Below are 72,089 nucleotides of genomic sequence, written 5' to 3'. Positions count from 1 at the left end.
CTACTACCTCTAAATGATGGAACCTTAAGTTTAATTTCCAGTAAGAGGGTGATTATTCTGCCTTTTCGGTCTACCTTTTTTGTCAGCCTCGTCATCCTTATTCGCCTCTAATTCAGCCTCTACGACAACATTTTGGTGCACCCTACGAGCTTGTTTTTGTTGGGGTTGCAAATTGTTCTTTTACATCATTTGCATGAGGGCAATTATCCGATCACAACTTCCCATCATTTCTTTATAAATCTCATCATGAAATCAGTGCAACCCAATAAGTTGCGTTTGTTCCAAACTAATTCCTCTCATAACTTCATCTGTTTCTTCAGCCATAGTATATAAATTTCCTATAATTTACATACAAATCCGAACAACAATATCTTTCAACTCAGATCATAAATTTAATGAAAAATACGAGCAGTCACCAAAATCAACAAGGAAAACTCGTTCCAATCCAAATCCAAGTCAAAGAAAACAATTTGTTTTAGTCTACAATCATTAATATTTCAAATCTCAAATCAACCACATACAAAGTCCCAAATCAGAGTTGAAACCTTTACTCTGATACTAAAATGATGTGCATTGGGTTCCTAAACCAAACAAACTAGCAATTTGATATGATATGAAGGAAAGTAGGTTTGGTTATATGGTTTTTCTAATGGTATTTAAGCTGAACATTACATGATTTGTAATGGAAATAAGGGATAAAGTCTGAATGAAATTCTTTGATAAGTCAGAGACGCCGCAAAGAAATTCTAATCAAGATAAAGATATCACACTCTTTGTGATTAAGAGTAATAAGTTTGATTTATTCTTCAACCAATTCTAGAAATTGAAGAACAAGGAAGAAAGTTCTCTAAATGAGAAGTTGAAAAGTTTTATATTATTTCCAAAAGTTCTTAATATTTGGTCTGAAACATCATTATATACTTGGAACAACCTTCCAAGTCTATAAAATATCAAAATGACATAATTGAGACCTAAATAAATGACTTTTTTCACAAAACTAGACAAATAATAAATAGCACATGTTTTTTACTAATAGAACACACAAACACAAAAATTAAAACAACCATAACTTCTCGTATAGAACTCCAATGCATGCATAATTAGACTATCTAGAAATATGACATTTTGAACTTGAAAACCATATAGAATGGGCTTATTTTCCAATGCAATATGGTTGTGAAAATTCAAACTCAAATTGACCCACAAGCTGACAACAAACTTAAACTCTCCAAAACTCTCAAATCATGACTCGAGTATTATTTGAAAACAAACAAACATATTTAAACCATTTTCATTCAATTAACAAGGCTTTGAACTCATTGAAGCTTCAGTCGTGCTAATCTAACTTGTTAAAGCACTTTGTAGTTATTTAGCATGAGCTCCTTTCATTGGACCATTTGAATGCCCATACACATTAGAATCAACCATTTCCTTGTTAGAATTATAATGCATATCATTGTTCTTCATTGTTACTCTATTTAACTGCCTATAATTTATGCAGAGTAAAAAAATCCCATCTTTTTTCTTTACAAATAAGACTGGAACTCCCCATGGTGAATTACTCGGGTGTATAAACTTTTTTGTAGTAATTCCTACAGCTGTCCTATATGATGATTGAACTATAGAAGAGGCACCATGTAATATATCAATAGAAACCTTCACTTCTCTTTCCAACGGGAATCCTGGTAACTCTTTCGGAAACACATCTGAAAACTCCCTTAAAATAGAAAGATTTTTCAGCTCTACCTCATCTCTTTTTGAATCTATTACATAAGCAAGATAAGTCATACACATTTTCCTCAACAACTTTCTAGTCTTTATTGTCGAAATCACACAATTTAATAAGACTTTTCTCTCTCTTTTAAAGATCACTCTTCTTCCATCTATTCCTTGAAGAGTCACTATCTTGGTAAAACAATTCACTTGTGCCTTATAGGTGCTCAATTAATCCATCTCTAAGATAAAATCAAAATAATGTAAATCTAAAGGCATTAAATTCACTACCATATCATGTACTTCAATAGTATCCTAATACTCTTATGCATATGATTCACAAATACAATATCTCCAAAAGGTGTGCTAATTAAAAATATCTTTTTTAGTCTAATTGGTTGCACATTTAGTTTATCTTTAATTTTTCTTGCCACAAAAGAATGTGTAGAACTAGGATCAATCAAAACATACACATAATGATTTTCTAATAGTAAAGTACATGCAACTACGTTAGTGGCAACTCTAGCATTCTCTTGGGTCATGTGAAACACTCTACCATAGGTCCTCTCCCCCTATCCTCGAGGTCGGCCTCTATTATCATTTATTACAGATTATACTGGTCGAGTGGGTTTATCCACAATGATTGATTGATGATAACTTTATGTTATCTGTCTCTGACCTTGGATGTACTAAGATCTTCGAGGGCAATCCTTCTTGAAATGTCTGTGACCACCATAGTAATAACATTCACGACCTAAATATAAGTGGTCTTGTCATTTGTGTCCCTCTTGTCTACAAATATAACATTGACTTGGCGATGCAGAACAATCTTTGGGATGCCTCTGCTCATATCTAACACTATGAGAATAAGTAACGGTTCTTTGTTCTGAAGCTCCTCCGGCAAAACTACCCATAAGGTTTGACTACCCCCATTTGATCCTCCATATGTACTCTGAAAAGACCCAACAACTGATCTTCTTTAACTTGTATCCCCTCCCCTCTTCTTGAACTAGCTAAATTGTCCTTCTTGAAAAGAACAATCTATGAGGTTTACTCGAAAAGTAGTTAATATCCTTCATTTTACCAAACTCAGATTGGCCTTGCTGACCCTTCCCAATACACGTCTCTAAAGCCCGAGTTGCTTCTATCAAATCTCTCATCATCTGCAATGCAATAAGCTTCTATTTTAAATCCTGTAGTAACCCGTGTCGAAATATCTCAATCATACATTGTTCCATAGAAACATGATATGAGGAAAACATAAAGAGGTCATTAAACATCCTTTCATAATTAAGCACCGACAAGTGATCCTACCTCAAAGCCAGAAACTCATGTTCTTTCATTTTGCGGTGATATCTAGAATATAATTGATTCTCATACTCTATCCTAAAATCACTCCACGTCCACGACTATATGGCCCTCATCGATTGCAATCTCCCACCATGAGTGTGCTCTATTTGATAATAGCTATATGACACAGTCCATACATAAATCATATAACACCTTTATTTAAATCAAAGTCTTCTTCATCTTCTTAATCCACCTCCTGGCAAACTCTGCATCCTATTACTGTAAGAAAGGCTCACATCTCATCTCTCTCATACTCTTCACAATCCTTACTAAGATAACCACATTGTCTGTAGGTATCATGACCACTAGATTTATAAGCATTGCTGGGGTTGTGGGGGTCGATGCACTATTCATAGCATCAACCACTGCCTTCACTAACTGTGCTAGAAAAGTGGGGTCAGTAAACGAAGAAGAAGCTCTTATGGGTGCCATGGGTGGAGGCATGATTGCCTACCTCTGATGGTCTAATCTATTTGGTTGTGACACCCCAGTCTATCTAGAAGTGGTATCATCTAGAAGTCCAAATAACTTCACCTGCCTCAACTGAATAGATATTGATAACACATGAGAAGTAGTATTTTCACGGGGATCCTACCCCTAAACCTCTTTGGAATCCATACTTTGAACCCTCCATACCGAAAAGGAATCCGTCCTTACACTATGTATTGTGTGAACCATTCTGCAACAATTCAACATCATCATTTTCCATAATAAATCTTGAACCCAAGTCAGGGCTCTGATACCAACTATAACAATCCCAAAATTTTGATACAATTTTGGTTGGTCATCGGAACCTCCAAAATATAATTCTAACTTAACTATTATATAAAAATAAATTTGTAGTATGATCGTGAAAACTAGGTCGAACCCAAGGGAAATTTCATTTAATCTTCTTACAATATACTAAAATAAAAAAGAACAGGTGATTTGAATAAAAAAATTAAAGAAACAAAATTCTAAAAATAAAAATAATAAATTAATATATTGTTAACTTAGCTTAATGGTCCACACATCCTTTCCTATAAATTTGTTGGTCATCGAAGTAAAATAAATATTCTTTCATGTCAAGCAAATAAATTTGATATACCTTAAAGCTAAGGGAACTAGATGAGATTACGAGTAAATTAATTATACAAAGCTCTCTAATCAATTTATTACCATCAAACAAATTTAATATTGAAAGCAATTCTCATTCACTCGACAGTAGCTTTAGTAGTATAGCCTGTGAAATTATTCTAAGCAAACATTCAAAAGTTTGATAATTTAACTTAGTTTATTCTTCCCTAATAAATCAAGATGAGAGTTGCAGCAATCAAATTAATTCTTTTGCTTCTTACTTCTAGTCTCTAACAACAATTATGGATTGAAAAAAACTATAAAGCATATATGCCATCTCAAATAATTCAATAAGCTTGAATAACAATCAATAGCATAATTCTGAACAAAGAAAAATAAATACTTGAATCTAAAAGAATTACAATGATAGCATTACTTCTCACAACTTGCTAATGAAGATGGTGTGTATTCCTCTTAAATCGAAATTAGAAATCTTGAAAAATGACAAAAACATAGAAGATTAGAAATTAGTTCATAGTTGCTCGAAAAATGACAAAAACATAGAAGATAAGAATGTTGTTGTGTTGTTGTTTCAACTGTGTTCTGCTCTATTTATTGTCTCATTTGGTTGTTGAATTTCTTCAGGATTCTTAGGCTAATTAGAAGTCTTATGCTACTTAATTCCTTCCTTCTTTATCTGGTCTTTAAGGTTAGTTAAATCCCTTAGAATTTGTATTGAAAACTAACTCTGCTATTGTCATAACTCTGTTGTAACTTAGACTTTGTTTTTTACTTGGTTTTTTGCAATATCCGACCATTCTAGCTATATTCTTTCATTCATGGAAATTATGACATAAAAATTTTCAAACTCTATTTTTGGTTGCTAGGCTATATAAGGGGTCTCAAATGGAAAATTTATCTAAAGGTGGGTTATTAGACTTTATAAGGTACATAACAAAGAATGCATTAATCATGTTCATGTATGCATGTAAAAGCAAGGTCTTGATTAGAATCAAAGCAAGTTCCAGAGAAACAAAATCAATGGTAGAAAATTATACATGAAAGGAAAATAGAGACCGATATGGATATGTCAGTCATAAGGCTCAAAGTCTCACAGGTTTGTGTCTACTAAATCCAGTTACTGTAGTCCTAAAAAAATAGTTTGACTAAACAATCTTAAAGAAAAAAAAAACAAAATCATCATTCAATCATGTTATGATTTTTTTATGAGCTCAATTGAGAATTCGTTAATGATATTAACAATCAAGACATTGAAATAACATCACCACAAAAAATATTTTGGTCCTATAAATATGAAAATTATGTTTGCAATAGACAACCCCCAAATCGCTGATTTTAAAACATGAAGATGTAGGCATATTAAAATTGCCAAAGCAGAGCATAATGCCACCAATATAGACAACCCCTAAATCCCCTCATACGTAATATGGACATTGTCCTCAATGACCGTACTAAAGAGAGATGGGGAAGTAAAGAAAAATGCCCTGAATGTGTTCCGTTTTGAGCAATGTTGTATAACTAAATCATTAGGGGCTGATTTGGCAACTGAAAGGCAATATATCCAACGGTGCGTTCTGCATTTCCAACTAATGGAATATTGTCTGTGGAGAAAATATGGTGGAGAAAATTCAAATTAAACAATTCTGAAAATAGAGAAAGCAATAAAATGAACTAAAAAAAAAATCTCTATTGGTTATGGTGCAACACCACGATTGGGTTGCCTTCCAAAAGCATCTTTCTTTATTGTTTTTAGCTAAACAACTCTCAATAGTTTTTCTTCTTGGACTTCGGTTAGATCATTTATAATAATCATTGGTAGGGTTTCATCCTCTCCCAAGTACACATACTTCAAATGTTTGGGTAAAAACTTCAATTCCAACTTCGAGACCTGTTCAATAGAAGGTAAAACTCGTTTATAAGAATTTGATAGTTATAAAGGAGAGTTAACTAGCTTGTTTGGCATTTCAAGTGGTGAATGCAAAGACATAACTGCCTCTTTCATGTCCTTATTATTTAAGGTTTAAGTGAAGATTATTTAAAGATTAGATCTTATTTCTAAGGTTTGATCAACTTTTTCAAAATTGTATTATTGCAAACCACAAGTCATCCAAGTATCCAGCCTCTAAAGTAATCCACACAAACCACCAACGAGAAATCTCTTAAAACTCTTTTAGGATGGAGGGATCGTTGTACCTTGAGTGTTAACTCTTTCTTTTCTCTACTCTGTCTATCTATATAAGTGGAGTGTGTATAATACATTTTGTATCATAATTCATATAAATTATAAGGCATATCATTCTATTTATAGAGAAAACTTTATAACTCTGTAAATGGAAAAATATCATTTTGTCCTCTGAATAATAATATCATTTTTTTCTAGGTTTATAATTGCAATCCCCTATATTAATTACATTATAGTCCTCAATGTTCAAAACTTATTCTTAATTAAGTTACACTTGATTAATTATCCTAGTTTAATTCCTAACCAGTAATTTTTAATGTGTGTGATCTATTGGGCTTCTAATAAGTTGACACATATATAAATCATAATCTTAAATAAACTAGAATTAAATAATTTAATGTATTATCAATTCAATAATTGATTGGTCTATATTTGTAGATTAAGCGCATCATTTAGCAACGTGTCATGATCCTTCAAATATTAAAAAAAGTCATATGTGGTTTAACTTAATCTTTCAGGAAGTAATGTCTTCGTGTAATTATTATCCCTTCATTAAGAATATTTCGATTTAGACATTATAACATATAGTGTGTTTGCTCTATCAAATCATGTTTGTTCTCAACACCATAGTTATTGATTATTTGAATAAGATTTGAAACTCTTTTCAAATCTAATTTCAACTTGTGCAATGATTTCACAATCAATATAATTTGAGAACATGTGAAATATTTTCTCTAATTCATATAGGGTGATGAATCTTCTTTTGATCACGTAACTACATTCATATAGTTTACATTGTACCTAGTATTTACTCATTTGTTACTTTTGATTAGGATAATGTGTAGTCAGTATCAAATCATAACATTTCTTATATAAGATAACTTAGTGATTTCAAGTCTAATCTACACAACTATTAAGTGAGTCATTTCATTTACATAAGTGATCTTTCTATATGAAATTCTTATACAAGCCAATTCAGTGTATATGTCATATGACAAACATTTACATGTGAGTTCTAGGCATCCATTATACCTCAGCTTGTGAGAATAGTTACTTTTTTTCACACAAAAAATAACATAATATGTATTAGTTTCAACGACTCCAATTAATATTCAGTCTTAATAAAGCATCAACTATGAACATTTAGGAATAATGTTTTAATGCAATAGAAATATCATAATTATAACAACTTTATAATTTCCTTTGTAAATCATATTTGTCTTAAGGATTTTATCTTTACTCTAGACTCATTAATCAAACATAAATGAATATTAATGTAAACCCCCGTAAATAAAAATAAATAATAAAAAAAAACATATAGGTTCGAAGTAATGAGGTTTCGATGAGTAATGGATATTCGATATGAAAGAAACGAATAAATAGTAGGAATGACAATAAATGTGTCATGTGAGAGAGAGAATGATCTCCATAAACAAATTTAAAGGTATTTTTGAAGTCAAAAAGAGAGTCATGATTTTTTAGTTTAAAACTTGTAACGTTGGTGAAACCAGTGACGAGTTTCAATGGATAAAATAATAAGAAAGAAAAACCAGAAGATATGTAAACCCCGGTCAAAAAAAACTTATTTTGACAAATTAGTGATAAATGTGGTAATATTGAATTTATTGAGTATAAATTAAGGGGAAATGTCATGAGGATCTAAGTAAATGAATTAATGCATGAAATTCAGATTTTAGCGTAAAATACACTGATTGTCTAGTTTTACGGTATCGATGATATATCTCAATCCGACCGTTGGATCGGGCTGAACTTTTATAAGGAATCTCCAGACATATTTTTTTATATTAGGTTCAAATTTCATATCAATCGGAGTTTGGGAAGGCTTTACAAGAGTACTGAAAATCGGGTAAATTAAAGAAGATGACACAAGGGGCATTAATAAGGGCATTTTTGTAATTTTATCAAAACAAATACTCTCCTCTCCTCTCTTTAAAAACAGAGCACGTCCTCTGCAAATGGAAAAACAGGAGGGTTTGTCCCATTTTCTTCATTTTCTCTTCATTTCTTCAAGCTAAATCAAAAGGCATTAATAAGGGCATTTTTGTAATTTTATCAAAACAAATACTCTCCTCTCCTCTCTTTAAAAACAGAGCACGTCCTCTGCAAATGGAAAAACAGGAGGGAGACCATTTTTTTTGTCCCATTTTCTTCATTTTCTCTTCATTTCTTCAAGCTAAATCAAAAGGGAGTTCTTCAAGCTCTTCATTTAGGAGGAACATTTCTGGAAAATCACCCTTCAAGACAGCCTTGTTCGTCGGATGTTATATCATTGTTTCATCGTTGGATTGGTCAGGCTTTTGGATATGTTGTTCATCCAGATGTTATATAAATTCTGAACGGTTAAGATCGAAAACAAACACTCCTACCAGAAATTGTACTTCCCGAACAATAGGTCTTCAATTTTCAGGTCAGTCTGGTATTGTTCTGATATCGGGAGATTTAACCGTTGGATGTATGTTAATTTTGGATATGTTATTCTAATGATGATGATGTATAATTACACCGTTTGGATTTATTGAATTCTAAATTTACAGAATGATGTTTTAAGTTTGGTTTGAGAAATATTGAATGAGAATCTGAGGTTTAGCATAAAAAGTATGTTTTGGGACTAAGGATAATGGCAATGGGTTTAATGATGATGGTTGTGTTTGTGTTGTGTTTGAGTCATGTTTGATGTGTTGATAAGTGATGGTATAGTTAAATTCTATAAAGAATAGTGATTGATTAATACTTTGGTTGTGTTGGAATGGGAAATTATGGTAAGGGATGTTGTAAGTTGAACTATGATATAAGGAATCATTTTGAGTGTGCTTTGGAAAAATTTGGCATGTGTAGTCATTGATGAAGTTTAAGTTAAATTACATTGTTTGGTGATAGATTAAATGTCTTGGGACTTTAGAAAATCGGTGACGAGAATTCATGTCTTTGAACATCCATATAAATTGTTTATGGAAGTATTTGATTTTGTGAATTTATGAATATTATGAATAAATCGGGAAGATTCAAATATTGATTCAAGATGTTATATTAAAAATGTAGGAGAAGCATTCACTCGACTTCTCAAGAGCTCGTATAGTAGGAGCTTAATGAGGGATTGCAGGAGGGACACAACAACAACAAGGAAGAGTGAGTTGAGCTTCTGTAGCTTATAGGTGTTCTATACCTACACTTTTTACGTAGCATTAATTTACTAACTTATTAAATTCTTGGTCTTTGCGTCTATGGGTGAAACCACAAAGAGAAAGGATAAAGTGAAATAAACGAGAAATTAAAAATGGATTTGAGTACTTGATTGGGTTAAGAATATGAATTACACTAATAGACTTCGTTGATGATCGTTCCTCGAACTTGATTAGCCGGTCCCGAATGCGGAGGCTAATGATGTTAGTAAGGTTTACTAATATCGGCATAATCATCCCTGAAAACGAGGGATACTGAACTTGATTAACTATTCGGGTGAGAATAGTTAATGATATTGACCGGTGCTGTCAATATCGGCAATCACACGAAACTTGATCAGCCGGTCCCGAATGCGGAAGCTAATGATGTTAGTAAGGTTTACTAACATCGGCATAAACATCTATCGGCATAATCATCCCTGAAAATGAGGGATACTGAATTTGATTAACTATTCGGGTGAGAATAGTTAATGATATCGACCGATGTTGTCGATATCGGTAATCACATGAAACTTGACTAGCTATTCCTGAAGTGAAAGCTAATGATGTCAAGAATCTTGACATCAACATTTCCGGAAATATTCCAAGATATTATAGAAAGAAAAATCGGATTGGCTATTTCAGGTTAGAAATAGTCGATGACATCAATCAGTGGTATTAATTTTGACATTTACAATGAACTTGATTAGCCGATCCAGATATGGGAGACTAATAACACTAATGAAAATTTATTAGTGTCAGCATTCCCTTCCAAGTTTTAGGGGAGAGATATTATAATGATATTTCCGATATGGAATAATTAAAAATATTAATGAAATGGGGATTGACATCTTAATAGGATTATTCATTCGGCCTTGAAGAGGCGGATATTGATTGGAAATTATGGAATAAGATGGCGGAGGAACTAGTTACCCGGTGATGGGCTAGTGGCATCAGTTTTGTTTTCTAATGACCGGAATATGCAACTTGAGTTAAACTTACTTGTGTGGTGTTAATATTGCCGGGATGACTGACTTGTCAGATTATAAATTGAATGTTGGATGACACCTAACTATTAAATAAAAAAAATGGTAATTTGTGTTTATGTTATGGATTATTGAAGAAATAAATAAAAAAAAACTGATGAAGATCTAAATTCTTGTGAAGCATGGAGGCAAATATCATATCGCTTGAGACGTGAGAATAGAAGTCCATTAACCATGGTAGGTGTTATACACTTGAGGAATGCAATGCTATATATACATATATGATGTATTTTGAATTAATTGATGAATTGTAATTGATATAATTTGAGAATCATATACTGCGCACATGGAGGATGTCAAAGAAATTATGACTAATAATGTAAATATGTTGTATTAAGGATTTGTGTTGTTGCTGGCATGATAAGAATTTGGTGATAATTATAATAGTGTAATAAAATGCCAATAATAGTGATAGATAATGAAATTTGGCCTTAATTATAGTGGTCGAATGAAATTAGGTTGATGAATTAAATAGAATGATGTATGTATGATATTCATATTATTTGAAGATGGGTCGGATGTGAATATTGTGAAAATGATGGTAGGTTCCATAATAATGAGAGATTTTATTGAAAATCTAAAGAAACATTGGAATGTATCGAAATGGGCACAAGAAATATGTAAGTTGAATATATTTATAAACTAAAATTGGACCGAAATCATGACGAGTTTGACGATTTATATGGAAAAGCCATAATGGGTATAATAGATGTTGGGATTGAAATTGATATAAAGAGATTGAGAGAGAGAGAGAGAGAGAGAGAGAGAGAGAGAGAGAAATCACGTGGTAGATATTATAACGAATTAAATGCGCTCGTGAGGTGAAACGAGATATAAAATGAAAATGTTAAATGATTCTATGAAAGATGAATAGAGACGTAATAATGGAAGGACAAATGAGAATTTCAAGGAACTATAATTGCATATCGTTGAATATATGTTTAATTACCGGTGCATGTATTGTGTGATTTTCCTTTTATGCTATATTTATTATATACATTATGAAATTGCAGGTCCTTTAGATTCACACAAGGAGTAGCGTTTTAGGTCCTCTAGTCTCCTTTTGTATGATTGAATAAGAAGATGAACATTAATGTATTTTGTCTTTAAGGAACTAAATGACTTAATATGTAATAGTACTCCTTTTACATTAAGTGTCGGGACATAAAAATGTACTATTTTGTATTTGTAATCTTAGTTTGTTTACTTCCAATTATTATGAATTACGTGTGTAATTATTATGAATTATGTGTGTTAATGGGAAAGAAATGAGCATGCGAAATGTTAGGCATGTACCATGAATGATGTGTTGTTGAGGTTCTACATGATTATGATATGATTGAGAAATGAGTATAACTGTACAGGATGATTGTCGATAACTTGGGACTCCAAGTATAAAGGAAACTCTGCCGAAATTTCAGTGGAAATTTCGGCAAGTCTCAGATAAGTTCGGTGGATGAAAAAAAAATACCCATTTTTTTAAAGTTAAGGCTCAAAGTCCTTTTATGAATGTACTAAATTACAGGGTGTTACAATTAAAGATCAAGAAAGCTTTCATTAATAATAAATATACCTACTTATACATTAACAAAGTAACCGTCACGTGTAATCAATCGATTGGTTATAGAATATATACATTAACACTGGCCTACTTGGGCCTCTTAGGGAGGTGTTCAGTATGTTTGGATTCCTTTGGCTATATTCAGGTGTTTACACCAAGTGTATATGCTAGACAACCAGAATAACTATATAATGGATGGGGAGTCTTAGTTAGGATTCAATGATATTGACATGTAAGTGCTTGGTTAAACTTTTTGAAATGTTTTTTATTTGAGTTCATCAATGTGAATATGGAGAGAGCCACAACTATTTTGGCACATTTTCTATTTGAGCTCATCAGTGTGGAGATGGAGAGAGCCACAACTAATTAAAGCATTTATTTGGCTGGTCATAATTGAGAAAATCCTTATGACCACGGAAATGTTCAAAAAATAGCTAACCTTAAATCATTGTTGTAGTAAATGTGCTAATAACATGGAAACAATGGTTAATGTACTGCATGATTATATTGTGTTAAAATCTCTAATGAAGGATTCAAGTGAATGATATTCCTTCGTTAGCTGTTCTCAGTTTGTTTCGTTTACTAAAAAACTAGTAAGGGGTGTATTTTACTAAATTTAGAGAGGATTGGGTCATCATATTTGGCATTATTATCTAGTATATTTGGTGATGATGTAACAAAGTTATGAACTTTCATACAATTAATTCTTATAATGTTGAAATTAAGGAAGCTTAAAAGAGTTGCTTTTTTTTTTCTCACCATCCCTATGGTAATGTTTAGATATTGTCTCAAAATAAAAGAAACACAGATAGCGAGGATAGAAGGGATGTCTCTTTGTACTTCTTATTTTGAAAATATAGAATTCATTAAAAAACTATTCAAGAGATATATTTATTTTACATCCATGTCTCTTTGATCAAATACATTTCTATTTTATATATATATATATATTAAGACACCAACCAAATGTAACATATGCTATCAAATGAATCAGTTGGGTCTATAGTTAGGGCAATTCTTGTTAGGTTGGAAAAAATCTAAATAAAAATAGGGTTAGTAAGGGCAATTCATGTTAGGTTGGATTTGGGGATTTGCTTTGTAGATGGGGTTACTAAGGACAATCAAATTTAGGCTAGGTATGGTGATTTGCTTTATAGATTTAGTTGGCAAGTACAACATCAAACTTGAGTATTGGTTTGTAATTCTTCTAATACTAAGTCATGGGTGATGAATATTGGATTATATATGGTATGAAATTCTCGGATAAAACAACTTCAACTTAAAATAAATTTTGAAGTGATGTAAATGTTTATGTCACAAAATCATAAAAAGTTAGTTAGGTTTTCATAGCATATTTTTGAAATAAATTAGGAAACTTATTTGCATAAGATTGATTATTAGTATTATACATAAACATAGAGAAGCCTATCATTATGAAGACAAGCTTGATAACTTCAAGGTAGAACTATGCAAAAAAAAGTTGTATATTTTGTTATGTTGGCCTTCCTATATGTATAAGAAAGAAGTTATTGAGAGATGTTTGAGGTATGTGATCAATTAAGACATATACTAGACAGGTGGCCCGTGTTATGTTATAAGCCGACTCAATTTTTTTCCATCACAAAAAAAGATGCTAAGGCAATGTAAGCTTTCCTAAAAAACAAAAAAAAAAAATCTAAAACTCAGGTCATTAACTCATTTGGGCTTAATAAGCTCGACTAATTTCATGAGGCGAATAAAAAAAATACAATGATAGTACATAAACTAAAAAAATTGACAACAAAAAAATTCAAAAATACATGACCCGAGCCCATCCAAGTTAACACGCTAAATATGTGAATTGGTTGTGACACTGGGATAACCTCATCGACAGAAAATTAAATAAAACCATAATGCTTAATTATTAAACAATCTAGTGTTGAAAGGTGAAATTGAATTTATTTTTAAATAAAAAACAATAAAAAAACCCGAGTCAAACCAAGTTAACCCATTAAACTCATGATCATAGACATAAGACTGGGATAACCTAATGGAAAAGAAAAAAAAAAAAAACAAAGTGCAAAGACCAATTCTCAATTAATCAAATGTTGAATGGTGAAATTGAAATAAAAAAATCAATTTTAAAAAAATCAAATGTTGAAGGATCATATCTGGTAACTAAGTAAAAATTCATTGAGAACACAATAACCTCATAGAAAGCAAAAAAAAAAAAGGCTCAATTTCTAGTAATTAAACTATCAAAGGACAAAATTGATGAAAAAAAACAATCCAAAAAAGGTAAAAAAAAAAAACTCACTCGAGCCCACCCAAGTTAACATGCAAAATCTATGATTTGATTGTGATACCAGGATAACTTCGTTGAAAGTAAGTTGAATAAAAATATGAAGCTTAATTATCATACCCCTCAATGTTGAAGGGTGTTATAACTCGAATCATTTTTAAAATCAGTGAAAAATCCAATAGAAAACAAATAAAAAATAATCAAACCCAATATCTAATTAAATAAATGTCGAATGATGAAACTAAAAAAATATGAGCTTAAAAAAAAACTAGGTGAATCTCTTAAACTTGAGTTAATCTTCTAAACTCACAACCCGTGAAATCTCAAACCTAGCCTCAATCAAGAAACTCAATTACCAACCAATTTAACTTGAAAGATGAAATCGATAAAAAATTAATTTAAAAAATTTATCAAAGTAAGAAAAAAAAACAATCAAAATAATGAGGATCAAATCTAATAGAAAAAAATCGAAGGAGGATGAAATCATAACAAATATTCAATTTTAAAAATTCTCAAATAAAAAAATATCAATCAAAAGAATGATGATCAAATTTGATAAATAAAAAAAAATAAAGGAAGATAAAATTAAAAAATAAATTATAAATTATTTCAAATAAAATAAATAGTAACAAAAAAACAGGGATCAAATCTAAAAAAAAAAAATTGAAGGGCTGCTTTGAAAAATTAAAGGTTCAAACACTAAAATCGAGAAAAAGAGATAAAAGAAGGGGGAAAAAAAGGTCGTTGGTGTCAAACCGAAGGTCTGTTGGTCAAATACACTGCTAAGATGAATTGAATGTCGCCCCACAAGACATCGTTTAGTTGTTGGACGATGTTGCATGCTTCAATAATTTTTTTTAAAAAATAATATTTAATATTTATTAAAATATTAAATTGCCCCGTACTGTATCTGATTATAATAAGAAAACCAAGTTGAAAATATGAAAAAGCCATTGGACTCCAATTTAATTTTTTTTGTTATTTTAAAGGTAATTTAGTCATTTTATTATGTTTAAAATATAAAAAGATGAAAAAAAACCCTTAAAGCAAGTTTAATATTTTTTGTTTTAAAAGATAATCAAATCATTTTATTATACTGAAAAAATAAAAAGATTAATTTTTCCAGATTAATTTGTTAATAATTAATGAATCGTAAGTGAAAAAACAGTATCACCTTGATAATAGCTAATTGATTTTATTTAAGAATGAATAAACAGTTACACTATTTTAGCTTAAATCTAGAGCCACAGTGTAACAAAAAAAAAAAAAGGTTTTGAATGTGCAATGTGATTAACCATTGAGGTCAACCCTGTGATATTGTATCTTGTTTAGTGTAAGCGGACAAAACCTGTAAAAAACAAAACGGAAAAGGCAACGATGGATGGATTTGGATGATATACATATTATGTTTGTAAAATTCACACAATTCATTCCTATACACACAAACACACACACACAAACACACACACACACACACACACACACACACACATATATATATATATATATATATATATATAAACTAGTATATTGACCCGCGCTCCACAACGGATCAATAATAATTAAAAAAAATATTTTATATTTTCAAAAATAATTTTCAAAAAGACTTGGGTCTGGCAGTCAAGATAGACCCAAGAGCCTTGGGTTTGGCGCCCAAGCCAGACTCAATAGTCTTGGGTCTGACGACTAAGTCAAATCCAAGTTAATTGGGTCTGGCTCTTCTAATAGATCCAAGTTTCTAGAATCTGGCTCCCCTAATAATAATAAAAATAATAATATTTATAAAAAAATAATAATATTATTAAATTTATCTAACACAAGTTCTTATAGTTTTTAATTTATTCAAATCAAATTTATGTTTTTTCTTCAATAGTAATAACATTTTTTAAATAATAATAATAATAACAATAATAATAATAATTCTTAATTTTACCTTTCAAATCAAATCTATGGTTTTTTTCAATAGAAATAATATTAAAAAAAATTATTAATAATTATATTAAACGTGCCTACCCAAGTACTTATAATTTTTAATTTTACCCTTCAAATCAAATCTATGATTTTTCTTTAATAGTAATAATATTGTTTTTTAAATTTATTATTAATAATAATATTAAGAATAATAATAATTTTTAAAATGTAAAAAAAAATATTTATATTTTCAAAAATATTTTTAAAAGAGATTTAAGTTTGGTGGTCATGCCAGACCCAAAATAATTGGGTCTGACGGTCATTTCCAGACCCAAGTCTCTTGGGTCTGGTAGTCCTGCCAGACCTAAGGTACTTGGTCTGGGGATGTCATATTCAAATTACTTGGGTTTAACGCCTCGGTACTTGAATATGGCGCCCCTGACAAACCAAGATACTTGTGTTTGGGGATGTCATATAAAAAAAATATTTTTAAAAGAGACTTGAGATTGGCAGCTATTTCTAGACCCAAGTCTTTTGGATCTTGTGGGCAAGCTAGATCCAAGAGCTTTGGATCTGGCAGTCCTACCAGACCTAAGGTACTTGAGTCTCGGGATGCTATACCCAAGTTACTTGAGTCTAACGCCTTTACAAGATCCTAGTTCCTGGGGTGTGACCGTGTCAAACCCAGGTATGACCTTATTACTATTTTTTTTTCCAATAGCAATGATATTGTTTTCACATTTATTAATAATTATATAAATAATATTAACAATAATGCAAAGAATAATAATAACAATAATAATATTTTTTAATTTTACCCTTCAAATCAAATTTATGGTTTCTTTTCTATAACAATTTTTTTTTTCAAATTTATTCATAATTATATGTATAATATTAAGAATAATAATATTTATAATATTAAACAAGCCTAACCCAAGCTCATATAGTTTTTAATTTTACCCTTCAAATCAAATTTATGATTTTTCTTTAATAGTAATAATATTGTTTTTTCAAATGTATGAATAATTATATAAATAATATTAACAATAATGATAACAACAACAACAACAACAACAATAACAACAATAATTTTTAATTTTACCCTTCAAATCAAATCTATAGTTTTTTTTTTCCGATAGCAATAATATTTTTTAAAAAAATTAATAATAATGAATATAATAATATTAATAATAATATTAAACTTACCGAACCTAAGTTCTTATAGTTTTTAATCCCTTTAAATAAAATTTATGGTTTTTCTTCAATAGTAATAATATGTTTTTCAAATTTAATAATAATAATAATTTTACCCTTCAAATCAAATCTATAATTTTTTTCGATAACAATGATATTTTTCTTCAAATTATTTTAATAATTATAATAATAATAATGAAAAAAATTATATTAATAATAATATTATGTGAGCCAGACCCAAATGCGAGGGTCTGGCTAGAGCGCCTAGGATTTGACAGGCATGCCTGAAACCAGAGCTAGGTGTCTAGCAGTCATGTCATTCCCCAACGCTAGGCCCCAAAAAACCTGAATGGATTATTTTTCCCCAACTATTTTTTCAATGCTAAATATATCCCATGAAAAAGACAACTCCACCTCCAACTACATGCCCAACAAGTTTCTTTGTCAATGATAACCATTAGGTCTAGCGGGATATGGCGCCCCTACCACACCCAAGTTACTTGGGCCTGGCGCTGTTGCCAGACCCACGTAACCTGGGCTTGATGTCCCTGCCAAACCCAAGTAACTTGCTAAGTACTTATAATTTTTAATCAATTCAAATCAAATTTATGGCTTTTCTTCAATAGTATTAATATTTTTTTTCAAATTTATTAATGATGATGATGATAATAACAATAATAAAATAATAATAATACAAATATTAACAATAATACTAATACTAATACTAATACTAATAATAATAACAACAATACTAATACTAATTTTTAATTTTACCTTCAAATCAAATCTATGGTTTTTTCTTCAATAGTAATAATATTTTTTTTCAAATTTATTAATAATGTTAATAATAATGTTTATAATATTAATAAGAATATGATTAAACATGTCTGACTCAAGTTTTTATATTTTTTAATTTGACTCTTCAAATCAAATATATAATTTTTCTTCAATTGTAATATTTTGTTTTTCAAATTTAATAATAATAATAATAAGAATAATAACAACAACAACAATAATAAGATCCATGTTTCCAGGTATAACATTCCCTTCTAAATCCAAGAACCTAAGTCTACTAGGCTGCCAGACCCAAGAGCACTGGACCCGGTGAGCTGGCTACTCTGTCAGATCCAAGTTACTCAGGTCTAGCGCACTTTCCAAATCCAAGTAACTTGAGTCTAACTCCCTGCCTGACTCAAGTTCCTTTGGTTTAGCGCCCTTGCCAGACCCAAGGTACTTGAGTTTGGGTCTGGGGATGCCATACTTAAATTACTTGGGTTTGACGCCCCTGCTAGACCCTAGTTCTTATCATTTGTTTTTTTATTTTTATTTTTTTGTAGTTTTTTTCTTCACATTTATTTTTTTGGAAAAAATATTATTTTTTATTATTTACCCTTGGAATATTTATCATTCTACCTGTGATCTATTTATATCATTCTTTTTGTTCATACATTATTCTTTTGTAATTTGTTTTTTTTTATTTCTTCCTTTATTGTTTTTTCAAAAATTATTATACAAAGACTAAGAAAATAATATTTCAATGTATCAATTGCAACATAGTCCCATTTTTAGACTATATTAAAAATGAGTTTAAGATCTTACATGTTTTTATTAATACATATGATCTTCACTGTATTTTATTATATATAAGCATCAACTTTTTTAATTCACAATTATATTTTTTACTCATCGTAAAAAAAAAATATTAATAACACCTACACTTTAATTCATTTGCATTAGAAAAAAGATATTCGACCTACAACTACGAATCGAATTGTCGTGTTAATATTTTTTTATATATTTATTGGCATAGACAATTATTAATTTATTTAATTAAATTTATGCATAAATTTTTAATTTATAATTATAATTTTTGTTGTAAAAAATATATTTAAAAAACTTATATATCTGTTTTTTATATATATATATATAAAAATTAAACCCACAGCAAAATAGGAGCCATTACGATTACTATTTTATATATGTAAAAAATAAACCATATCAACAAACAAATCTCAAATCGGACCATCCGCAAGCAAGTCGGTAAACTCATCACTTCCAAATCACGCGCTCAAACCAAGCGCGCGTGAAGCAGACAGACACCATCACTTCCCAAAAAAACCTCTATAGAACACTACTCAACTAGTGCTAGTAGTCTCTCGCAATTAATAAAGCTCCCTTCTCCACCACCACCTCTGTTTCAAGTTTCAACTCTCTCACTCTTCAAAACCCCCTTCTGTCTCTCTCCCTCTTCCATTTCTTCTTCTTCTTCTTCTTCCCTAACACACACAGACTCCTGTACTTTCCTCACCGTACATTTATACAGCGCACGGGGAGCATCTGTGTAACTGTTTTTCTAGATCTCTACCGCATTTCATGGATCTGCAACCCCACACAACACGTACACCCACACTGACACTCTCTTGATTTCTCTCTCTCCTAGGGTTTTAGTTTTGACTGACCGTTTGTTTACTCTCTCACTGCCCAAACTCTTGTTTTTAGGTTATGCTTGATACTCAATTCAACGGTGGCCTCAGCCGGAGCTCCTGGAACTTCCGCTGGATCTCCAGCAAGCTTCAAGGCCTTTGGTTTTGACAATGCTTTGGATTTTGGTTTGACGTAAGATGCATACCTTGACGACGTCGCTGCTTGTTCTTTGCTGGTCTAGCTTTGTTTTTGCTTGTTTAGGTAAACATCCTTTTCTTTTCTCACGCTTTTTTTGGTTGATATTTTCAGCTTGATTGAGTCTGAGAGTGCTGAAATTTGGGTTTATTAGCTGTAATTTTGCGTGCATTTTTAGGAATTCAAGGAAAGAGTCTTGCTTTTCTTTGTCAGTTTTGCTTCTAACAGGTTAATGGGGTGTTAATATGAGAATTGCTGTTTAGCGCAAACTTTACCTGTTACTGACTTTGCAAAATGTGCTTGTTTCTCCTAATTAACTATCAAGTATCAACAGATGCTATAAATTACCTGCTTCTCTGCCTTTGATTGGAGCGGACATGGTTGTGCATTAATGTTTCTGAATCTTTAGGTTAAATTGGTCTCACTGATTTGCTAATTGCATGGTTGTGAAGTTTACTGAATGAATGGAAATAATTTCTATACCTTCTGTCTAGAGAATCGATATATTTTATGAAAAAAAATTAGCAGAATTTTGGAAGCATGTGGGAAAATTGCAGAATTCGGACCTTCATCCATGCTATTCTGAAGGATGGGATTTTAGATTTGACACGTGTGGATAGAGATTGCCAATGATTCTTTAAAATGTTAATTTGCCAAAAAATGAAAGAAAGCATATATGGCAATCGTTTCTACAAATGGATGACCTAAGTTTTACTATAGCATATCGATAAGATACTCATGCGAACCTCGTGATCATATGGTCACGTAACCCACAAGGAAATTGAAAACTAACCCTAGAAAGCTGAATACTGGGTTTGAAATCCTAATCCAGAGGTAACCTTATACCTAAGAATCAAAGGTATTGGAAAAAGAACTTGAACTTAGAGATAACCCCCATACCTAAGAACTCAGAGTATGCGAATGACACTACAAAGCCAATTAATCTTTGATAAGTTGATGTACAATCTTTGTCCCTGCAAAGAAAGGTTGTTTGCAACATGCAAAACAAAGAAAAAATCTAGTTTATTCAAATCATCATAGCTACCGAAACTTGCAATGATAAAAGTAATATTTAGCCCCCTTTAAATAACCCTAATGGATCTCTTTTGGGTTGCAAGCGAATGAGCCCTATCTAGTAATCAATTAACACAAGTTTAATACTAAAACAAACTCAAACAATATCTAATGGGTCAAAACAAACCCAATTTAGAATAAAGTCCAAAGTTAATAATATTCAACACTAAAATAAATAAAAGAAACATCATAAAACAAAGTTCTCTTGCTTGAAATCCCCATGCATGACCGAAACTCTCCCTTTGCTTTTATTGGAGGCTTTGCCGAAACTTCATGCTTCAAATTAGCTAGGAAACTTTGTTTTTAATTGCTGGAATTTTCTCCCTTAAATTGCCCCCTCTTAGTCACCTTGATGTGCTAGGAAATTCTTTAAAATAAGGAAAAGAACAACAAAAGAATTCAAAGCTTCCTTGCCATCACATACATTTGATAATGGATATGGAATTCTTGCAAACTATGGATAATAGTTGTTGCCATAAATGTCTCATTGTTTAACATGAAATCCTTGTAGAATAAGCAAGTCAATAGTTGCCAAACATGTTTCAAAGAGCATGAAGGAATCGTTGTTGTATTGACTGGAATCCATAATACACAAGAAAACAATGTTTCTCTAATTTTCACACATTCCCGGCGGATTTCAGTCCTGACTTCAACACGTCGTTCTCTCCTATCCGGATAAATTAGCAAGTCTACCACATATTGCCAAAAAAGGAATGGATGCCTACTTTCCAATCCAATTGGAATCTCAATAGAATTCCTTTTATAGCTCTAGATATAGTCCTAACAGTAGATGAAGGTCCAGACAAATAGATTTGACAAGATTCATCTAGTAATTTTGAATATCTAAAATAAACCCTTCTCAAACTTCGATTGACATGAAATTTTAATTCAATGAAGAACATGTCTAGAAACTCTTGTCTAGAACTCGATAGCATAAATTGGATATTAGAAAATTTTACACTAAATCCAAATTTGACCTTGCTTGGATCTTATCATTTCTTTTTCTTTAAGATGATTCATCCTCAAATCACCAATATGTATAATGGAAAATTCTTTAGCCTCTTGTTGAAGCCTTTGAAGTTCTTTTCTTGCCCGCACTTGTTTCCAACAACATTGTATAAAAATAGTTGCCGATAATAATTTCAAATAAACACGTCTTGCCATCCACTTGCACACATATTTTTGAATGATAATCACTACTGTTTTTTTTTTCCATCCTTTTCAGAGCTGAAATGAAGCTCTCCATTCTTCATGTTTTTTATTTGTCTCTTTATAAACCTTTGCAATTCGTTTAGCCTTGCGCTATTTATCTAACATCATAGAAGCATTATGATCATAAATATTTGAAATTCGTAACCTTAGTTTTTCTTCCTTACTCATATTGAATTTTCTTCGATCAACCTTATGTCAAGCTCCATCATTTTCATTAGCAACATCCCTCCAATCTTTCCATCCTATTTGCATATCACCCATCACCAATTGTTGAGTGACGGCTCCTAACTGAAAAGCAACGTTGTTACTTGTTGTTGGTGGTGCCATATTGATTGACTTGGACATCTTCAAATTTGAAAAATTGGTTAGTGATAAAGAAAATATGTTTCCTCATCAACTCCCTCACATGTTTACTCTCCTTGTGTTCCACACAGATTTCTTATGGTGATCCATGAATACAGTAACATGACTAGACGAAGATACAACAAGAATTGAATATACGATATGGAAGCACAAATTTGACACTGAACTAAAAAAGATGACTTGAAATTGAAAATTCAAAAAGAATTAACCTGAACCTATGATTTTTAAAGCAAACCCGAAAAAAATCAGCTCTTAACCTGAATTTGCGATCTGGTTGCTTCTTTTTTTAAAAAAAAACTAATGTGACTAATTTGGATAGAAATATTAACACAATATGATTTTTTTTTTAATCAAAGAATTCTAGACGCAAATTACTAATCTCTAGACATGAAATAATTGAAAATCAAATCAAGGATAGCAAAACCTAAGAAATTCAAAACTAACAAGAAGAAAATAAAGGATATAACCTGATTTTCAGAGATTTGCTATGATATCAATTGATGTGAACCTCATGAGTATGTGGTCACACAACCCAAAAAAATTAAAAATCAATCCAAGAAAGCTGGATATCAGGTTTAAAACCTCAACCCAGAGGTAATTCTGTACTTAAGAACCAAAGGTATTGGAAAAAAAAATGGACGCAGAGATAACCCTGTATCTAAGAACCTGAAGTGTGCAAATGACGTCACAAAGCCATTTAATTTTTGATAAGTCGGTGTACGATCTTTGTCCCTGCAAAGAAAGGTTGTTTGCAACACACAAAACAAAGAAAAAAAATTGTTTATTCAAATCATCGTAGCTTTTGAAACTCCTAGCGATAAAAGCAATATATAGTCTCCTCAAAATAATCCTAATGAACTTCTTTTGGGTTGCAAGCCAATAAGCTCTATTTAGTGTTCAACTAACACAAGTTTAATATTGAAACAAACCTAAAACAATGTTTAATGGGCCAAAACAAATCCAATTTAGAATAAAATCCAATGCTAATAATATTCAACATTAAAATAAATAAAAGAAACATCATAAAACAAAGTTCTCTTACTTGAAATCTCCATGCATGGCGGAAACTCCCCCTTTGCTTTCCTTGGAGGCTTTGCCAAAACGTCATGCTCCAAATTAGCTAGAAAACTTTGTTTTTAATTGCTGGAATTTTCTCCCTTAAATTGCCTCCCCTTAGTCTCCTTGATGTGCTAGGAAATCCTGTAAAATAAGAAAAAGAAGAACATAAGAATCCTAAGCCTCCTTGCCACCATATACATTTCATAATGGATATAGAATCCTTACAAACTATGAATAATAGTTGCTGCCATAAATGTCTCATTGTTTGACATGGAATCCTTGTAGAATAGGTAAGCCAATAACCGCCACACATGTTTCCAAGAGCATTAAGAAATCTTTGTATTTGACCGGAATCCATAATACATATGGAAACAATGTTTCTCCAAGTTTTGCACAGTCCTGGCAGATTTCAATCCTGACTCCAAAACACATCGTTATCTCTTGTTCGGATGAACTAGCAGGCCTACCACATATTGCTGGAAAGGTATAAATGTCTACTTTCCAACCCAATTGGAATCTTAGCAGAATTCCCAATTGGAATCTCAGCAGAATTCCTTCTGCATCTATAACTCTAGATATAGTTCAAATAGTAGACGGAGGTCCAGACATACAAATTTGACAAAATTGATTCAGTAACTTCGACCCTCTAAAACAATCCCTTCCTTAATCCTGATTGACCTGGAATTTTAACTCAATATAGAACATCATGTCTAAAAGCTCCTGTAAAAATCTCAAAGTTATGCTTAATAGTGTAAAATTAGACAATATAAAATTTTTCAATAGTGTAAAACTGGACTATAAAATTTTACATCAAAATCCGAATTTGACTTTACTTGGATCGTATCAGATACGGTCTTCATTCCACATCTAGTAATGCTGATACATAAAGTAAAATATCATGGTGCTACAATGTATCACTCTTCCCAATACACATTGCTTGTGGCCTTCCATTCTTTCTTTTCTTTTATTTTCTTTTTTTTTGTGAGGGGACAGTCTGATAGTGTAGGATTTATACTATAAGTATAACATGTCTCTTTGTTTTAAGTTTCTAGTCTTAACTAAATTATGAATCCCCAATTCTTTTTTTAGGTCTCAAATTTAATACCAAAATCTCAATGCTTCTTACCATATAAAGGAGATGTATAATGACGAGGAACTACTCCAGATGAAGTGATCGAGATTCTTTTCATCTAAGGAAATCATCTCATTTTCTTTTTTGGACGAAACTCTGTAGAGATTGAAATTGAAATATCACTCTCCAGATGCTTTTGTTAAAAGTACATTAACATTGGTTTTGCTTTTGGTCAATTCTAGATTGGTTTTGTATTAATTGACTTCAGATTTTAGGAAATCAAGCAATGGCTTTAACTCTTGCCTGTTTATTGTTGAGTCTTTTAAGAGGGTAACTGCTTTTGAGTTATTCACTGTTTAGCTGGTTAAATTGATCTAACTGGTTTGCTGATAGTATGGCTGTCAAGTTTACTGTATGTATTAAGAGATTAGCATGATCTCACTGATTTCTATACCTTCTTTCTGGAGAATTAGGAGATTGTTTTTAATGAGAAAGTAGATAGAATTTGAGAAGCATGAGGGAAAATTTGCAGAATTTGGAAATGAGATTTCTGTTGAGTAAGATTGTACATTCATCCTGTGTTGAAAGATAGCTTAAATGCTAACACCACGTTTCCTTATAAATTGAGAACGATGCAATAAACCTCAGGAAATAGGCACAACGAATTATGTGTACTTGCTAAAATTGAAAGAAACCATATATGCATTATGTGTATTTGCTAAAATTGAAAGAAACCATATATGGCATGTTATTTTGATGCTGATAAAGCATTCACTTGCTTAAGCAATTGATTACCTAAGTCTGGGGATTAGATAAGATATGGTCTTTGAACTACATTTGACAAAGCTAATTAATTAAGTAATTATTTTAGGTACCACAATGTATCTCTCTTCCCATACACCCTGTTACTGGTTTTCTCTTCTCATGAAAGGAAATAGTCTAACGTATCCACTGTATTTACAGTAGGATTTATACTGTAAGCATGATGTGCCTCCTTGTTTTAAGGATCTAATCTTAAATTATGAATCCCTGAATTTTAAAAATCTTGAATTTATTATGATAATCTCAATGCTTAGCATATAATTGAAATGCATAATGATGAGAAACTACTCCGTACAGAGTACACATTAAGTGGCCAAGTTTCTTTGCATCAAAAGAAATCATATTTTTTTCGAAGGAGCTTGGTAGAAATTGAAATATCATTCTTCATATGCTTCATTTTAACGAAATCAGTTTTATAGTCGATGTGGACAAATTATTTCCACTGTTTTATACTTTATTTTTTAACTTTCTTTAGTTTTTATGATCTGCTAAATGGTGATGCTTATTCCTACTTTTGTTACATATTCACTTTATTATTGAGTAGTTTTTTTTTTCTTCCTATTATTCATTAATTGTTTTTGTAGCCATGCATCCTTACACATTGTTATAACATATTAGATATCAATTAGTCACATGATTTTTTTTTATCACAAGAGGTCTTGCAACTTCGCGTCATTCAAGAAAACTAACTTATCTGTTCTCCATTCTTTTCAGGACATCCATTACTTCATGTGTATTTGTCTCCTTTGCCACCAAGTTGGCGATTATCTGTGAAAGACATTTTTGTGCGACACGGTAAGGCCACAAAGTTTTAGTATCTGGGAAGGTCAATGTCTTCCTGTAATGGCAAAATTCATTGTTAATAAATTAAGTCACTGTAGTGCAGGTCAAACTTTTTTTTTACTCTATGTCAATCTCCATCTATATGTGATAGCTGTGTATTATTGCTGACTATGGACAACATGCACTCTACTGCTTACAGGAATGTCAGCTGCAATGAGTTTGTCATTTGCTCGATCACGACCATCTCATAGTCATGTGGTTCAGTCTTCTTTGGGCCCTTCCCTCTCACCTGCACCTTCTCCAGCACATCAAGGTGCCCTTTATTCTCAATTTCTCAGCAACTTTCCTTGACACTGCTATTGGAATTTCACTAATTTCATCTCTTCTTATTTCAGATTTTCTCCCTGTTCCTCATAGTGCACCCTTACCAAGACGTCATGGTGGTCATCACAGACATCATCATCGCCCTGTGAAACCTGCTGTGACTGCTCCGTCCCCTTCAGAAGATCAAAGTAACATCTGGCAGCTAGAGTTTCTAGTTCTTTGTAAGGTGCTTTTGAATTTATGTTGATAAAAGATTCTTTGGCAGGCTGTGACCAAATATGCACTGAGCCACTCACTGCAGTTCCCTTTGGCTCACCTTGTGGCTGTGTTTTTCCTATGAAAGTCAGACTTCTCCTAGATGTGGCGCCGTATGCAGTTTTTCCTGTTATGAGAGAACTAGAGAGTGAAGTTGCAGCAGGCACGTATCTGGAAGAGAGTCAGGTGAAAATAATGGGTGCAGCTGCTGATAGTCAAAATCAGGGGAAAACTGTGGTGGATATCAACTTGGTTCCACTTGGAGAGAAGTTTGATAATACTACGGCAATACTTACATATGATAGATTTTGGAAAAAGAAAGTGCCTTTAAATATAACTCTTTTTGGTAATTATGAAGTAGTATACATTAGTTATCCAGGTAATAATCTCGATTCTCTTGTAAATCTTTGTGGCTTTACATATGTTATTTTAATGGTCGTGACCTACCTCCTGAGATTATATTAGGGATTCCTTCTTCATCACCATATCCAAACTACACGGGGAGTGGTCCAAGTGGAAGTACCAGGGATCTCCCCATCACTGCTAATTTTGTAAACAAGAACCAGAGGATGAATCTTAGAACCATCGTCATCATTACTCTGTCAGCATTTGTGGTTTTAGTGGTTTTCATTGGAGCAATTGCCATTGTCATAAGATGGAGAAAATCTGGAAGACCATCAAGTGCTGTTGGTCCGGCATTCATGTCCTCTATAAATAAAAGATCTGGTATGCCCCTTTATATTCATTTTGTTCTACTTGTAAAGATTTATTTGGTCAAAGTGTCATGTAATGTTTATGCTGTTACATCTCCACTTTTGAATGCCAATCCTGTTATTTCACAGCTTCTACTGTAGTTTATAATGGAGAATACAAGTGGGAAAGTTTACAGAAATGTATGCTATAAAAATCTTTTATGTCACTTCACATGTGTCTTTTGGAATAGAGCAAGCAGTTTTTGTAGTCGTGCTTTATTGGCTTTATTTTCTATGATCTCTAAATAATTGTTAGTAAACAAGATAAGTCCATGCCTAAGTTAAATACTTGATTGCTGCATGTGATGCAGGCATTGGGTCTTTCTTGTCAAGTAGCATTGCAAGCTCAACACCAATGTCCCTCATGTCCAACATGGCTTCGTGTATGCTCTCTGTCAAAACATTTACATTCACTGAGCTTGAGAAGGCAACAGACAAGTTCAGTTCAAAGAGAATTTTAGGTGAAGGAGGATTTGGACGTGTTTTCGATGGGAGTATGGAAGATGGAACTGAAGTTGCTGTTAAGCTGCTTACGAGGAACAATCAGAATGGAGACCGTGAATTTATTGCTGAAGTTGAAATGTTGAGTCGGTTGCATCACCGCAACCTCGTGAAACTCATTGGCATATGTATTGAAGGGCGCACACGCTGCTTGGTGTATGAACTTGTTCGGAATGGCAGTGTAGAATCACACTTGCATGGTATTTTCCTCATCACATCGGATCAACTTTTTTTCTTTCATTTTTTGAAACATGTGTTTAATTGTGCCATGTGCATTCTATAATTTGTCCTGGATACCTCCTAATGATATTGAGCTTTTCATTCAGCAATATTCATTCAATTGTCTTGCAAGTTATTTTCCCTGAAACAAGAAGGTAAAATGAAGTTTCTTGTTCCATGCCCCATTTATTGACACGTTTCAGGTGTTGACAATGATAAGGGACCTCTTGACTGGGATGCACGGTTGAAGATTGCCCTTGGAGCAGCTAGGGGATTGGCTTATCTTCATGAAGATTCTAATCCTCGTGTAATTCATCGAGATTTTAAGGCTAGTAATGTTTTACTAGAAGAGGACTTCACCCCGAAGGTCTCTGATTTTGGCTTGGCGAGGGAAGCAACGGAAGGAAGTCATCATATTTCTACGAGGGTGATGGGAACTTTTGGGTAATTACACTTGCCTTGTCAGTGTTTAGTAAGATTTCATTGGAAACATGACCCATCACCAATCACATTGAACTGTATTTATTTTACTATTTCTTATTGGGAGTGGTGGATTTCTTACTGTCCATGAGAATCTGTATGAGTTTGATGATGGCTGATGTTTCTCTTTACTTTTTTCTGTACATTATAAAGATGCAATTATTCAAATATTACTTTAGTCCCCCATCTCACTTTCTGAGGTTTTGGTTTGTAGGTACGTTGCCCCTGAATATGCAATGACAGGGCATCTACTTGTAAAGAGTGATGTTTATAGTTATGGGGTTGTGCTGCTTGAGCTTCTATCTGGAAGAAAACCCGTGGATATGTCACAACCCCCGGGACAGGAAAATCTAGTGACTTGGGCACGCCCACTGCTAACTAGTAGAGAAGGATTGGAGCAGTTGGTGGATCCTTCCCTGGCAGGAAGCTATGACTTCGATGACATGGCTAAAGTGGCAGCCATTGCTTCCATGTGTGTTCACTCAGAGGTGGCTAACAGGCCATTCATGGGTGAAGTTGTGCAGGCTCTGAAACTGATATATAATGACACTGATGAGACTTGCGGAGACTACTGCAGTCAAAAGGGGTCTTCTGTTCTGGAATCCGACTTCAAAGGCGATCTTGTTCCTTTGGACAGTAGCTGGTGGAATGCCGGTGGGATCTCCCCTCGGTTAACTTATGGGAGAGCCTCTTCTTTCATCACGATGCAGTACAGTTCAGGTCCACTTGAAGAGATGGAAAACAGACCGTTTTCAGCTTCAAGTTTAGATGGGGATCGGTGGTTGTCGTTGCCGATACATGGGAACCGGTCTGGTCCCTTGAAAACAGTAAGAAGTAAACCAGCCTTCTATAGATTAAGGGGCAGCATGAGTGAACATGGGGGGGGCCTCCTGTCAAGGCGTTTTTGGAATGATGGATATTGGGTTTGAGGTTTTCTTTCAAGAGGTGTTTTTGGAAGTGTACAGTTCCGGAGGACCAGGGCTTTCTGGTCGACTGTAGTTTAGGTGTCTGGTATTTATGGGGTTTCCATGTCTGGAGGAGAGATAGAGAGGCCCTCGCTTCTGATTTTGAAAATCTTGATTCATGTTACAGAAATTTGGAGATGCAAGTTGAATACTCGTATTTATTATTATGGACTCTGTGCTCCATTTATATATCCTTTTGGAACAAAGAGCATTCTCTCTCTCTATGCTACAATGCAACAAAGTTTAGAGTTTCATTCCGGTGAAAGCAGCAGAAGTATTTCTTATCTTGGAAATTTGGAGGAGTTCTTAAGGCTTCCCGTCCTGTCAGAGCTCTGCTTCCTTAAATAGCAGGAAAGCACCTACTATTTTACAGCTTGAAAAATATTTATGTTCCCATGCTTGTATCACTCTAACCACCTCTACTATTTTACATGGAGGCCGCCTGTTTCTTCGCTTTACGCTTTGTCAGTCAGTGTGGGCGCCTAACTTTCTCATCAACGGGGTCAGTACGACACCTACCCTATCCAAGTTTTAAGCAGCAACTAAGAGTTTGAATATTAAATTTGATAATTAAAAAATTTTAATTAAAAAAAAAATAAACAATAATAAAAAAATAAAAACTAAAATTAATATAAAAATCAAATTAAATAAAATTCTAAACGATAAAATTAAAAAAAAAACTAAAATAAAATATATAGCAATTAAAAGTTTGAAGATTAAATTTAATATAATCAATAAATAACATGATATTTTTAATTTTTTTCACAATTTCTAGAAAGTATTTCTCTCTAAAATAAAAAAAATTACGCTAAATTTTTTTTTGATCGAAAAATATTTTTCATTGACTAACTTTTCTAATAATATACAAAAACAAAATAATTTTAAAAATAATTTCTAAAAAAACAACCTTTCACAAACAAAACAGGTCTAAATGGACTAACCTGTAGTCACAGTAGCTAACATGTATTAACTTATTATTGATTTTCCGGTGTGCCATAGAAGTTGTGCCTTTTCACGATTCCTAGCTGCATCCACTTTTCTTTCTTCAGTCCTTGCTTTGCCCCTTTCCACTTATTAAACCTTGCCACTCAACGTGTGGTGGCTTATGCAGGGTGACTTTTTTTCTTAAGTGTTTTTCTATTCGCGATGGCAAGAGCTACCTCTTTATACGACCTTTGTGATTTAATTCCTAATGGTTTGGTGGTAATCTTTTTCCCTTCTAAAATTTCATTTTTTTTCTTTTAATTTTAATTTTTTTTATTTGAATTAGTTTAATTAATTGAATTTATTTTTTAATTTCATCCTTCATAATTTTTTCTTCATTTCAAATTTGTCTTTATTTTTTTAATTACTATTTATTTTATTTTGGATGGTTTTGAAATTGATTTATTTTTTACAATTTCATCATCTTTCATTATATTTACATATCAGATTTTATTATCATTCTTTTGATTGTTATTTTTTGACATTGACAAGTTTTTAAAATTGATTTTTTTTTAATTTCATCATTCAACCATAAATTAAGCTTCTTGATTGACTTCAGATCTAGGATTTAATGGGTTGCGAATTTGAGAGATTAATCCAGGTTTAAAAGAATTGTCCAAGTTCATTTGTTTTTTTTTAACTCATGTTTTTTATTTTTATCATTTATCATTTGATTTCATTGGATATTTGTCTTCGTAATTGTTTTTCTTTGTATAGGATTTTTCATTTCTTTTAAAAATAATCTAAATTATCTCAGGTCTTTTTATATTCTTTTCTTTATTAAATTTAACTTCTTTTAAAAGAATTTTTTTGGATCAAATTAAATGAATTTCTCAATATTTATTTTTAAAAATATATCATCCAATATATTAGTATCTCAATATTTATTTTTTAAAAAAATATCATCTAATAATTGCCGTCAAAAGTTTTTTTTTTTTTAAAAAATTTATTGAATGTTTTTTTTTCATTTAATGCCTTTAAATTTTGATTAATTTGAATTGGGTTCCTATTTTGCTTTGGTTTAGATTTCATAGTGATATTACATGTTCATGTTCCAGATTAAAAGTTTCACATATTAAACATGATTGATCTTGACCGATCTAATATATTAATATTTAAATATTTATTTTTTTAAAAAGGTATCATCTAGAATATTATAATCTCAGTATTTTAAAAACTTTTCATCCGTCATGCATCGAACCTTTGAGTTCTTAATGTTTTTATATTTTTTATAAAGTTATAAAAAATATCTAACCGGTAAACTAGCGCATATATATATTAAAAAATAAAAGCAGTAACCCAGGAGCGCCGTTGCATCGGAAATTGATCTGGATATGACCGATTCCAGAACAGGAATACAAAGTCCCCTCTTCCCAAACAAAGAAAATCGAGTTTAAGTAATAATAATAATAATAAATAATAATAAAAAAAAGAGCACTGCAAAGGCAGGACCGAGTAGTGGTTCCAAAAAAAAAAAAAAAAAGTTTCCAAATCCTCGACAGTTGCCTGCCTGAAACAGAAAGAAAGATGCTGCTCTCACCTTCGACATTTCCTAATGCTTCTTCTTCTTCATCTCTGAGCTCTCTCTCTCTCCCCCTCTCACTCTCTCTCCTTTCCTCCTCCACTAAGTCAGGTCCGTTTAAACTTGGTGTTTGTTTGTTTAACGTTTATTCCTCACGCATTGCTACAATAATAATTCTGAATTAGATTGTGTGTTTAATTAAAAATCAAATAAATGTTCACATCTCATAATCGGATATGGATTGGCTGTGATTACTCTTGGCAGTTAAGGATGCGGAGCGGCAACGGTGGATTCCCTGGCGGCAGTGGCTTCTTTATCCTAGCGTGAAGCTCGCTCTCTCCCCCTCTCTCACACACACGCACGCACGCACGCACGCGCACACGCACTTTTCATTCGTTTATTTTTTTAATTAATAATGAAATTGGTTTTCCAGGTTCAAGGAGGTGTAAATGCAGGGGATCGATGCTAGCTGCTCGTTTGGGTTTAAATCCGAGGCTCATTTCTAAGGTACTCTATTGGACTTGAAAATGGAGACAGAAATCTTTAGGATTCCACTTGTGATCATGGAGTTGAAAACTGCTGCATGTTCTTCCAAAAGAAGGAGAAAGAACCACATGGAAGTTTTATTCGGCTGTATTTTTGTTAGCATCTCAACCTTTCTTACTGTAGGTTCTTGTGATGCCGGGAAGCAAATTCGTTTGTGATTAATTGCATGTTTTCCCACGACAAATATAATCTTTTTCACCGCATTACATCTTTGTTCATAAAATAAAAATACAAATCATATAATAAAATTTATTTGTCCCCCCTATTGTTTTTCTGGTCTTTTTTCTATCCAATTCCATCTTCCCTTTTTTTTTAATTATGAATTGAGTTTTTAAATGCGTTGAGTTTTATTTTTACTCTTTTTTTTAAAAAAATAAAATAAAATAAAAGCTTTTTTAATTGGGCTTTGGGTTTTGTTTTGCCCTTCCCTTGTTTTTTTTTTTAATTTTTATCTTCTGAGTTTTCCTCACATTCCATCTTTTTTTAATGTGAATTTATTTTATTTAATTTTATCATTTAATTTTTTTAATAGCATGCTCATGAATTTTTTTTAATTTTTTTTAATTTTTAAAAATTAATATTTGTATTTTTTATCATATAATAAAAGTTTATTTGCCATCTTTGTTTTGGTCTTTTGTTTTTTTTTTTAATTCAATCATTTACTATGAGTTTTTAATTACTTTAGATTTTTAAACCTTTTTTGTAAAAATAAAAAATAAAAAAATAAAGGTCTAGGTGCGCTGGGGCATGAATTTTTTTTTAATTGGCCATTTGGGTTTTTTTGGCTCCTTCACCTTTTTTTTTTATTTTTTGTGTTTTTGTTCTCTATTTTCATCTTTTAATACGTGTGTGTTTTGTTTTTTAATTTTGAGTTTTTATTGAAGTTTTTCATTTATTATTAGGGTGATAGTAAATTATCCACAAGTAAGACTGATATAATCCTGAAAAGTTAAAAATCAAGTTTAATAAGAAGTGTGACACAATGATTATCTTAACCAAGACACTAATATTATTAGAATGACCTCACAAAGCTAAAATCATGTGTGGATTATGTGACTACGTGATCACGAAGTTTGCATAAGATCTTCGCAGACCTGTTTCAATGATAATGATACAAGTGTGATTGATTTTTTTATTTTTTACAGGAGTATACTTATTTCTAAACCCATCATGCATTGCTTTTCTATCATACTGCCATAGACGTCTCAATAACAAGTGACTCGAATCCATATGAACTACATCACACAAAACCTCAATAGAATGCTTCCTTAAAAAAATGAAAACATGTTTTGTAACCTTCACTTCACAATATTTATTTAACCATTGAAGCCTATATGATCTATGATGTTTGATAATGTTTAGATTTAATTTCTTAACAAGTGTAGTGATAGCAATACTAGCACAACTTTTATTATCTATAATTATACTACATACCTTGTTACTAATATGACATTTTGTAAAGAATATATCTTTCTTTTGTTGCTCCACGTCATTTTACTAATGATTTGCCCTTAATCGGATACTCTACATCTTTATTACTACAATCCTCGAGTGGTGGCTTTTCATTATCTTCACATTTATCACTTTTGGTTTTTATCTCTTCGTGCTCTTGTAAATTATGGCTCATTTATTTGAACATTGTGAAGTTATGTGTCTAACTTCCAAACACCTTAAATAGTTAATATCATGGTTATAAATAGGTTGAGTTCTAGTTTTACCTTTAAAATCAACGACGACTTCCTTTTTAATTTTAGAAGGTTTAGCTTTTGCGGTACCATTATGCTTTGGTTGGGTAATCCCTTTCTCTCTTATTATTCCGCCTTCATGATGAAAGAAAAAACCCAAATTACCTACTTTCCATGTACTTCCCTTACATTTTAGTTCCCGTTCCACCTTTGTATCAACGTGAACCATATCCTCTAACTTAATATCATGTTGTAATTCAACAATATTGACAATATTGTGATTCAACCCATTTAGAAATCTCATAATTATAGCTTCCTTATCCTCCATTGTATTAGCCCTAATCATGACAATTTTCTTCTTTTTATGATAATCTTATACACTATTAGACCCCTGAGTCAGACTTTGAAACCTCTATAACTCCTGATAATAGTTTATCGGAACAAATCTTTTTTATGAATGCTTTCATCTTCTTTCAAATATCTACGAGTTTTTCATTGTTTCTCATTCTACCTAAAACAAGTTAATCCCACCAAATTATATCAAAATCAATAAATTTTATGACATCAAGTTTTACCTTTTTCTTTTTTTGAATAGTTATGAAATAAAAAATTAACTTAACCTTTTTCTCCCACTTTAAATAAACTATGCGATCGTTTCTACCTTGAAACATTGAAATTTTCATTTTCATACTCCCTAAGTTTTTATCCAAACCATTACAATGTTCAAAATCTCAAATTTCACTCCTATGGTTGAATTGATCACCCTGACAAAAACCATTAACCCTTTGGTTTTTAGTCTGTCAAAATTTATCCTAATAACTAAATGATGCATGATCATTATCCCCAACTCCCTCATCTACATTCTTATCAACAAACTCATCAATAGGTGGATTAATACACCTCCCTGGCCTTTTAACCTTGGGACCCTATAGTATATCCCCTCTTGTAAACTAGCTATTTTGGTCTCTTGCCTTTCTAATTTGTCCAAAACATATTCAAACCTGAAATTTATCATTTCCAATTATTATTGTGTAGCTAGAAACATAAAACCCTGATATGAAGAAACTGGAGAAATCAAGAGGTTTATTTTTATTTGGTTAGGGATGTAAAAGATAAATGAAGTCAGAAGATGTTGATTTGATATTATTAGAAACAAATTAGCAAATGACACTGTCCAACTCTAATCGTGGCTCTAATGGGTCACTAATCACAAGATATTTTATACCTTCTATTGAGAATTGAAGGTGATAATATTAAGATTAAGCTGTTAGATGAGATTTCAAAATATAATTTATATAATTTTTTAACATATAAATAAAAGTTTTTTGAGCTTGAAACTTGCATAGACTCATATTATTTTGTGTTTAATAATAAAATAAGAATGATAAGATTCCAACTTGTGACCGCTTGATCAATAACACTTTACTACCATATAAAAAACCATCTCAAAATAAAAATTATTAAAAACAATTCAGGATATAATTTATATAATTCCCGGGGGTTAGATCTCAACTCGGTAAGCAATATTGGCTTTTCAAGTTGGTGTAGTCTCTCATCTTCAACAGCTTTATGCAAGCTTTGTATTTAGTTAGAGTAAAATCTAATTACAAAAGATAATGATCTCTAAATTTTGAAACACATCTATCATTAAATCACAATTAAGAATTTTAATTTAAATTCATTCCAAACCACCATTTAATTATCCACACATTTAAATTATACTGAATTTCATAAGCTTCCATTAAGTTCTCCTTCCTCTTCTTATTAAAAAAAATAGGAGGCCTTATCACCCATATCCACACCCAATTTGTATTCTTCTATCATCTATCATTTTGAATGATTCACAACCTATTCTACCATAAATACAAGTACACCAAAACACAACATTTCCACACTTTCCCTAAATTTTCTCCTAAAATCCTAATTTAAAAATCTAAGAACCATGCATTAACTCTAGTATTTTTAATCCAACTTGCTTAAACAAGCTTACCTAACCTTAAAATGAACTTCAAAAGCTCTAACTTGACAAGTTTTTTCCTCTCCCTCGAATTTTTCTTCTTTTCCATGAGTTTCAACTCACTCTTTCTCCCTACTCCTTCATTTGGTTGCTTCTTAATTCCTTGTTTGAGAGAGTGATTAGGGTTTTACACTTCCTAACCTCTTAATCTTATATAATTCATACTTTTTTCTCTTAAAATGTTTGAATTATTTAGCTCTCCTATAGTTTTTCTCTTTTTTTCCATCTAACATTTTTTTGTCCTGGCATCAATAAGAAGGAAGAAGCTGCTGGAATTTTTGTTGGTTCATCGGCATAATTATAAAATTATCATTAATGAATTTCACGTTATTTCTCAGTCTGTTGACGATATTTTTAGACAACCTTCTCAAAACCAGATCACTCTAAAAATTTAAATGTATATAATATTATATGTTAAAAGATTTCTCCTAAACTTTCAGGACGATCCATCGGTCAGATTGAGTGTTATGTCCGATAGCGCAAAACTGGTCGGTAAGTAATTTTATACTAAAAATCCAAAATTTTGTATTTCATTTTTTCTTGTATCCAATTCATTATTATACTAAACTCTAAGGGCCCTTTTTTTATCCTAATTTATATTATTTTACCATTTTAGTTATTTACGGCTCATTACCGCGTCATCATATCGTTATCAACTATTTATCATTTTTAACCTAGATTTTCTCCAATACTTTTTCACGCCGTACTTTTTTTTCCTCACTTATTTATCATGTATTTGTAATCAATAAATTATTTGTATCCATTTATTATTGGCTTTACATGCCCGGAAGGGGGTTTGGTCTAAAAAGTATATTTTTCAACCTATTTTCACCTAAAAACACCTTAAGAATTCCTTAAATCACCTACCAACCCAAAAACACACCGAAACAAAAATCAACTTGATCAAAAAATCTAAATAGAACTTGATCTGATTTTTTAGGCACGCTACTAGGATAATTTTTTCTTGTAAAAAAAGCATCTAATAATTTTCTTATACAACTCAAGATATTCAGAAACTATTTAAGAATTGTTAGTTAGATTAGGATTTGTTAATACATGGTAAAATTTAGAAATCTTAAATTTGATATTGGAGTCCATGACTATTGCAAAACTCGAATTAAGAGTATTAATGAGATAGTACTGTGATTATAGAGGATGGCCTGCAAGGTCAAGATATCATTAGGATTAATTTGTTTTTTCATTGGAAATGTCTTTAACATGCCGTGTGCTTGAAAATCTTCCTTTTCAAATGGCCGGCCATTTACCGAAAGGAAATAATATAAAAATAAAAAATATATGTATTTCATTCTTATCGGATATTCGTGTGTGATTTGTTTTTAAATATTATGCTTGTTAATTTTATATACAATTATTAAAAAAATTGCAAATATAACTACAAAAATCCCTAATCTTATTTAAAAATTATAGCAAAATTGAATGATTTTTAAAACATCATGGTAATTATTTATATAAAATGAATTTTATTTTAAAATATATATAAAAAACAAAACAAAAAACAAAGAGGATCAACATATGTCAGGTGGTTGTAGGCCTACACTACCAAGCCTACGTGCATGGTTTAATTTTTTTTTTTTAAAAAGCTCAACCATCTTTAGTGACCAGAAAATCAAGTTACGAGATATTTAGATCCAAATCCCTAATTTTCAATTCATTTTTTCCTAAAAACATCATAAGAATCTCAATAACTCAATTTACAACTTGAAGACCCTTTAATAATTCTAGAAACTAAAAATCAAACCAGACAAAAAAAATACTTTTTTAAGCCCTGATTTATTTTTCTAGCATGATTAGAGATCCAGATCACCTTCATGAATACATCGTTCAAGATGAATCTATCAATTCCAAGTTTGGTATTTTTTTATCGTCGAAATGTGACCAATCAAAAACATTCTCTCTTCTTATTTTTGACAATTTCGCCTCTCCTCTCTTAACAATCAGGGATTCAAGCATAACAAAAATGAAGTTTAAGATAGAAACGTAAATATCTAAAATTATAAGGACCAAATAAATAAATAAATAAATTAAGATACCAAGATAATATTTTATTTTTGTAATGCGGACGCATTGTAACAAGTTTAAGTGTAATTTCAACCGTAACTACGACAATGAAGAACCTTCTTCTTTTAGAGTGTGTTTTTATGGTAATTATCGTGGTTGTGATTTGATAAAAGTGATTTTGGAAAAATCACTTTTGTTGTGGTTGGTTCATATAAAATACGCGTTTGGTTAAAATTGTGGTTTGACTTTTTTTTTGCCAAAAATCATGTCATGATATGTTTGGTTAAAATTGTGGTTGAGATTGATGTGGTACATAAAATGACTAAAAATTACATAAAATAATTTATTTTGTTTTTAAGTAGCAAAAATAACATTTAGTAAAAACAATAATCGGCATAAAAAGAAAATTGTTCATTTTTATTAAAAAATATTATTGCTCCATCAAACTTGTTGCAATGCCATCGTGAACATAATCCATACGCGAAGCCCTCTGGTGCCCACATGTTTGTGATCATGGAACCACATCGATTAAAATATCATCAGGAACAAAATCAGGATGTCGATCAAACTCGTTAAATGCAACATCTTGGATCGATTTCCTTCGAATGTAGTTATGTAGTACCATTGATATGACAATAATTTAAACTTGTGTTTTGTAAGGAAACACAAGCATTTTTGCAAGATTCTCCACCTTTTATTCCAAACTCCAAAAGTACGTTCTATTACATATCGTAACGATGAATGAACACGGTTGAATATTTCTTCTCGACTTTGCAGTTGTCCTCGTCGATGAAATTCTGGAAGATGATATCTCTCACCTCTATATGGCCCCAAGTAACGGTACTCATTTAGATATCCCGAATCAATAAGATAATACTTCCCTGCATCAAGATAATGTTCGTTCAAAACTTAATTTCTATTGCAGACCAAAAATAAAATTATTCAAATTTAACAACACCTAATTTTTAATTTCTCAATACCTTCTGGTAGCTTTGGAAATCTTATATTTGAATTGCCAATCGTTTTAAGAAATATTCTTGTATCGTGTGCACTACCTTCTCACCTAGTCCAAACAAATGTAAATTGCATGTCAAAGCTACATGCCGCCATTATATTTTGAGTGGGTACACCCTTTTCTGTCAATAAATGGTATTTGATTTTCTTATGATACACAAGTACGCACATGTGTTCCATCAATCGCTCCAATACAATTCCACAAAAAAACAAAATAGTTTACCAATCAATTAAAATGTAGTCAAAATATTTCTTTGTAACCTTTTCAATTATTTAATAACTTAGAAAAATTATTTTTCACCTTGAAATGTGGCATATATCTGGGATTCATTGCAATTTCCGTTGGTGTTGTGGAGAATTCTAGATCTACCGGTTTGATTAACTCAACAGCTAGCAAGCACATTGACCTGAGAACTTCGTTGAGATATCAGCTTACGGTTTCACCTGAATGTTGAAATCTCTCCTGAACTTCCTTGTTTGAAGCTCCTAAAGCTAAAGTATAGAGAAACATGCCTACATTCTCAATAACACTCATCCTCCTAGAATGTTTTAGCTCATATAACGTTTCCAAATCAACACACAAACTCTATAATATGTCTGCATCCATCCAAAACATGTTATCACAACGTACCCAATGCCCATTTAAAATTTCATTCAACCATCTCATTCTTGTGTTGTATGAAACCATATATGGTTCCTTATAAATATAATTATTATAATACAAAGCAAGTGCCCCAGCCGTGCATACAATAGTTTATTGCAATCACACTCTCTGTCATAACCCAATTTTTGACCATTTTATTTTAATTATTATTATTATTTTATTTACTGAAAAGGATAAAAAAAAGATGAAAAAATAATAATAATAATGATGGAAAAATAAGTAAAATAAAATAAATGAAGAATGAATTAAAATTTGGGTTAAGGGCAAAATAATTGGAAGTTTTTGGGTTTAATTAAACTTTGAAATTAATCTAATTAAGCTTGGAATTAATTTAATTAATCCAATTAAGGGTTTAATTGGAGAATTGATAAATTTTGAGACTTAATTAAGCTTGGAATTAATTTAATTAATCCAATCAGGGGCTTAATTGGAGAATTGATAAGTTTTAGACTTAATTGGACTTTGGATTTAATTAAATTAATGAAATCATGGACTTAATTGAAGAAATAGCAAAGTTTGGGGTTAACTGGGGACACGATTGCAGCAGATTAAAGTCCAAGGACTAACTTGTAAAAGGCGCCGAAATGCAGGGAAAATTACGGTTTAAACCAGGGGCTTAATTATAAAATATTCAAAACTTCACGGGTCAAAGTGAACATGGCCACCGTTTATCTCCAAACGGTGTCGTTTTGAAGACGCTGTTCATCTTCTTCTCCTTTACGCCAATGACCATTTCTGCAGTAATGGAGGGAGAAACGTTGCAGGAGTAATCGTCGTCCGTTGGCTTCAGTTGTGGGCGCCTTAATGGTGGCCGACCCTCAGCCTATCGCCCGTTATCAACCCGCCGAGCCCTATATAAACCGAGCAGCACCGAAGAGCAGGGGTTGGTTAGAGAGAAAGAAGGGGAGAAAAAAAAGAAACCAGCAAGAAGAGAAACACAAGCAAAGCACAGAACTTTTAGGTTCATCTCTAGAACTCAAATAGGCTTCCCTTACCAATTCTGACTTAAGAAAAACGAGAGAGAAAACCGGCCGAGAGAGAGTAGAGACGGTGTGCTGAAAACAGAGTAAAGAAACGAAAAAAAACAAGCCGAAACAGAGACCCAGGAAAGGAATACAACGTGAGATACAAGTAGAAGGGGGTAAGAAGAAATTCGAAGGCAGAAGCATCGCCCTTAGCAATCACGCACAATTTCTCTGCAAAAGAATCAGGTAAGTCTTCTGCTCTGTTTTCCCCGCTGTTTGTTAATTAATCTGCGCCATCTGTTTTGAATTAAGCACCAAAGGCCCTGCACGCGTGATTTGGATCACGCGTGCCTCATGTGGCCCAGCCGGGTCACTGGCTTGGGCCAGTGACCCGGCTGGGCTGGCTGGGTCTAGCCCAGCCCATGTGGGCTGAGCTGGGCCCAGCCCCAAAAATAAAAATAAAAAAAAATAGAAAAAAAAATAGAAAAAATAGAAAAATATGTGTATGAATGAATAAAAATAATATAAACTAGTTAAATGCCTCGCGCGATGCCGCGGGTCAATTATTTTTTGCATTTCAAAAAAAGTCAAGATCTAAAAGTGTTAGGTTTTTTTTGCAAAGTTATACCCAAGAGTCTTAAGTTTGGTTGAAACGCTTGACCCAAAAGTAATATTTATAATATTAATAATAACATTAAACTTGGGTTAACCCTTAGCATAAAAGTGTCTGGACTGCAATACCAGACCCAATAGCATTGGACGTGGGTCTGGCTGCAAGGTCGTGTCATAAAAGTGTGATAATTAAATAGATAAGTTAAAAAGAAAAAAATAAAGAAAAAAAACCAACAGGAAGAAAAAAACTAATGAAGAAAAAAAAATGAATTAACTGGGTTAACCTTTCAAATCAGGTTAACCCGTCATACCTTGAATTCGCATCATGAAAGTTTGATAATTAAAAAGAAAAAAACAAATTAATGGGTTAACCCATAATTAACTGGGCTAACTTGTCAAACCAGGTTAGCCTGTCAAATCCGGAATCCGTGTCATGAAAGTTTGATAACTAAATAGAAAAAAATTTAACATTAACAATTTAAATTAAACAAAAAAAATTAATTAAAAAGAAAAAAAACAAAAGACATCATCCTTTCACTATGGACTGCACTGTGCAGTCCACAGTCAAAGACATAAAAACAACAAAAAAACAAAAAGAAAAACTAAAGGCATCAGTCGAGAACTACTTAGAAAAAAATTTAATATTAATAAACTAAATTAATTAAATAAAATTAATTAAAAAGAAAAAATAAAAGAAAAAAAAACCTCTAAGAAGAAAAAAAAAACTAAATAGAAAAAAATTTAACATTAACAAACTAAACTAAACGAAAAAAAATTAAAAAGAAAAAAAAGCAAAAAAACATTACAGGTTAACTCGTCAAATTAGGTTAACCCGTTAAACCCGGGATTCGTGTCATGAATGTCTGGTAGCTAAATAAAAAAAGTAAAAATTAACAAACTGAACCAAACAAAAAAAAATTAATTAAAAAGGAAAAAAATCCAGGTTAACTCGTCAAACCATGTTAACCCGTTAAACCCAGGATCTGTATCATGAAAGTCTGATAACTAAATAAAAAAAATTTAACATTAACAAACTAAATTAAACAAAAATAATTTATGAAAATCAAAAAACAAAAAAAATTGACGGTCAACCCATAATTAACTGGGTTCACCTGTGAAACCAGGTTAACCCGTTAAATCCGGAAAACGTGTCATGAAAGTCTGATAACTAAATAAAAATAATTTAATATTAATAAACTAAATTAAATTAAACAAAAAATTTTGTTAAAAGAAAAAAACAAAGAAAGAAGCAAAAAAATAATCCCGAAAGGCATAAAAAAAAGCTAAAAAAAATGAGACAACTTAAAAAAAAAACCTAAAGCATCAGTGTTTTACTGTGGACTGCACTGTGTGCAGTCCACAATAAAACACTAATCCCTTTTAGTATATGTTACAATTAATTAAAAAGAAAAAAAGCAAAAAAAAAATTTCAGGTTAACTCGTCAAACCCGGGATCCGTGTCATGAAAATCTGATAACTAAATAAAAAAATTAACATTAACAAAAAACATTCATTAAAAGAAAAAAACACAAAGAAAAAAGCAAAAAAAAAAACCCATAAAGGCTAGAAAACGAAAAAAAAAAAAAAAAAAAAAAACAAAGAAAAAAAACAAAGAAAAAACAAAAAAAAAGAAGAAGAAGAAGACAGCTCAACGTTTCACTGTGGACTTGCACAGTGAAACACTAAGCAGTTTTAGTTTATTGTCAATTAACAAACTAAACTAAACGAAAAAAATTAATTAAAAAGAAAAAAAAATTTCGGGTTAACTCGCCAAACCAGGTTAACCTGTTAAACCCGGGATCCGTGTCATGGAAGTTTGATATCTAAATAAAAAAATTAACATTAACAAACTAAATTAAATAAAAAAAAATTATTAAAAGAAAAAAACAAAAAAAATTGACGGCCCGTGAAACCAGGTTAACCCGTGAAACCTAAAATATGTGTCATGAAAGTCTAATAACTAAATAGAAAGAAATTTAATATTAACAAACTAAAGTAAACGAAAAAAATTAATTAAAAAGAAAAAAAAAGCAAAAAAAATATTTCTGGGTTAACTCGTCAAACCATGTTAACCTGTTAAACTCGGGATCCGTGTCATGAAAGTATGATAACTGAATAAAACAAATTTAACATTAACAAAATAAAAAAATTATTAAAAGAAAAAAAACAAAAAAAAGCAAAAAAAAAAAAAAAACCCTAAAAGTGTAAAAAAAAATGAAAAACAAAACAGCTCATCTTTTTCTAAATAGAAAGAAATTTAACATTAACAAACTAAAGTAAACGAAAAAAAATAATTAAAAACAAAAAAAAACAAAAAAAAATTCTAGGTTAACTCGTTAAACCATATTAACCTATTAAACCCGGGATCCGTTTCATGAAAGTCTGATAACTGAATAAAAAACATTTAACATTAACAAAATAAAATTATTAAAAGAAAAAAAAACCCTAAAAGTGTAAAAAAAACAAAAAAAAACAAAAAAACCGTCATGAAAGTCTAATAACTAAATAGAAAGAAATTTAACATTAACAAACTAAAGTAAACGAAAAAAATTAATTAAAAAGAAAAAAAAGCAAAAACAAAATTTCTGAGTTAACTCGTCAAACCATGTTAACCTGTTAAACCCGGGATCCGTGTTATGAAAGTCTGATAACTGAATAAAAAAAAATTAACATTAACAAAATAAAAAAATTATTAAAACAAAAAAAACAAAAAAAAGCAAAAAAAAAAACCCTAAAAGTGTAAAAAAAACGAAAAAAAAAACCAGCTCATCTTTTTCTAAATAGAAAGAAATTTAACATTAACAAACTAAAGTAAACAAAAAAAATTAATTAAAAAGAAAAAAAAAACAAAAAAAAAATTCTAAGTTAACTCGTCAAACCATGTTAACCTATTAAACCTGGGATCCGTATTATGAAAGTCTGATAACTGAATAAAAAAAATTTAACATTAACAAAAAAAATTATTAAAAGAAAAAAAACAAAAAAAAAGAAAAAAAAACCCTAAAAGTGTGAAAAAAAACGAAAAAAAAAACAGCTCATCTTTTACTGTGGACTGCACTGTGCAGTAGTACACAGTAAAAGACTGAGCCCTTTTAGTTATATCTTAATTTACTGGTTTATTCACCAACGTCAGAGTCGGAAATAAAATACTGGTTTAAATTTATATTATTTTTATTCGTTGTATTTTATTTTATTTTGCTAGAAAATAAAAAAAATATGTGCATGCGTAAAAAATAAATTTTTTTATGTGAATATTCACTGGCGCCAGAGTCAGGAATATTATAAGCAAATTATCATAGCATAAACTAATAAACATTTAGCAATTTAAGACAAAACCAGAAATGCAGTCTGGTTCAGGTAGAACGTTTAAGGGGTGATAATATCTTTCCTTTTACGTAACCAATCCCGAGCCATATAATCTCTGATGACCAATTAGGGTTCCTAGTGACCGTAATACTAGGTGGCGACTTCTTAAACAAGACATTTTCCCTTAAAAGAACCAGATGCCATAAATCTGCTCTCTTTCCATACGTCAAGAATTATTTTGTGGGTTGCTGCGATGTCGGGTGCGACACTCTCTAAGCCAAACAAATCGTCTTTCTCATCATCATCGTGTTTATTTTCATCATCGTCGTCGTCGTTATCATCATCTGTATTGTTTCCATTACCAGCACCGCTATTGCATCCAAAACACTACTAGTTCTTGTACCACCAAAACCATTTGAAGCATACTGAACAACATTATTCATAACATTGTCATACTCGTCATCAAATAGATCATTAAATTAATTCGCATCCATATCTACAAAACAACAAATTTTTTCACGAATGAAATTGCCATAAATACAGTTAGATGGAGGAATTTGTTTTGAATATTAAAATTTCATGTCGACCTGAACTGAAACCAAAACAAAAATTTTAAAGCATTCCTAAATTATCGTAGATCTTTTAGTAATAATTAATGAATACAATATTGCGTGCAACACAAGCATATTTATATGTGAGCTTTTAATTACATAAATGGTTTTAATTGAACATATCTTATGGTATCTAAGATTTACTATGAATTCAATGAAAATGAGATCAATTAATTAAGATGGAATGAGGATGTAAAAAGGACTTGAAGAACATAACGCCATGATTGTACATAAAAGAGATTTTATATATAACTTGAAAACCGGCAACTAACCTTCTCAAAAGCATGCAATTCAAGTGCAAATTTGTTATATGTTGGCAACTTAAATGAATGTGTTTTAATTGACAATGTGTTTTAAATAGGTAACTAATGACATGAAGAAATCAATGTAAACATGCTAACCTTTAATAATAATTCAAACCAACTTTACACCTAAAATTCAAAACACCAAAAGCAAACAGTCAACATGTTAACAACTATTCAAACTAAATTCTCAACATCCAATTCTAGATTGCAACAGGAAAGAGAATAAATGTTAACAGTCATTCAAACCACATTCAACACCTAAAATTCCAGCTTCCAACAGGAAGCATTCCCACATAATTTTACACCTTCCAACAGGAACCATTATCCAATAGACACTAAGAAAATGCAATACATCAACATAGTATACGGTACAACATATTATTTGAAAAAAAAAACACCAATGATTAATCCTGTACATTGAATCTCATACTCAGCAGCAAATATTACATTTAAAAAGTAACCATATTATAATAACACAGTAGCAGCAGCAACATTGACGTGCAAATCAGCATATCGAAGCAAAGTTTTGCTTTTATAACTGTCAAAACACATAACACCAAAATATATTTATGACAATTCAAACAGGAAAATTATATTCATAGAGCATTAAAATACAATGACAAAATTAGTGTAATATCCTATCCAACAACTCTTGACTTCAAATATGAAATTAATATAATACTGTAAAACACATATGACAACACAATAAACTTCAATTGCTGAGAAATAATATAGAAATAATTGTAAGTACATAATAATAGATTTACACTTATGACACGACCAAAAGATTGATGTCTTCTCCCAAGTGCAGGAGTGTCGAAGTAATAAATAACCCGGCAAGACCGGGGTCGAACCACAGGGAGGTTAATTGTATAAATTATAGATAACAATAATACAACAACAACAATAACAACAATAATAATAATAGTGAAGAAGAAGAGGAAGAAGTTGATGAGGATTTTGAGATGGAAGATTAACGTAAGGATTAAACAATGATAACAACACATGTCAAGGTTAGAGGATCCACTAATGGTATTTCAAACAAGTATAGTATAAACTTTTTTTTTTATTCAATTGGAAACCACACACAAAGGAGGTTCCAATCAGATTATAAATTGTTAACATGATTACATTAGTTATCTTATTCGAATAATGCTAATACTTGTAAATGTTGTCAGGCATTCATGATTATAACTTATGTTAACAACAAATCAAGTTCCTTTCATAGCTCAGGTGTCGGTTATACCATACAGTATGGGCTATGAAAGTGCCAAGTATTTGTTGTACCAAGTGTTATACAACATAAATCTAGATTAACCATTTAACAAGCAAAGTATTAAAAGTGAACAAGATAACAAATATAAAGCATGTTAGTATCCAACATTAAGGTCCATGTTAAGTTTATATTATACTTATTCTTACACCATTAGTGTACCCTTTTCACCTTGACATAATTAACTTAGCAACACATAATGAAAGAAAGAAACATAAATAAACAAGGAAAGGAAATGAAAAGCATAAGCAAGAAATTAATATAAGCAAAACTTAAGCATTACAAAATATAAAGAGAAAGCAAGAGTATGATCTTGATCTGAAAACCAAGATGCCTAAATACATGGCAAATGCCTCCTTTTATAGGCCAAAATTCAGAACTATTGATTTGTTGACTAATTGATGAGTGGGTGGCCACATCTTGACTTGGTGACAATTCTTATCTTCTTGTCTGCCAAAAACGTCATTGATGACGTCATAATTGGAACAAACTTAAATCATGAAAGTTCTAGGGAATTGTCTCATCTTTCCAGGATAAAAATTTGAGATCATTTGGACTTCTAGAACTCGAGATATGGGCTGAACACTGAACAGTGTCTGGGTTGCAGGACAGATTCGGGCTTCTTCATTGTTGCTACAATTTGGACTTGAAAACGGCCTTATTAAATCTTGGGCTCCTCATGAAAGTTGTAGGCCTATGTCTTATCTTTCCATCCATATAAAATAGACCTAAATCCGAGATCTACAGATCCAGATATCACCCAATTACCAAATAGTATTCCAGTTTGGACTGCACCAACATCTCTTTTCTAAGTTTGGCCATCTCTTTGTCCTTTCAATTTCAGTACTTCAACTCATCAATCAATTCTTTTATTTATGTGATAGGCCTGCATTTAAGATGAACATTTACCATAAGTTAAAGGTATCTTATATTATTAGATATGTTATTATAAAACATGCTTTAGTTAAGGAGTTATTGATACATCAAGTGCAAAATGATGATATAAAACCTTGATAAAAATGCACTTTTAAGTACTAATCACACCCCCCAACCAGCTTATTACTAGTCCCTAGTAATCAAAGCGTTAAAATAGAAAAACTATTTGCAAATTTCACAAAGCAAGGCATTCATCATTCAACTTCCATTAATCTATCCAGATAAACAAACTCTCATTAAATTTTATATATCTGCTCAATACCTCTTAAACAAAATATTATTAAACCTTCCTTTTTATGTGCTCAATGTATGAAAACATAGATGATGGGGCTTTTATTGGAAGAAAACAATATTCTGTTCTAATGTTTAAGGTTAACTTCCTTGGGTTGGGATTATTATCTTCTTTTTTTTTTTTTTTGGTATTTTTTTCAATATATATATACATATACTTAAAACACAATGCATCTTTAACCCATGTAACGAGCTTTCGGCTAATGACTCCCAGACCAGTTGGTCTTAGGGCATTAGGTGTTGAGACACCCCTACGAGCTTAGTAACTCGGGTTGCAGATACTGATACGTAGATAGTGCAATGTTTGATTCCCTTAAGCTTTTCTCCTTAACCCATGTAACAAGCTTTGGGCCAATAGCTCCCAAGTCAGTTGACTTTAGGGTATTAGGTGTTAAAACACCCCTTCGGGCTTAATTGCTTAGGTTAGGGAGGCTACGAAACCAAACTTATCTACGCTTTTATTATCATCAATTTTTGTTGTTGTTTTTTTTTTTAAAAAAAAAAAAAAAATTATAGACTATCCCTATCCCTTAGTTGTTACCTTTAACAAAAGAACATAAATAATGTAATAATCCAATGTGCAACCCACAATCATATGTTACAGTGTGTGTGTGAAAATGAAGGTTTAAGAATACTTGTTAAATGAGTATATGAGCAGAATCAAGTGATAACAATGCGAGAGTTTGTAAACCTGAATATTTCAAGAAGTATTCTAATAGGCCTTGTTATGAATATTGCAAATGACCATTAGAAAATGTTTACTAAGATGCGTCTCAAGAGTCAATAAAATTCCCCCTTACTCTGCCATCCTAGTAAGAACAGTTTAGCCAAATGGTTGTTTTTTTTTTTTTTTAAATACTACTACCCTCTCCCCCCAACCAAAACGAGACATTGTCCTCAATGTTCTAAGATAGAAAGATAGAGTATAGAAGACATCACCTGAAACAACGAACACTGACAAACCTGAAACATACTTAAACAAATATAAGAAATAACAAAACAAAATAATATGCTAATAATAAAACCAAAAGACACAAGGATTCACAAACGAAGGCTCAAATCCAATCTAAGCTTTTTACGGCTTTCTGTAGTTGACCAATTTATGCGACTCATGGAAGGATCAATTACAGGGGTGAAAGATTGTAGTTTGTCGATCAATTGTTCAGCAGTAGCAGCAGAGATTATGATTTGTCGTGCTGAAGATGTTAGAAATTCCTGTTCCACAGCTTGATCAAGAAATGACAACAAATTATCATAAAAACCATTAACATTGAGCAAACCTATAGGTTTATGGTGAATGTGAAGTTGGGCCCAAGAGGAAATATGAAAGATCTCTTCCAATGTGCCCAAACCACCTGGTAAGGCAATGAAGGCATCAACATGGTTAAACATTGCATTCAATCGATCAGACATTGTGGAGACCTGTAGTTCCTCTCCAATTGTTCTTCCAATGATGTCCCCTTTTGTTAAAGCTTCGGGGACGACCCCCAAAACTTGACTACCTCCTAAAAATGCAGCTATTGCCACACCCCCCATTAACCCAAGGCTGCCTCCCCCATACACTAAATGAATCTTTTTCTCAGCTAGTACCTGACCAAGATGATTTGCTGCTTCCAAAAAAGCTATTTCCTTCCCAGGACTGGATCCACCGAAAACACAAATATTTTTTATGTGATAACTTGAGGGACCTGCCATTTCTACACACTTCTATATCTGTCTAATGTAAGGGTTGAGTAGAAATGAGGGGAAGGAAGAGAAGATTTTATAGATGAGGATTTGAAAATGCAATCATATCACCTAGATATAGGCCAGCTGGAGTCTCACACTCTCTCTCTCTCTTTATGTATTTATTTATTTATTTTGAAAAGCATGTGTATGTACAGGTAGTTGTGATTGTGGCTCACATCTTCCCTTGGTTTTACGTCCAAGAACGGCTTAAACGCCCTCTATGGGTCGGGGATAGGCTTCCCATCCAGTTTTCTTAAAAACTGGCAAACAGGGTCTTTTTTAGTCAGATTCCCAAGACTAAGTCGATCATGTTCTTTATGAAAATGGGGCCATAAATCATGAATTGCACGATGCACATCTCCACTAGGATGCGTCTCAAGGGTTAATAGAAGATTATCTAAAGACCCCTTACTCAGGCCATCCTTAATGAATTGTATTTTATCTTCACGATTTATAGATACCATTCCTAAAGAACGACATGTTGCATTACAAGTCCATCTGGCACATCGGTGACAGACTTTCAGTCGTTTTGCACGATGTTTCTTTGCAAAAGTGCTTTTACCTATTCCAGGCATGTGTGAAATGAAAGAATTAGAGGACTCACCTGATAATCGGACCTTTGCTTCAATCAGCCAACGAATATCTTCAGGAATTCCATGATTCATTAACAACCTTAATCTTGCACACCTAGCACGGTAAATTTTTGTAATCGCATTCTAAGGCAGAGCGGGAAAGTACTTTTTCAATTTTTCAAGAGTGGTGTCCATTTTCAAATGAGAATTGGAGAAGAGAGTCAAAGAAGGGAGAAAGAGCAAAGAATTGCACAAATATACAGATATCAGTTATTATGGGAAACTGAAAGAACCGACTGAAGTCACGGAGTACCGTTATCCGCCATTTGACCGGGGTGAGAGAGACTAACAAAACAAAATTCACACCAAAAAGAAACACAAAACAATGTGAGAAAAACAAAATACTCAACCTTTATCTATAGGATCATTCAAACCAATGGATTCATTTTCACTAGGAAAATTATCAAAATAAGCTTTCAAACGATGTCCATTTCCATTAGGAACATTGTCATTCTTTGGATTCTCAATATCAAAGGCCCCATAAGGATACACATGTTTCTCAATAAATGGACCGCTCCATCTTGATCTTAGCTTTCCAGGACATAAATGGAGTCGAGAATTATAAAGCAAGACTTTTTGACCAGTATCAACTTTTTGACAATTTTCACAAGTTTTGCAGAATGCATGTGTGTCCTTGAACATGGTGGGCCAATAAAATCCATTTTGTAAAATTTTCGCAGCTGTCTTTTTTGACGAGAAATGACTCCCACATGCTTCAGAATGACAAAGTTTAATGACATTACTTACCTCATTGTCAGGAATGCATCTTCGAAATATTTGATCAGGACAATATTCGAATAAGTAAGGGTCATCCCAATAAAATTTCTTCACTTCGTTCAAAAACTTACCTTTGTCTTCGGTACTCCAATGAGTTGGCAAATCTCCTGTAGCAAGAAAATTGATATTTTTAGCAAACCAAGACATTGAACTAAGAGAAGGTAAGGATTCATCAGGAAAGTAATCATCGATTGGTGTGATGTCGGATGTCGAATCTGTTGTCACTTTTGACAAAAGATCCGCATCAACATTTTCGGTGTCTTTTTCATCCGTGATTTCTTCCTGAGAATAAATCACTTGCAAATCTTCAGATTCATCCAATTCAATTTTACTCAAAGTAGATTCAAGTTGATCATAAACTAATTCTTCAATAGAATCTACTTCTTGTAAATCATTATCATCTCCAGGTTGCTTGCAAATGTTGAAAATATTCATCTCCAATGTCATGTTCCCAAATGATAGCTTCATCAGTCCATTCCTACAATTAATCAATGCATTAGAAGTTGCAAGAAACGGACGTCCTAAAATAACAGGAAATGAATTACATGCTTCAACAGGTTGTGTATCCAAGACAATGAAATCCACAGGGTAAATGAATTTATCGACTTGTACTAACACATCCTCAATTATTCCTCTAGGCACTTTTACAGATCTATCAGCAAGTAAAAGAGTTACAGAAGTTGGTTTTAACTCACCTAGATTGAGACTTTGAAAAACTGAATATGGAAGTAAATTCACACTAGCTCCAAGATCAAGTAAGGCTCTTTCAATTTTATGTTCTCCAATAAAGCAAGAAATTGTAGGACAACCAGGGTCTTTATATTTCAATGCATTATTGTTCTGAAGAATGGCACTTACTTGTTCGGCTAAAAAGGCTTTCTTTTTCACATTCAATTTTCTCTTCACAGTGCACAGATCTTTCAAAAATTTAGCATAAGAAGGAACCTGTTTAATAGCATCCAGCAAAGGTATATTGATCCTTACCTGTTTGAAGGTTTCAAAGATTTTAGAGTTGTGATTGACTTTCCTTTGTTTGGTCATGACATGAGGAAATGGAAGTGTTGGCGGAGAATCAGTCTTTTCTTTGCAATGATCAGATTCAACCCCTTCCTTACCCTCAGAGATTGACTCATAATCATTCTCACAAGGTTCAAGACTGGGTTTTTCAATAACCTTACCACTGCGAAGAGTGATGACTGATTTTACGTGATCCATATGTTGGCTTCCCGAACTACTTGCATTCACATTGTATTGCCCCTTGGGATTTTGTTGTGGTTGAGATGGAAACTTACCTTTCTCTTGGAAACTGAGAGCAGATGTCAATTTTGCAAGAGTATCTTTAAAATCTGTCATGCTTTGAGCAAGTTGAGTGTTAATTGTCTCTTGCTTTTCCATGAATGCATGCAATGTTTCCTCAAGATTTCTTCTAGGAGGCGGAGCATAAGGAGGTGCATATCCATGAGAATTTTGGAAATTATGGTGTGTTTGAAACGGTGGCTGTGAAGTTTGAGCATTATTGTTCTCACTCTTCCAACTGAAATTTGGATGATTTCTCCAACCAGGATTATATGTTTGCGAATATGGGTTATGGTTAGGCCTTTGGAAACTGTTTAATGCATGGGCTTGTTCATGGAGACATTCTTTAAAAGAAGGCAAGGTTGGACAGTCATTGGTTGAATGTTCGTTGGTTTCACAGATTTGACACGCAATGTCTTGAACAGATTTTAATTGACCACTCTTTTTCAATTCTAGTGCCTCGACTTTTCTAGCTAAGGATGCAAACTTGGCTTGGAGGTCATGATCTTCCCTAAGGTTGTACATACCCCCACTAGATGTATGAGGTTGGGTTTTACTTGGTGCCTCATAAGTACCTGTGGTGTCCCAATTTTGTGCATTTTCAGCTAGCAAATCTAAGTACTCCATTGCTTCATTAGGGTCTTTATCTTCAAAAGTTCCATTGCACATCAATTCAACCATTTGCCTATCTCTAGGTGTTAATCCTTCATAGAAATGTGAAACTAATCTCCATGTTTCAAAACCATGATGGGGGCAAGTATTAAGCAAGTCTCGATATCTATCCCAACATTGGTAAAATGTTTCTCCTGGTTTTTGAGTGAAAGTGATGATTTGTCTTTTGAAAGAGTTTGTTCTGTGGGATTCATGTGGTCTCTAAGTGTTCTAACCCGAATATTCTCATTATTCTCATTGTGAAGCGATTGGTTATCTTCTTCGGCCATATTTTCTGAAAATGATGAGGATACCCTACAAAGTCTACCACTTAATGTACGTGACCACACTCTCATGCACGTGCAGGAAGAGAATAAAAGAAAGAAAAGAAAAACAATAGAAAAAGAAACAACACAAAAGAAACAAAGTTAAATACAAGAAAAGTAAAAAGAGAAAATAAAATAAACACTATAATTTGTACAAGAATTTACCTCCCCGGCAACGGCGCCAAAAACTTGACACAACCAAAAGATTGATGTCTTCTCCCAAGTGCAGGAGTGTCGAAGTAATAAATAACCCGGCAAGACCGGGGTCGAACCACAGGGAGGTTAATTGTATAAATTATAGATAACAATAATACAACAACAACAATAACAACAATAATAATAATAGTGAAGAAGAAGAGGAAGAAGTTGATGAGGATTTTGAGATGGAAGATTAACGTAATGATTAAACAATGATAACAACACATGTCAAGGTTAGAGGATCCACTAATGGTATTTCAAACAAGTATAGTATAAACTTTTTTTTTTATTCAATTGGAAACCACACACAAAGAAGGTTCCAATCAGATTATAAATTGTTAACATGATTACATTAGTTATCTTATTCGAATAATGCTAATACTTGTAAATGTTGTCAGGCATTCATGATTATAACTTATGTTAACAACAAATCAAGTTCCTTTCATAGCTCAGGTGTCGGTTATACCATACAGTATGGGCTATGAAAGTGCCAAGTATTTGTTGTACCAAGTGTTATACAACATAAATCTAGATTAACCATTTAACAAGCAAAGTATTAAAAGTGAACAAGATAACAAATATAAAGCATGTTAGTATCCAACATTAAGGTCCATGTTAAGTTTATATTATACTTATTCTTACACCATTAGTGTACCCTTTTCACCTTGACATAATTAACTTAGCAACACATAATGAAAGAAAGAAACATAAATAAACAAGGAAAGGAAATGAAAAGCATAAGCAAGAAATTAATATAAGCAAAACTTAAGCATTACAAAATATAAAGAGAAAGCAAGAGTATGATCTTGATCTGAAAACCAAGATGCCTAAATACATGGCAAATGCCTCCTTTTATAGGCCAAAATTCAGAACTATTGATTTGTTGACTAATTGATGAGTGGGTGGCCACATCTTGACTTGGTGACAATTCTTATCTTCTTGTCTGCCAAAAACGTCATTGATGACGTCATAATTGGAACAAACTTAAATCATGAAAGTTCTAGGGAATTGTCTCATCTTTCCAGGATAAAAATTTGAGATCATTTGGACTTCTAGAACTCGAGATATGGGCTGAACACTGAACAGTGTCTGGGTTGCAGGACAGATTCGGGCTTCTTCATTGTTGCTACAATTTGGACTTGAAAACGGCCTTATTAAATCTTGGGCTCCTCATGAAAGTTGTAGGCCTATGTCTTATCTTTCCATCCATATAAAATAGACCTAAATCCGAGATCTACAGATCCAGATATCACCCAATTACCAAATAGTATTCCAGTTTGGACTGCACCAACATCTCTTTTCTAAGTTTGGCCATCTCTTTGTCCTTTCAATTTCAGTACTTCAACTCATCAATCAATTCTTTCATTTATGTGATAGGCCTGCATTTAAGATGAACATTTACCATAAGTTAAAGGTATCTTATATTATTAGATATGTTATTATAAAACATGCTTTAGTTAAGGAGTTATTGATACTTCAAGTGCAAAATGATGATATAAAACCTTGATAAAAATGCACTTTTAAGTACTAATCAACTTACATCAAGGTTTACATTTGATCTCCTCTCGAACATTAATTTTAGCCATTGAAATTTTCTTTCCTTTTCTCAAATTGCTGCCCATATTTCCCTCCTGCTTCTAACCATTAAAAACTCAGTTGCAAAACAATAAAACTCACAGCAGAAAACCACTTCCTCAATGGAGTGAAAATCCTTAATGACCTCTCCTATGCTACATTCTTTTTTATCCCAACCACTTGATGTGCATTCACTCCTAGTAGATACACTATCAACCAATTGATTAAAACGCGAAAACAGTTGCGCTCCCATTCCCGAACCTTTTTTTTTCCACTCTTTTGTGTACTTTGTTGCTACTACTATTGGCAAAATTTACACCAACAACCATAGTATTGACATCCTCTACAAAATTTGGTAAAGTATCCTCCTCTGAATCACCACTACCTCCTCTAGATATGAATCCTCATTAGATGCATTCTTTCTCCTTTCACCTAAACCATCATCATCAGAATTCAAACCCTGTGATGGAGCCCAAGCATACTGACTGGTAGTCACAATGTTTGTAAACATGATATCATATTTACAACACAATGCGAGATCGATACCAGAATGCTTAAACTTTCTAGCTCCTTGTATCTCTTGCAACAAGGGAAAATGAAGATATAAATGAATCATAATGATTGTAAGAACAAACAATAAAATAGTTTATAGTAATTGTACACATACTGGAAAAAAAAAAAAACAAACCTTGATTATAGATTTCCACCACTCTAAAAAATAACAATTAAAAGAAACCCATGCAAATTTATAAAAAGAGAGTTACAGAATAAGAAAACCAAAGCATAAAGTATATAATCAAGTTCATTTATTCATAAGATGATGATTGATTCCACATAAAAGCAGCACACAATTCATAATATTACAAACAAAAAAAATCTAAACTTTAAAACATGTAACTTAGAAAATGCAAATATTGACATATATAGTGGCAGTGCATTAAGAAATACATAAGGACATGGCTATAATTTTTTCCTGGTTAGATATAAACATTAAAACATGTAACTAAAAAAAAAACAAAGATACTGAGTCATGTAGTGTAGGATGTACCGAAATAGAGATCTGGTGTTTGTTGTGCTTTTCAAAAGATAAATTTTTAAGCCCTCTTTGGTTCTTGACAGAAAACAGAATGCCAAACAAAATGCCTTAACACAGATCGGGAGTTTGTTGTTCTTTCCAAGAGATAAAGATATTAGATCTTTGGTTCCTGAATCAAAATAGAACGAAACAAATTAGAAAAAAGAAGAAGAAGAAGGATATGATTATTGTAAATATTAGGAATTTGAGTTACCTGAAGTTTTTTAAATAAATTCACAAGAAAATTACCTTGAAAATCATAATAATTTTAGCGTGTCTTCAACCATTTCTGGGTTATGAAAAAGCACCATCACTGCGAAAAGACTTGAAGAAGGCAACAGATCTGGTGTATGGTTTAAGTTTAGGATGGAGATTTAAGTTGGAAATGGGTAGTTGTTTTTAGCCCGAATGATCTGTTGACAGACTTCAATTATTCCCAAAGGTTTTTGGATCTCCAATCGGCTACAAAAAAAAAAGAGTGTGTGAGGTCTGTTAAAGATTGGAATGAGAGAGAAGAATAATGGAGAGAGTAGGGAAAGAACGATGAGAGGAGAAGACCGAAACATGTTATTTTCAACAATATAAAATTAAAAAAGTGTGGAAACTGCGTTGCTATATTTTGTGTTCAGCAAACAATTCATAAAAGCAATTTGAGTTGCTTTTGACTAGCCTGTGGTTAAAACACAGGTTATTGCGGGTTCCAATAGTTAAAAAGTATGGTTTGTAGCTAACTAAACATCTAAAAATTATGGTTTAATCTGAACATGAAAGATAACACGTAAACAAATACTTTCTTATTCTATTTTATGATTATAAAGTAACTGTAACTATTTAATATCATTCATGTTTATTTAAATATTGAATTTTTATTCTATTCCTAAATCAATGCAACAAGAAAAATTACAACGAATATATTAGACAATGCCACCCGTCAACTTCCATCATATAAGTGTTACAAGCAGGGGAGGAAAAACTACCGCGAGCAGTAAGAAAAGAAGGATCTATAAACGGCACCGTTTTACCGAACGACAGGACAAATGGTCTCGTGATGGTGGTGTCGATGTGATCGATCTGCATCACGGCTTCCAATTTTTAATCATGTATTCTGAAAAGCCCAATTGCGCACTAAATCGCTACTTCTCCCTGTAATTCAAAATCAATCCTCTCTTCACGGACCACCACCACTCCTACTCCGACAACAACAGCCTTGTCACTGCTCAGGGAATCTCCTTACCTTTCTTTTCTGGCCCATTCCTGGTCAGCTCTCTTGTCTCGTCTCTCTGTCTCTTCTCCTCGCATCATTTCCTATTTCTCCCTTTTTTAACTGTCTGCGCTTAAAAGTTCTCGTGCCATCTTTTTCTTTCGCTGTACTTTCCAATTAGTAGGTTTGGTGTTAGTGTTTTTTAAGGTTTGTGTGTATGTTATTTCGTCGAATAATCAATTTGAACTTTCGCTTATTGGTAATGAAACCCTGGTGCTGATTTTTAGTACGAGGTAAAGGTATCTCGGGGTTGTTTTTTTTATTTTTTTCTAGTAACAGGACATGTGGGTGCATGGAACCAGCTTGAAGGTTTTTATTTATTTTTAATCCAATTCAAGATTTTGAGTTTCTGGGAACCAATAAATGTTTCAGTTTTTCTCTCTTTCTTTACCTTCTCTGTTTTTTTTCTTAAAAAAATAAAATTAAAGCTTCTGATTTTTGGGGACTGACGATTATTTCCTTTAAGTTTCTGGACTTTTGGAGTATTTGGTAAATGAAATCTTTGGTTGCTTGTGTTAAGGTCGTCAAGGATAGTTGGATTGCAACAGCTAGCGTATAATTAATTAGCTGTTTTTATGAAGCTGAACACTCACGGATACCCACTCGTTTCTCAGGGAAGTAGGATTATTCGATCACTATCTGACCACATGAAGTGAGAGAACTGGTCAAACATTTGTGGAGTTTGCCCGGAAATGGAGAATTCACCTACAACAATCGGCTCAAAAGGTTTGATAAAGCAGCATGAATTTGTAAGGGTTATAATTCAAAGCCTTTATTCTTTGGGCTATAGAAAGTCAGGTTCTTGTCTTGAATCGGAATCTGGGGTTTCATACAAATCTATGAATCTTGAGTTGCTGGAATCACAAATATTGGAAGGAGATTGGGATGGCTGCATAAATACCCTTTGTGCTATTCAGGAGTTGGCGGATGAAACGAGAGCATCGGTGTTGTTTCTGGTGTTTAAGCAGTGTTTGTTAGAATATTTAATTGGTGGCGATGATACTTTAGCTCTTTCTGTTTTGCGGAACCAGGTTCCTGCATTACGAATGGGCAAGGAGAATGTCCATAATCTTGCTTATAGTATAATTTGCTTGAAGGAGATGGAATTGAGTAAGGCAGATGACAATGTCATCCACGGCCAGCGGAAAAACCTGCTCACAGAGTTGGGAACATTGCTTCCTCCACCAACTGTGCTGCCTGAAAGAAGGTTAGAACATCTGGTTGAAACTGCTATTACAGCCCAAATTGATTCATGTGATTATCACAATTCAGTTGAGCCAATTTCACTTTATGAGGACCATAACTGCTCAAGAGACCAGTTTCCCACAGAGACCATACAGGTGTGCTTCTTACTGCCTTTTAAATTATTACTGCTTAAAAATGTTAAAAAGAAGCAAAACTAAAAATAATTGACTTTCTGAATAGAACATGGAAATGCTAATTGCTTTAACTTATTGGATGTTCTTAAATGCTGAATACCTGTGTGCATTAAGATTACTCGTTATTTCTTAATTGAGCATTCAGATGGCTTATGTTGGTACAAAGTCCAAAAACTTGTAAGTTGGCAATGTTGATGCTAAATACACATTATAACGAAAGAATAATGGACAAGTCACTTTCAACTTACAGCATGATAATATAACACTATTTAATGTCTTAACCCTATTGAGGTTGGCAGCATAACATTCATGAAAAATTCTGTGAAACGATGAAGGATAACATTGTTTCATCTTCGTACTTCTGTTTTAGAGATGCAGGAATGAAAATGCAATTCTTTTTTGAACATTGTTGCTTTTGAGACTCGCTTGGTGCTTATCTAGCTGTCTTTATATTGAATTATAGAGTAAGAATCTTGTTAAGAGAAGCTGGATAACTGAAAGTTAATTTTAGAATATATGAGAAAGTCACATGGAACTTGTGATGCAAGGTTACAACTTTTAGCAACTCTGTGCGCAGTCATGCATACATATAAATTGAACCTAGTTCTCTGTTGCCTTCCTCATGGTCCACAAAATTCATGAAGTGTACTCTTTTAGCATTGTTTGCGGTAGAAAGAACTGAGCAAGATCCTTTGGGTAGAAACAGAGTAAGAATTTTGCTGGAATAAACCATACAAATGAAAGCTAGTTTTAGGATTGTCTGGGAAGCAGATGAGTTATGTTATTAAGCTTGTCATGAGATCTACCTCCTCTCTATTGGCCTTTGGTTTTTTCTTATCAACCTGCAAATGTTTATTTATTTATTCTTATGCATACCCTTATTAAATGTTTGAAAATAACTGTTGCAGAGCAACTGAGCTTGAGACTAAACAAAAACTAATTTTAGAATTGACCTGAGAGCACCAGATTATCTGTCTTGGTGAGATTGTCATTTGAACGAACCTGCAAATACCATTTTTCATATTTAACAGAACAACATATGCACACTTGTTGTCTTTGTTTTGCAGACGTTGACTGAGCATGAGAATGAAGTTTGGTTTGTTCAATTCTCTAATAATGGGGAGTACTTAGCTTCTTCTTCAAGTGACTGCACAGCCATCATATGGAAGGTACTCTTTGATGCTTTATCCTGTGGGCTTGCTTATCACAAGTGTCAAACAAAATAGGGTACTACTTTCTTGATCCAAGTCTGTCTTCGAGAATTGGTATGACAAATTGTTATTGTGGTTGGCAATGTGCGGGGAGCTGTATTCTGCTACTTTGCAACTTAGGGAGATTTGTTTTGGGGGGATGAAAAACACAGGGAGTTGTGTGCGGGTAATCATTATTCAAGGTTCCACATCTCGATTTTTCCAGGAAATTTTTCATTTGGAATGGTGAATGAAAAAAAGAGGAAAAGGAAATGTTCAAAAGCTATGTATGGCTGGTTAACTTTGAGGACCAGCAGACATTAAGTTCCTTGCTGTTGTTGTTAGTTGAGTTTGAAAGTTAGTGATAGCTGATACTTTTATATTCACTTGTTTTAGATTAATTTAAATTTCCAGCTCTTGATGTACAAAGTAGTACTGGACGGAGTGATTTGTATTTGAGATAAATTATGCACCAAGTCATTTGGCTAGCTATGACTTTATTTGGAAATTAAGACTTGATGTTCTAGTCTCTCAGAGGAGCTTAAATGAATTTTACTATATGATAATACAAAATATTTCAATTGCTTGTTGATGCTGGTATCATGGAATTGCCTTTAAAAAGAAAAATTATATTTCAAGTGGAATAGTTGATTACTGAAATAATAAGCTCTTCTAAAAATATGCAAGGGCCAGCTGATAGCGACTAACATAATGTTATTTATGTGGAGCTAAATGAAAGATTTTGCCCCATTGTTGTGCTGATTTAGATAATTGAAAATTTTAGAAAACAAGAGAATTGAGTATTGTTGCAATAAATGTGATAATTTCACAATGTTGGGATCTTGGATTTTAAGCTTTACCATAGGCCTTACAGCTACTAGGATTTGATTACTGTTTCTATGCACTATATTAAATTGTGTGAGAGTTAGTTTCTAAGAAAGTCTGAATAGGTCCCAGCTAAGTAGTTGCCTTTAGTGGAAATAGTATCTTGCTCTATTCATTGACCTTGTCATGACTATTCAATTACAGTTTTGTGAAGTCCCTCAATGTTCATATATTTTATTAATCTAAAGCTTTATATTTACATGTGTGTGCTGCATTGAGTTGATTTTGAGTTTGTGCTTAGAACTTTATTTACAAGTTCTTCTGGGTGAAAAATGAAGATGCATACCAATTTGAAAGTGGGAGGCTGTCATTTAATTTTGCAATTCTGATGCCAGGTACTGGAAGATGGGAGGCTGTCATTTAAACACATGCTAAGAAGCCATCTAACCCCGGTATCCTTTGTAGCATGGAGCCCTGATGATACAAAGTTGCTAACGTGTGGAAATGTGGAAGTTCTCAAGTTGTGGGATGTGGAAACAGGTACATGCAAGCATACTTTTGGGGATCATGGCTTCGTTGTCAGTTCATGTGCTTGGTTTCCCGACTCAAAGCGATTTGTGTGTGGCAGTTCTGACCCTGAAAAAGGCATCTGCATGTGGGACTGTGATGGCAACGAGATAAAAGCATGGAGGGGCACAAGGATGCCTAAGGTTTTGGATCTTGCTGTCACACCAGATGGGGAAAATCTGATCAGTGTAATGTCAGATTTAGAAATTCGGATATTAAATGTCAGGACAAATGCTGAACAGGTCATCCCAGAAGAGCAACCAATTACTTCCCTTTCAGTTTCCGCTGATAGCAAGTTCTTTATTGTCAATCTTAATAGCCAAGAGATTCATTTGTGGGATGTTGCGGGAAAATGGAAGAAACCATTGAAATATATAGGCCACCAGCAACACAAGTATGTGATAAGATCCTGCTTTGGTGGATTGGATAGCTCATTCATTGCCAGTGGTAGCGAGAATTCACAGGTATGGCCTTTTTCTCCATGGCCTAGCTTTTTGTGAAACAAATAATCCATGTCCATGCATATTACTAGTGATTATATTTGTTTTTATCTTATAGGGGTGATTTATTTTGTCTTTCTCATTTATATCCTCATAGCATGCAGATTCACATTCTGATGTTAAGCAGATGGAAGCATCACTAACCTGTTTGTTCATTTCTGGTCTGCTGTTATTTAGTGAAGTTAATTTAGTCTGAAATTATGTTGTTACTTCTTAGCAGGTTTACATCTGGAATCGGCGGAACTCAAGGCCAATCGAGGTTTTGTCTGGCCATTTAATGACAGTGAACTGTGTCTGCTGGAACCCTAAAAGGCATCAAATGCTGGCTTCAGCTAGTGACGACCATACCATCCGTATATGGGGACCAAGCCGATCCAAGAACATACAGCGTTAGAAGAGTGTTTGATCAAGAAGGATACAAACCAGTATTGCAGCCCAAACCTGCATGTGCAATAGTATTTGTTTTCCCCAATTTGTTATTTGTTCGTAGATTTGTAAATAGGTGGAATCCCGGTGCCCCTTTCCAATTTTTGAGCCTTGTAAATCTCCATTCCTTGTAGCTTTTTTTCTCTTGCATATGTGAATTATTTAGATGTTTTGAGCAAGAGTATGTTTAAGAAATAGACGATGCCCTGTATAATGGCCTTTGTACTCTCATGCTATGGTACAAATGTCTTTCTGATCGAGCAGTGATCTTTCTTGGCAGCTGCAGGTGAAAGTTTTTGTTTTGCTTTCCTCACTGGTTCCGTGCTCTATGTTCCTGGTCTTTCTATGGACCATCTATATCATGAATAGGCGCTTGGGCTAGCTTTGTCTCAGCTTTGATGGCTGTGATTTTTGGGTCCAGACATGTGCGTGCTAGAACAATCGAAGCCTCAAGAAACCACAGTTCAAAGGAGAAGAACCTGGTAATGTCGCGGGTTTAACAGGTGGGATTTTCTCAACCTGGTACCAAGATTTAGGTTCTGCTTGTCAGTAGGGATGTGGATTGGACGAAGAGTTGATGATGATAAAGAAAGAAAGAAAGAAAGATGAGAGTAAATTCATGTAAAAATTACCAAAAATATATAGGGTGTTTTGGGATATTCACTGTAGCACTAATGAGGATTTATTGTGGATTGTACTAGTAAAATGATGTTTTTATCCTTCATCAAATCAGATTAGAAAATTAAGCTCATATATAAAACAGTCTTTTCTATATAATTCAACTGTCATTCTCGCTTTTCATAGAGGTACAAATGTATTTTTATTTTTTTAATAGTAAAATACCTTCTTTACCCTTAAAAAAATACTAAGATATTTGGTTGTCAAGGGCTTGTTGAGATTTTATGGTTTTTTGCATAGTATAATTACTAGTTTATCCTTTACATCATAATTAATTAAGGCTTGCTTTGAGGGTATTTTTGTATTATCGTTACTAGTTGGATTGCCCGCGCGCTGCTACGAGAAATCTTGCCGTAGCTTTCTTCCCAATTGTAAATTCATGAAACCTAAATCTCATAGCAAGAGAGAAAATGAAGAACTTTCCTAATATGCAAGTAGGATCTAAATTCATTAAAAGGTAATGAATGCAGTGGTTAAGCAATAATATCTTTAATTAAAAATATTTGTTATCCAAGAACAAAAATACGTTTAATAAATTAAAAAGAGTTGGATATAGCAGTGCTAGCAAGAATCAAGTTGAATGTTGTCAAAGGAAGTGAGTTTTAGCAAAAGTTGCAAAACAGTATCCAGCACATGTATGGCATGATCGTCCATAGCTACATGTCCTGTAAATGAAAAATGAATCATCAAAGAGAGAGAATCTAGAGAGAAACGCTCTCCTCCTTCATAGAGTGGATTCCCTCTTGTCTGCTGGTGGCGACTCTTGCTGTTTGATTTTTTTTCTTGGCTTTCCTTGTCCTGTTCCTCTTCTCTTCTCCGTTTCCCTGTTTTCCCTTCACTGATTTCCACCACATCCCGGTTTCCCCCTTCTTTTCATCTTTTCCCGCCTGTTCCTTTTTTTCAAATGGCAAAGAACAAGCGAAAGGCTACTTCTACAGTAGCTCGTAGACAAGACGTTTTGCCTGCTCCTATTGCTGGCCCCAAGGATCATGATCCCGATGGTGGTGGTTCAGAGGTTCTTGCCCTCACGGTTGTCACTGCTAGCAGACCCGATGCAGTTCCCTGTGCATCCTGTCTAGATCCTTCCCCCTTGCCTTCGTCTCAACCTCGAGATGTGGGTTTTAGTGCTCTCCACCCTGCTTCAGTGATGGTGGTTGCTTCTGTCTCTAAGTCTTTGGATGCGGTTCTAGTGAAAGATTGCTCTGTCGCTTCTGATGACGAGATCCTGGATGAGGATCAGCTGGACTTTAACTTTTCAGATGAAAAGTGTGATGACTCCCCTCAAGCCCCTACTGTGCTCCCTACTAAGAACTTACCTTCCCCTCCCCCTTTGCTACCTGCTGAGCAGATACCTTCCCCCCTTTTGACGAAGAGTGTGATGCCTTCCTCTTTAACTTTTGGCTGTCGAGAGCCTGCACCCTCATCCGTTGCAGGTAACCCTCTCTCTGCTCCTAGCAATAGTCAATGGCGGGACCTTTTCTTTTCCAATAGATCTACTGTTTCCTATACCAAACTTCAAAACTTCTCACTTAACCATCTCTCCAAAACTTATGCTATATCCCCTGAGGACATTCAACCAAAATTTGAAATTTGGAACTTTTGTGTTGTGGGCTATGTTTCTGGAAAAAGCCCCGGTTACAGAGCTCTGAATAGTATTATCTCCAATGTCTGGAAATGTGAGGCCACCCTTACCATCCATGACTCTGGGTGGCTGGTATACAGATTTAAAACAGAGGAGGACGAGCTTACAGTTCTTCAAGGAGGACCCTATCTTGTGTATGGACGGCCCCTTGTTCTGAGGCCTATGGCGAAATTTTTTCACTTCTCTAGTGAAGAGATGTCGCGGTTACCGGTTTGGGTAAAGTTTCCAAACCTTCCTCTGTGCTGCTGGTCCCCAGTTTGTTTATCAAAGATAACCAGTATTCTTGGGAAGCCTATTTAGTGTGACCAGCTTACCTCAACTCTTTCTCGTATGTCTTATGCACGAGTGTTGGTTGAAATTGATCTCCTAGAGGAACTTCGACACTCAGTGGAGATTTCATTGCCTGAAGGTCTTACTCTGCACCAAAAGGTTGTCTATGAAACTCTGCCCAAGTATTGTAACTTCTGCCATGTCCTTGGCCATACTCGTCTCCTCTGCCCCAAAGCTACTGCTACTATCAAAACTGTACCTTGCAATCAACCCCAGGCTCAGGATGTTCAAGCTGATAAAGGGGCTGTTTTTAGTAGAGTGGGTCCCCAGCCTCCTGTTCCTTCTCCTCCTCCACAGGTGCAATGCCATTCCCAAGACCACGATATTCCAGTGGTTTCTGGGGGGGATGCTGGGTCAGAAGCTGATCATGTTATTACTAATAGTTGGGTTACTGTGCACTCTAGACGAAAATCCAGCAAGCAGCACAAGGGGAAGGTGGTGGCTGTATCTGAGTCAGTGTTTGTTGACAACTCTCCTACTACTCCCTCTCCCCCTGTTTGCACAGGTACAGTTCAGAACTCCCCTATAATAGATACATTGGTGGCAACCCCTTGTGCTGGAGAAGTTCAGGGTTCTTTTCCTTCTCGAACTACACCATTGGTTGTGTATCCTCGTGCTGGTGAGGCCCATAATTTATCCCCTCCCAGAACAAATTCTTTGGTAACTAATACTGGTGATGCTGATATGGCTGGTAAATCTGTGAATGCTCCTATCTTGGATGTGTTTGTTCAGTGTGGGGTCAGGACTCGTAACCAAAAGCAGCGTAGTCGTAGTAGAAGGGTTTCCCCTTCCCCTGCAATACTATGATCATTTACAGCTGGAATATCAGGGGACTTAACAATCCCCTAAAGCAACATGAGGTTGTTAGCCTTATGAAGAAGCATAAGATGGATGTATGTGGGCTGCTTGAAACAAAATTGCTCTCCTCAAGAGTTGGCTCTATGCATAAATTTCGGCTAAGGCATTGGCAGTATTTGTCCAATGCAGATGTTGCATGCACTGCTAGAATTGTGGTTTTTTGGAATCCATCCACAGTAAAGGTTGATTTGTTTGCATCCTCTACGCAAGCTTTACATCTTTCAGTCACCTATTTAATTTCTCAGATTAGCTTTATGGCTACTTTTGTTTATGACTTCAATATTATCTCTGCAAGACGATCTCTATGGGAGGATTTAAGGCGCTGGAATTCTAGTTGTCCCTGGATGGTTCTTGGTGACTTTAACTCTATGCTTTCCTTTGCAGATAAACACATGGTGCGGCTGTGTTAGGAAGTTAAACTTTAATATTCTCTTTATTTAGTAATAGATAATCAGTGTATATTATCTTCCTATTGTAATGCGTATCTTATAGCTTGACACCCTGTAATGTAGTTTCTCATTCCTGTAATGTAGCTTTTCATTCCTAACTTGTAGGAATGTTTTGCTGTACAAATACATGACCTAATGTCAATAATATTCATTCAAGCAAATTATATCTTTCCTTTATCTTTTCATGGTATCAAAGCCTTGATGACCAAGCGGTCACGAGTTCGAATCTCACCATCCCTATTTATTTGATAAAAATTAAGCACAAGGTAATGTGGATCTGTGCAAGTTTCAAGCCCAAAGGGCTTTCATTTGAGGGGGTGTGTTAGAGAATAATATAAATCATATCCTGGGACCTCACCTAACAGCTTAAGCTTTTGGGTTGAATTGGTTCTTTGACATGGGTATCAAAGCAGAGTTGAGATCCTGATTCATCTTGATTCATCGATGTTCATCGCTGCACTCAAGTCACTCGTGTAGCATCTTCCTTTTCCAGCTATCATGTCCACAGATGAAACATCACTAACAATTGACACAGGCAAGGAGATTGTTGTTCCTACCACTTCTGCAGATCTCTCAAAGGCAGGTATCTCAAACCCCTATTTCACTCATCATGCAGATCATCCGGGCTTGGTTTTGGTTTCCAAACCGTTGAACGGAGACAATTATTCCACTTGGAAAAGAGCTATGAATTTGGCCTTAAATTCTAAAAATAAGTTAGGCTTTGTCAATGATTCAATCAAAGCCCCTTCAGAAGAAACTGATCCCGAAGGTTATGCGACCTGGTCTCGATGTAATGATATGGTCCATTCCTGGATCGTCAACGCTCTCAGTCCGGAAATTTCAAATAGTGTGATTTATTATTCTACTACTCATGAGGTTTGGGAAGATCTTCGTGAGCGATTCTCTCAAGGTAATGCACCTCGTATCTTCAAGATTCAGCGAGACATTGCTTATCTCAGACAAGAACAACTCTCCATTTCTACCTACTACACCAAATTGAAAGGTCTATGGGATGAATTGGCTTCATACAATAATGCAATACACGGGGCACAACAAGATCAGCAAAAATTGATGCAATTTCTAATAGGGCTGAATGACTCTTACAGTGCTATTCGCGGGCAGATTCTCCTGATGAATCCCCTTTCTTCAGTTTGGCAGACGTATTCCTCTGTTTCTCAAGAAGAAAAACAACACCTCCTGAGTTCAACATACGCTGCAATTGACTCCAGTAGCAGTGCAGCTATGGTAGTTCGAAGCAAACCCAACCCAGTCAGACATGAGAGATCCAACCATCCATATGGGTCACAAGAATCACGATCGCAAGAGAGGCAGCCTGAAAATTTCAGGCAAGACAGACGACGACATGGTACAGGCACAGGCAGAGGACGCCCCAATTGCTCACACTGTGGAGAAATGGGACATTGGATCCAAACCTGTTATGAGTTAAATGGCTATCCAGTGGGCCATCCAAAGGCTAAATTTAACTCCGGCTCAAGAGGATTCAACAACAGAACTAAGCCTGCAGTGAATAATGTTGCCGAGTGGTCTTCTAAAATTGATGGCAACCAGATTGTTGGGATTTCAGAGGATGAGTTGAAACAACTTTTGTCGCTTGTTAGTAAAAGTGACGATTCTATCTCTCAGGCCAATGCTGTGATCAAGCCAGGTTTGTCTAACATCGCTTCCCGCAATTGAATCATTGATAGCGGGGCGACGGATCATATTTCTTCGTCATCTAAATTATTTTTCCACAAAAATAAAAGTTGTTCGTTACCTCCTGTAATGTTACCTAGCTGAGACAAAGCTAATATTGTTGCGAAAGGATCGTTGCCTCTGAATTCTGTCTATTATTAGCATAATGTGCTATGTGTTCCTACTTTCAAAGTTGATTTGATATCAGTTAGTCGTCTGACGAGAGGCCTGAATTATTCAATAACCTTTTTCTCTTATTGGTGTATTTTGCAGGATCTGGCTACGAGGAGGATGATTGGTTTGGGTAAACAACGCGATGGTCTATATTATTTGGCGGCACTTGCGATGAAGAATTCAGTAAACACCTCATCCTCACCCACAAAACAGCCGACCTGCAACCTTACCATCTCATCCACCGATCTATGGCATCATCGCTTAGGCCATGCATCATCTTCCCGTTTAAGTTATATTGCCAAGAAGTTTTTAAATTTTTCGGTTCAGTCAAATAATACTTGTCCTGTATGCCCTTTGGCTAAGCATATTCGTTTACCTTTCAGTCCTAGTACAATTTCTTCACTAAAACCTTTTGAAATAATTCATTGTGATATTTGAGGTCGTTATCGACACCCTTCTCTTACTGGTGCTCATTATTTTCTTACCATTGTGGATGATTTTACTCGTTTCACATGGATATTTTTAATGCGACATAAAGATGAAGCACAATCACTTTTAAAAAAATTCTTTAGTTTTGTTCAAACTCAATTTGAGTCTCACATAAAAACTTTTCGCAGTGACAACAGTGGGGAATTTACCTCACTACGTTCTTTTTTTCAAGATCATGGGGTCGTTTTTCAACATTCTTGCGTTTACACGCCTCAACAAAATAGGGTTGTGGAACGCAAACATCGTCATATTTTACAGGTGGCTCGAGCTTTAAAATTTCAAGCTCAACTCCCTACCCTTTTTTGGGGGGAGTGTGCTCTTACTGCCGTCCACATCATCAATCGGTTGCCCTCTCCAGTTCTTTCTTTAAAAACCCTTTTTGAACTTCTCTACTCCAAACGACCTTCTTTTTCCCATCTCCGTGTCTTTGGTTGTTTAGCTTATGCTACTAATGTCCGTGTTTCCCACAAATTTGATCATCATTCCATTCCTTCGATTTTTATTGGCTATCCCGTTGGACGAAAAGCCTACAAATTATTTGATTTGTCATCTAACAAAATTTTCACCAGCCGTGATGTCAAATTTCATGAAACTTCTTTTCCTTATGCATCTGTCAAGCCCATTTCTCCTTCCCCAACGGTGCCTGGCCCGATTCCTCTTTTGGCCCGTGATATCCCCTGGCCCAATTCTTTTTCTCCAACACCAAATGCTTCTCTGTCAAACACTGTTACGCCTCCTGCCTTACCAAATCCTTTACCTGCATCTCCTTCCTCTCCTTTTCCAAAAACACCACACACGTCCCCTTCCCCTCCTTCATCGCCACCACCTCTTTCACCGAACCAGTCGTTTCTTTCCTCTGAACTTCCTTCGCTGTCATCTTCTTCGCTTGCTCCATCATCCGAACCCTCGTCAATTCCACCTTCCCATTCACCTACCCCTGTTCCTGATCCTATTCCCCTCCGTCGCTCTAGTCGCCAAACCGGTCCGCCGATCAAGCTCAAGGATTTTGTCTGTAACAATGTTTACTCCACCCAATCAACCTCATTGTCGCTGGGTCTGACTAAAGGTACTCGTCATCCTCTGGCTAAACATCTCTCATATCACAGATATATGCCTCAATATAAATCTTTTGTTGCTCAACTCGGTATAATAACAGAGCCTAGGTCTTATTCAGAGGCCATTGTTCATCCTGAGTGGCAGAAGGCCATGAACTCCGAGTTACAGGCTCTCCAGGCCAACGGCACCTGGACTCTTACTCCGCTTCCTGCTGGTCACACTCCCATTGGCTGCAGATAGGTGTATAAAGTCAAGCTTCGATCAGATGGGTCTGTTGAGAGGTACAAAGCACGGTTAGTCACCAAGGGCTTCACTCAACTAGAGGGCATCAATTATCAGGATACATTTTCTCCTACTGCCAAGATTATTTCAGTTTGCTGCTTGCTTGCTTTAGCCGCCGCTCGTGGGTGGTCTTTGCACCAAATGAACGTTAACAACGCCTTTCTTCACGGCGATCTGGTTGAGGAAATTTATATGTCTCTGCTGCCTGGGCATCAGCGACAGGGGGAGAACAATCTGGTATATCGCTTACATAAGTCGTTGTACGGTTTGAAACAGGCATCTCGCCAATGGTTCGCTAAGTTCTCAGAGGCTATTTATTCTGCTGGTTTCGTTCAATCTTGAGCCGATTACTCTTTGTTCACCAAAACACAAGGCAAGCTCTTTACTGCTCTTTTAATATATGTAGATGACATTCTAATTACTGGAAATTATCCTGCTAGCATTGCTGCCACTAAGACATTCCTACATAGTTGTTTTAATCTTAAAGACCTGGGTAATCTGAAGTACTTTCTTGGTATTGAAGTTTAAGCTTCTAAGAAAGGGATTTTTATCTCCCAGCAGAAATATGCATTAGAAATCATTGAGGATGTAGGTCTGTTAGGTGCAGCCCCAATTAATACTCCTATGGAACGAGGCTTGAAATTATCAGACAATAATGATTTGCTCAAAGAACCGAGTACGTATAGAAGATTGGTTGGTAGATTAATTTACTTGATTGTTTCAAGGCCAGATATAACATATGCAGTACATCTTCTGAGTAGATTTATGCATCAACCCCGAAAACTTCATATGGAGGCAGCTCTTCGGGTTGTCCAATATTTGAAAGGTGCACCTGGCCAAGGCTTATTTTTCTCTTCGAATAGTGACTTCAGGTTAAGGGCTTATTGTGACTCGGATTGGGCAGGCTGTCCACTTACTAGAAGATCCACCACAGGTTATTGCGTCTTTCTTGGACCATCATTAATATCCTGGAGGTCGAAGTGACAGAAAACAGTTTCTCTTTCTTCTGCCGAGGCAGAGTATCGTGCAATGACAGAAGCCTGTTGTGAGTTGACATGGCTACGCTATCTATTAAGAGACTTGGGACTAACACATCATGAATCAGCTATGTTATTTTGCGATAACAAGACTGTCTTACACATTGCAGCCAACCCAGTTTTTCATGAGCGAACTAGACACATTGAGATGGATTGCCATTACATTAGAGACAAGATTCAAGATGGTTCAGTGATTACAAGATATGTGAGTTCTGCACACCAGCTGACAGATATCTTGACCAAGCCTTTGGG

At 33.6% G+C, this 72,089-nt stretch overlaps 2 protein-coding genes and 1 long non-coding RNA gene across 5 annotated transcripts; all 3 read left to right on the top strand.

Moving 5' to 3' along the window:
• Positions 1–19,569: 19,569 nt before the first annotated feature.
• Positions 19,570–30,452, top strand: LOC7464415 (receptor-like serine/threonine-protein kinase ALE2). The gene is made up of 10 exons (XM_002321266.4): positions 19,570–19,892; positions 19,994–20,179; positions 26,430–26,510; positions 26,698–26,811; positions 26,894–27,010; positions 27,088–27,456; positions 27,543–27,803; positions 28,141–28,530; positions 28,753–28,993; positions 29,244–30,452. Exons 2-10 carry the CDS (start codon positions 20,116–20,118, stop codon positions 29,956–29,958), a joined length of 2,352 nt encoding a protein of 783 aa, XP_002321302.2. The 5' UTR covers positions 19,570–19,892; positions 19,994–20,115; the 3' UTR covers positions 29,959–30,452.
• A 1,981-nt stretch (positions 30,453–32,433) lies between these two features.
• LOC112323996 (uncharacterized) lies at positions 32,434–33,249 on the top strand. Its single transcript, XR_002977517.2, has 3 exons — positions 32,434–32,611; positions 32,765–32,823; positions 32,934–33,249. It is a non-coding gene; the product is annotated as an uncharacterized LOC112323996 (long non-coding RNA).
• A 24,722-nt stretch (positions 33,250–57,971) lies between these two features.
• On the top strand, positions 57,972–63,410 carry LOC7464414 (WD repeat-containing protein WDS homolog). 3 transcript variants are annotated; one of them, XM_024585758.2, is made up of 5 exons: positions 57,972–58,259; positions 58,878–59,603; positions 60,710–60,811; positions 62,053–62,688; positions 62,942–63,410. In XM_024585758.2, exons 2-5 carry the CDS (start codon positions 58,956–58,958, stop codon positions 63,116–63,118), a joined length of 1,563 nt encoding a protein of 520 aa, XP_024441526.1. In that variant the 5' UTR covers positions 57,972–58,259; positions 58,878–58,955; the 3' UTR covers positions 63,119–63,410. The 3 variants fall into 3 exon arrangements, with proteins under 3 accessions (XP_024441526.1, XP_024441530.1, XP_024441528.1); XM_024585762.2 differs by having other exon boundaries at positions 57,976–58,259; positions 62,945–63,410; XM_024585760.2 differs by lacking the exon at positions 57,972–58,259 and adding an exon at positions 58,270–58,496.
• Positions 63,411–72,089: the final 8,679 nt, after the last annotated feature.

The sequence above is a fragment of the Populus trichocarpa genome, chromosome 14 (assembly GCF_000002775.5).
Source record: "Populus trichocarpa isolate Nisqually-1 chromosome 14, P.trichocarpa_v4.1, whole genome shotgun sequence".
Lineage (NCBI taxonomy): Eukaryota > Viridiplantae > Streptophyta > Magnoliopsida > Malpighiales > Salicaceae > Populus > Populus trichocarpa.
The sequence above is the reverse complement of the archived record's forward strand: the minus strand, read 5'-3'. Positions and strand labels throughout refer to the sequence as shown.

What these genes read in the sequence shown, in the direction of transcription:
- LOC7464415 (XM_002321266.4), top strand. Translation starts at nt 20,116, where the DNA reads ATGCATACCTTGACGACGTCGCTGCTTGTTCTTTGCTGGTCTAGCTTT. An exon ending in ACCTTCTCCAGCACATCAAG is followed by an intron (nt 26,812 to 26,893) that starts GTGCCCTTTATT and finishes TTCTTATTTCAG; the next exon opens with ATTTTCTCCCTGTTCCTCAT. An exon ending in CTCTATAAATAAAAGATCTG is followed by an intron (nt 27,804 to 28,140) that starts GTATGCCCCTTT and finishes CATGTGATGCAG; the next exon opens with GCATTGGGTCTTTCTTGTCA.
- LOC7464414 (XM_024585758.2), top strand. Translation starts at nt 58,956, where the DNA reads ATGGAGAATTCACCTACAACAATCGGCTCAAAAGGTTTGATAAAGCAG. An exon ending in TTCCCACAGAGACCATACAG is followed by an intron (nt 59,604 to 60,709) that starts GTGTGCTTCTTA and finishes TTTGTTTTGCAG; the next exon opens with ACGTTGACTGAGCATGAGAA. An exon ending in GTGGTAGCGAGAATTCACAG is followed by an intron (nt 62,689 to 62,941) that starts GTATGGCCTTTT and finishes GTTACTTCTTAG; the next exon opens with CAGGTTTACATCTGGAATCG.